General features: G+C 42.9%; 2 protein-coding genes and 2 long non-coding RNA genes across 11 annotated transcripts; 3 read left to right on the top strand and 1 right to left on the bottom strand.

Annotated features, from left to right (window-relative positions):
- Window positions 1–15,160: 15,160 nt before the first annotated feature.
- On the bottom strand, window positions 15,161–22,649 carry LOC118350612 (uncharacterized). Its single transcript, XR_004804746.2, has 3 exons — window positions 21,593–22,649; window positions 17,531–17,992; window positions 15,161–15,353 (listed from the first exon to the last, which is right to left on the bottom strand). It is a non-coding gene; the product is annotated as an uncharacterized LOC118350612 (long non-coding RNA).
- Window positions 22,650–23,211: 562 nt separating this feature from the next.
- Window positions 23,212–41,118, top strand: NR4A2 (nuclear receptor subfamily 4 group A member 2). 7 transcript variants are annotated; one of them, XM_025471160.3, is made up of 9 exons: window positions 32,685–32,920; window positions 34,576–34,699; window positions 35,343–36,208; window positions 36,996–37,125; window positions 37,556–37,719; window positions 38,607–38,809; window positions 39,205–39,221; window positions 39,326–39,383; window positions 39,530–40,455. In XM_025471160.3, exons 3-9 carry the CDS (start codon window positions 35,345–35,347, stop codon window positions 39,615–39,617), a joined length of 1,524 nt encoding a protein of 507 aa, XP_025326945.1. In that variant the 5' UTR covers window positions 32,685–32,920; window positions 34,576–34,699; window positions 35,343–35,344; the 3' UTR covers window positions 39,618–40,455. The 7 variants fall into 7 exon arrangements, 6 of the variants coding, with proteins under 6 accessions (XP_048962232.1, XP_025326945.1, XP_035554258.1 ...); XM_049106275.1 differs by lacking the exon at window positions 32,685–32,920 and adding an exon at window positions 23,212–23,354 and having other exon boundaries at window positions 39,205–39,383; window positions 39,530–41,118; XR_003145546.3 differs by lacking the exon at window positions 39,205–39,221 and having other exon boundaries at window positions 32,688–32,920; window positions 39,530–39,608.
- A 305-nt stretch (window positions 41,119–41,423) lies between these two features.
- LOC112674630 (collagen alpha-1(I) chain-like) lies at window positions 41,424–45,076 on the top strand. The gene is made up of 4 exons (XM_025470987.1): window positions 41,424–41,445; window positions 42,323–42,514; window positions 42,881–43,971; window positions 44,333–45,076. The coding sequence occupies exons 1-4, from the start codon at window positions 41,424–41,426 to the stop codon at window positions 45,074–45,076; spliced, it is 2,049 nt and encodes a 682-aa protein (XP_025326772.1).
- Window positions 45,077–45,724: 648 nt separating this feature from the next.
- Window positions 45,725–50,616, top strand: LOC118350546 (uncharacterized). 2 transcript variants are annotated; one of them, XR_007408638.1, is made up of 4 exons: window positions 45,725–45,875; window positions 46,375–46,490; window positions 49,629–49,738; window positions 50,425–50,616. It is a non-coding gene; the product is annotated as an uncharacterized LOC118350546 (long non-coding RNA). The 2 variants fall into 2 exon arrangements; XR_004804510.2 differs by having other exon boundaries at window positions 45,725–46,490.
- The last annotated feature ends 20,524 nt before the right edge of the window (window positions 50,617–71,140 follow it).

Raw genomic sequence — 71,140 nt, 5'->3', positions numbered from 1 at the left:
CAGGTCACTACAGAACTATTCAATAGTTGACACTTTCTGTGTTCTTCTTTTTTCTTTTTAACCCAGTTTCCAAGATCAAAGGCTTCTTGTGTTAAACAGACTCTTAACTACAGAGAAGAAACTGATGGTTACCAGAGGGGAGGGGGGTGGGGGATGGATGGAATCGGTGATGGAGATTAAAGAATATACTTGTCAAGATAAGCACCCAGCAATGTATGAAATTGTTGAATCACTATATTGTATACCTAGAATTAATATAACACTCTATGTTAACTACACTGGAATTAAAATAAAAACTTTAAAATTTTTTTAAAAAACACAACAAAAAACCAAAGACTTACTATGTTAATTGCTAGAAGTCAGCTATTGCTCACTTTCCCTTTCTCTTTTTCTCTCTCTAGCTCTCTCTCAGCACTTCTCCCTCCTTGGCACCTTGTCTCTGCTATTGACACTTCTGGCATTTATCCCTCACTCTGTTAACTTTCCCACTATGAGAAGATCAGATTATATGGTCTGTTATTACCCAACAAGATTCTGATCCCTTGGTCTAATACACAATGATCAAAACAGCAGTTTGAGTTTTACTCCAAGCATTCAGCTATTTTTTTCCCCAAAGATTTTAGTAGAGGAAATATAGCAGTAAAATCCTCTGGGGCTCCCTAACCATTGAGTACAATCTGGTTTGGCAAACAGCTGAAAAATCTCCAAGCCAGACTTAGCTAGGCAGAGAGAGAGAGAGAGAGAGAGAAAGAGAGAGCAAAAAGATATCCTAAGTAATGACTGCTCTCACTTTTCTTCTTCAAAATAGGGAGATAACAGTGTCTTCCATAACGTCTGGGTTTTCTTTGTCACATATGGAGGGAAAGCCCAGATAGGTATTTATTTGCTACTTTAGCAACCTCAGAATGAATGCCTAAAGATGTGAGAACTTGCTTCCTTGCTTCCACACTGCCTTCATGGCACGATTCCTGCCAAACTCTGCAGTCTCTCCTCTCATTATTGTATGTGCACAGAATGCCCAGCTATATCTAATTATTTGCAGTTCTTTTTCCATACAATTTCATAAGCTGCTTTCTCATCCTTTTCAGCCTTTCCAAACTTTATTTACCTGGCCAACTTCTACTTGAATTCAAGATTCAACATAAGCATAATTCCCTTCTTAAGCATGAATGGTCTTGGTAGCCCTCTGTGGAAGACACTATTCTTTACCCATGAAAAAGCCATTCCTATTTTTATTCCTTCAAATCAAACCCCAAATTTGTTCAGAAATGACATAATGGTCCCTAGTTCTCAGGAAAAGTGGCTCTAGCAGTTGGTCTAAGCACTGTCAGGGGACCAATTTGTAGCCAATAAGATATAAAGAGGAGTCCGTTGAATGGCTTTCTCTCTGTGATTAGTATAAAAGGAGAAACTCACATGCACATACCACATCCTGTTTCCGGCATTTAAACACTTTTTAGCTAGGACAAGTGTACCAGACACATCTGCATTATAGTCAACATTTGATTTTTGAGGGGAAGGCCAGTAGAACTGCAGAGATGGTAGCCTTATTGTCATTAAGCCACTGAACCCAAATTTGTTGAAACCACCGCTAGTTGATTCTTTTGTTGCCTGTAGCTGAAAGCATTCTTTACTATTACCTCCTCTGTGTGCATAAATGCGATCACTGAAGTGTCCCAGTCATCTCCTCTGAATCAATTCTGCCTAAGAGTGAAAACATCTTTACTCAAGCCGTCCTACATTATTGACAACAGGAAAGCATCTGTAATTGGGTATATTTGGATACATATTTACTATGCTGATAAAAATAAGGCAAGCTATACTGGCAAAAAGATCTCATGTGATCATTGAGTGGTAAAGTTTAGTATAAACCCATATTGACCAGAAATTGTCTTTGCAGTATGCCTGCATACAGAAATACAAAAAGGAAAAATTTTAGCTGTGTAGAAATAAAAAATGATTTCTGGTCTAATGATTTTCAGTCTCCCAATAAGACCAAATCTCACATTATGGGAGCCAAAATCATCCATCATCAGCTATATATGTTTCTTGGTCTATATTATTTCTGTCCCAGACACTGGAAGTCTGGACTTCTCCCAGAGAAGAGAACTGTCATCCTGTCACATGATTGCAATTGGCAAGTCTTACCAAGAAAGTTTGGCAGATTCTTAGAACAGGACTAACATATGTTTTATATATGTGTGGGTAGGTGTATATATAGCCATCCATCTACATACATATATGTATACTTATTTATTTATAAGCCTTAGTTAAAGTTAGAAAAATTAATTTAGATGCATATGGATAAGTCACACAAATTAGCAGTAGTTTAAAAGGAATTAGTATAACCCTAAAAGAAATCATTCCGATTTTTTTAAAGTAAAAATGCCAATGCAAATCTTACAAGTAGAACATCATATTAATAACTTTTCTTTAGGTTATTGCTCATTTATATCAATGATTCTTTCACCCATTCAACAAGTGTTTATGAAACCAATTACAAAGACATGTAAGACCAAGTCCTTGCCCTTGAGAATCTTAGGTGTAGTAGTAGGAAATAGTTCATTCATTCAGTCACTCAAAAAATCATTATGGAGGACTCTCCTATGTCTGTCTTCTATGCTGAAAATATGGAGGCAAAAAAAGAACTGCTTTCACAGAGCTTATGTATTATTGGGAGAAGAAAAACAGTAAACAAAAACCATCAACATAATACATAAAAGGGAGTGATACATGCAATATAGAGACTTCAAGTAGAATGATAGGATACGTGTGACTACTTTTAAATGGGTGGACAGGGAAGACCTCTCTGAAAAAAACTCTACCAGAGATCAAGAGACCACTGAAAGAGGAGGTAAGGTGAAGTGAGGTTCTTTTGCTGCTATTGTTATTGTTATCCTTGTTAATAGTGGTGGTACTGGTGGTGGTGGAGGTGTGTGTGTGTGTGTGTGTTTGTGTGTGTGTGTGTGTGGTGTGTGTGTGTGTACTTTAAAAAGGAGTTACTATGGTTGCTTGGATGGCTCAGTCAGTTAAGCGTCCAACTCTTGATTTTGGTTCAGGTAATGATCTCAGGGTTGTGAGATGGAGCCCTACATTGGGCTCCATGCTGGGCACAGAGCCTGCTTAAGTTTTCTCTCTTTCCCTCTGCCCTCCCCTTTCCTCTTCCCCTCTCTGTAAAAAAAAAAAAAAAAAGAAAGAAAGAAAAGAAAAGAAAAGAAAAGAAAAAAAAAGGAGTTCCTAGAGTCCTAGAGGTGGTTTATGATAGTGGGAGTAACTGAATAAAGAGTAAAAGATTCAGGAAAAGATGAAGATATAATTGAGAAATCAAGCCTTTGAAAAGGTAAGGGGAATGGGGATCCGAGCACAACTGCAAGGGCAAGCCAGTGATAGCAGCAGAGACACTTGTTCTCCAATAAAACAAGGCAGGTAGAGAATAGATATAGAGTGAGGTAGGCAGACAGTTTTAGGTTGAAAAGGTGAGGGAATTGTTGGATTGCTTCCATTTTCTTAATGATTAATGAAGTGATGTTATAAGCTGAGAGCATGGAGAGGAAAAGCAGTTAGGAAATTTAAAAAGACAAGATGTGAAATGGTCACTTTGGAAAATGGGAACGCAACAGTCCTATGGAAGAAATAAGATAGCTCTTGACTGCTGCAATGGTTAATTTTATATGTCAGCTTGACTGGGTCATGAGGTACCCAGATAATTTGGTTAAACAGTATTCTGAATGGGCCAGTGAGAGTATTTCTTGATGAGATTAATATTTGAGTAGGTAGACTGAGTAAAGCAGATTGCCCTCCCCAATGTGGGTGGGCCTCATCTAATCCACTGAAGGCCTAAATAGAACAAAAAAGATAAGGAAGGGAGAATTCACTCGATCTGTCTGTCTTGGAGTTGAGACTTCAGTCTTCTTGCTTCAGACTCAGACTGGAACTGATATCATTGGCTTTTCTGGTTCTCAGGCCTCCGGGCATGGGATGAAACACCATACTCTCTGGGTCTCTCCTTTGCTGGCCAGATCTCAGACTGTCATAATTACATGAGCCAACTCCTTATAATAAACCTATCTATCAATCAATCAATTGATCATGTCCTATTGATCTGTTTCTCTGGAAAATCTCACCTAATACAACTACTCATTTGAGATATATAGCCAGCACTTAAAGTGACAGTAGCCAGCATAGTTCTTGTGTCTTCATCAGTATTCAGTTGTTTTGGTGCACAGGGACTATCGGGTGTAACCAGGGTTGAGGCTTGGGCAGGTGAGAGAGGGCAGCAGAGAGAAGGGAATGATAATAAAGGGTGGAGACATCCAGAAACTGAGAGTCTAAGATATTAGCTGTATCATCCACGTGGTTTTGAAGTCAGTAAAAAGGAAGTCTGTGAGAATAATGGTAGAATAATAAAAAGACAATAATCCATGTGCTAAAGGTATCAAATAAGAAGGCAACTAAGTTCTCCGGATGACAACAACGAGGAGGGGTAGTAGTGACCAAGTCTGATGACATATACTTCAAAAATCTGGGCATTTGGAAGGATAAGGGAAGAGAATAGATTTCGAAGTGTCACTGGAAAGCAAAACAACCCTCCCAAGATCAGCCCTGTAGTTACAGAGGGTGTAAAAGAAAACAGCTTACACTGACTATAGTCTTAGGGATGATTTTAACAGGGCACATCTGGGTTTTACTAACAGTAAGAAAGCAAAGGCAACATTCAGAAATGAAGTTGAAGATGTAGACAAGTTCACTAATGATGAACTGTTAGCTCCGGGTGTCAGAGTGGAAGGGCTTGAGGTGGCAATAGAAGTGAAGGAGCAGGTTAGATAAGTGGACATACACAGTAGTATGAGAATGAATGTATACGATAGACATCAGCAAACTTTTTCTAAAAAATGCTCCAAAATAAGAAGTTTCTGCACAGCAAAGGAAACAATCAACGAAACTAAAAGGCAAACTACTGAATGGAAGAAGATACTTGAAAATGACTTATCTGATAGAGGGTTAGCATTCAAAATATATAAAGAACTGATACAACTCAATAGCCAAAAAAAACCCCAAATAATCTAATTAAAATAGGCAGAAAATGTGAACAGACATTTCTCCAAAGAAGACATCCAGATGGCCAACACACACATGATAAGGTGCTCCACATCACTCATCATCAAGGGAATGTAAATCAAACCTACAATGAGATATCACCTCACACCTGTCAGAATAGCTACAATCAACAACACAAGGAACAACAGGCAGTGGTGAGGATATGAAGAAAATGGACGCTTGTGCACTGCTGGCGGGAACACAAATTGGTACAGCCACTGTGGAAGACAACATGGAAGACCCTCAAAAAGTGAAAAATAGAACTACCCCACAATCCAGTAATTGCACTACTGGGTATTTCCCAAAAACAAAAACATTCAAGGGATGCATGCAACACACCTCTATGTTTATTGCAGTAGTATTTACAATAGCCAAACAATGGAACCAGGCCAAGTGTCCATCGACAAATGAATGGATAAAGAAAATATGATACATATACACAATGGACTATTAGTCAGCCATAAAAAACAATGAAAGTTTGTCACTTGCAACAACATGGATAGCGCTGGACAGTATAATGCTAAGTAAAATGAGTCACTCAGAGAAAGACAAATACCATATGATTTCACTCATTTGTGGAATTGAAGAAACAAAACGAATGAGCAAAGGAAAAGAAAAGGAGAGAGAGGCAAACCAAGAAACAGACTCTTAACTATAGAGAACAAAATGAGGTTATCAGAGGAAAGGAGTGTGTGTGTATATGGAGGGGCGGAGGTTAGTAAAGCAGGGATGGAGATTAAGGAGTATACTTACAATGAAATGAAATGAAATGAAATGAAATGAAATGAAATGAAATGAAATGAAATGAAGTGAAATGAAATGAAATCATTTAAAAAAAAAGAAAACAACAAAGGCCAGATAGTAAATATTTTAAGCTTTGCAGACCAGATGGCCTCTTCAGCTATGGCATTTTTAGCGTGAGAACAGCCATAGAGAACATGTAAAAAAAACATGTTTGTGTTCCAATAAAACTTTATTTACAAAAACAGGCAATGGCCTGGATTTTGCCCATGGATAATAAAAGGAGCAGGTAACAAAGTGAGCTTGGGCTCCTGATTATGAGCTAGGTAAGAAGCAGAAATGTGGGTCAAAATAGATGTTTGATATCTTCTAAGAGGAGAACAGCCAGTTTAAGATGAAAGATGTGAGGCTACCAAGTATCTGTTTTCTCCTCAGCTCCCACACGTTGCAGTGAGAAATGTGGGAAGACCCTGACATGGAATTGCTGTGGTGGGGTAAGAAGCATTAGTTTTGCTGAGTGCATGTGCTTTTAAATGGCCCCAGTGTAACACAGGATGGTAAATGGCTCGCACCTCAAGTGGAAGATTTAGGAGTACCCCTTCCCCAGGATGCTCAGTGTTGTTAACTCTGGCGACTTGACTGCAGCTCAAGGGAAAGGACAAGACAAGGCTTCACATAGGTAGAAACGCACTGACTATTTTGAAAGAAAGAAGATGCAAGAGTGGGTAAATATGGGAAGGGGCAAGGTTTTCTTACTCCACTCATATCTATATCCCAAAACTCAGCCACTAAGAGGTTTAGTTTCTTCAATATTTAAAAATGGTTCAATAGCTTTCAAACAATCAGTCTTTTAGATTTTGTTAGACATCAAATTATCTAGTTGAGGGCCTGGTATTTTCCATCAGACTCATTTAGTCACTCACTAGTCACTCATTATGACAGTCTCTTGCACTCAATCCCTGGGTTGAATTCACTGCAGATGTTAAGTAAACTCTATACCTGGAGATGGCCTCTTGGATGCTCACTTTTACTGATTCTTGAACAAGGTTTTCACTTCCATTTCTAAAGGATTTTTTTTTAACTCCCAGCCCTAATTATATGCTACAGAATTGGACCAAACATCATTGATGCTGCTGCTGTTTTGTTGATATTATTTAAAAGGTTCCCTAAATGTTTAAATTATTCCTTGATAACAAACCAGGGCACTTCATAGGGAGATATTAACTCTTTTTAAGACCTCTGGAGTGTAATTTGGTATATTTTGCTAGTAATCTGAAAGTATCTAATGTGCCTCTTGATAGTAAATGAGGCCCTCGGATACTGGTTTATTGCTTATACTTGTGAGGTTTCTGTTATACTGATGACAGAAGGGATGGGCCTGTCTTTTAAGAGAAAGCGTTATTTGATCTTACTAAAGATAAACAGAAAAAACTATTTGATTCAATTAAAATATGTAAGTGTGAAAACTAATCCTGTTTCTTTATTTGAACCATTTCTGCCTTATAGTAAATTTATATTGTAATCAAAGATATTGCATGGTTTGAATAAAATTTAATATTTATGTAGCAATTATTCTATGCAACATTTTGGGGAAACAAAGTTGAACAAGGCTTGATGCCTTACATATCCCTGTTAATTTACAAATATATATTTATATATATGTATATATCCCTTATATAGGATTATATAGAGAGACATCTACATATAGATACATACTCTATATTAGAGATGAAGAAAAATCAATAATTTAGAAAGAATATTTGAATTATATAATATCAATTACATAAGTAATAACTGCAGTTTACAATTACTGAACCCCTACTATTATTCAACATTATAGTAATCATTTCACATGTGTTAATCCATTTACTGCTCACAACACCCCTAGGAAGTGGGTATAGTATCACACCTTAATGCTAAGTAAAATGTGACTAACAGCTAGTTAGTGGCAGAGTTGAGTTTCAAAATTAGATCCATTTGACTTCAAAGCCCTTGATCTTAATCTCCATCTCATTATGCTTCAGCAACACACATTTTAAGCTGGGTAAAATCAATAAATAAAAGCCAGTTATTGTAGGATATGGATTTTTGCCACTCTTGACAGACAGAAAAATGTGACATTTCAACTTCTGGCAATAGGTCTTCAAGAGTCCCTCTTAAAATGCAAATCTATACTCCTAGAAGGATAACACACCTAAAAAATAAACATTTTCAACCTCTTAACACACGTATCCTTGCAAAATCTTTAGCAGATGGGGCAAAAGACAGGTAAGTTGTGATAAAGCTAAGGAGTGATAGATATGGAATAAGAAAAGGGCAAAGCAGCACAACAGCTAGGAAGTACTACCTCCAGGAAACAGCATGAAAGAATGGGGTATGTGTGGTCAGGGCTCCTAAATGCGACCAAGACAAAAAGAACATCAAAGATAAGATGTTATAGGTACATGATTTTACATGGAGCCATTACTGCTGCCTCTCAAAAAAATTCAACGGTAAAATAAAATCTTTAAATTTAAAAAACCAGGGGATCCCTGGGTGGCTCAGGGGTTCAGCGCCTGCCTTTGGCCCAGGGCGTGATCCTAGAGTCCTGGGATCGAGTCCCACATCGGGCTCCCTGCAGGGAGCCTGCTTCTCCCTCTGCCTGTGACTCTCATGAATAAATAAATAAAATCTTAAAAAAAAATTCAATGGAAAAAAAATTCAATGCTACACCATTGGCAAGTATGATAAAATGATTTGTATGAACTCAAAAAATTACAGTAGCTGGTTTAAGCAATGATGGAAATATAATTTCTATTGTCAAAGTGCTCATAATCAAGGAAGCATTTTTTTCCTTCTTTCACACCTATTTGCTCAGCATTCTTTACATAATGTCAGAAGATTTTACTCATGATCACTTGCAAAATATGGTTGTGAAATAGCCTTATACCCGAACTCGTCGGATGCTAATAGAATTGATTGCTATGGATCCCTGGGTGGCGCAGCGGTTTGGCGCCTGTCTTTGGCCCAGGGCGTGATCCTGGAGACCCTGGATCGAGTCCCACGTCGGGCTCCCGGTGCATGGAGCCTGCTTCTCCCTCTGCCTATGTCTCTGCCTCTCTCTCTCTCTGTGACGATCGTAAATAATAAATAAAAATTTATTAAGAAAAAAAGAATTGATTGCTAATTAGCTCTGTTGCTCCTTTCACTGCAGTCACATTCTTTTTTTTTTTTTTGCAGTCACATTCTTAAGTTAGTATAAGACTTGTCGATATATGACTCATTCACAAAACTTCCCTGCAATTTCAGTTAAATACTTAGTTACCATCATCGTAATGCTAATAATTATAAGGATGATGATGATTATAATAATAATAAACTGAAGTGGTTTTAGGGATAGAAATGTGAGTCTAAAAATGATATCTTCATGATCTCCGTTTATCCTACATCAATAATTTTGCATCAAATTTGCTCAATTTACAAATCAAAAATAGATTTTTCTGTCAGCAAAGATCAGTCTTGTATCTGAAAATCAAGCACAGCTTGTACATCATCATTAACCGTAAAGGCTCTGAAATCAGAACTTAGCTGCCAATTTTGTTGATGATGCATAAGACGAAATCGAGTACAGCTGGCTCTTCTGTCCTATGCTAGCTCTGCAGTACTGACATTAGTGAAAAATCTGTTTGTTTTTTGCTTCAGGAAATTAAATAGCTATGACTAAAACGAAGCAGAGGGAACAGATATATCTGGGTAATAAACAGGTGCCATTTTTATTTTTAAGGTTTTTTTCCTTGCAGATTCATTTCAATTGTTGCAACATTAATTTGACCAATTGCCATGACCTCAAAGAAAATGTATGAAACTTCTTCAAAAAGAGCACCAAGTAGAGCCCATTTTTTTTGATAAATGGGGACCAAATAACACAACTTATTTATAATGTTAAATCCATCATAAGTAAATACAATTTTCTAAATGATTATTCCTTCTAATAGAGTGTCTATAGGCAAGTTATATCTTAAAATAAATAGATTCATTTGCTGACATATCAACTGCTTTTTCAGAATGGACACTTCATGTAATTTAGGACCAAATATTAATGCCTTAGTTGTGGAGAAATAAGCCCACTTCTAACTATTACCTTGAAATGAGGAAATGTGAGAATTTTCAATAAGACAGTATTAAGTTAATAGCATAAAATTAATTTCTTTTTTTTTCAGAGAGGGAGATCAGGAGAGGGGCAGAGAAATATACATAACAATACAAAAAATATGATACACCAATGTTTATAGCAGCATTATTTACAATAGTCAAAAAATAAAAACACCTTAAGCATTCACTGACAGATGAATGGATAAACAAGCAGATTCCAAGCCCAGCATGGAGCCCAAGGCCACTCGATCCCAGGACCCTGCAATCATGACTTGACCTGAAACCAAGAGTCAGTTGCTCAACCAACTGACCTGCCCAGTTGCCCTTGGCACAACACTAAATTTTACATCTCTAAATCATTTGGAAGTTTGGTGAATCAAGGAGATACTTCTCTTTTCCAGACAAGCATTAAATATGCCATGTTAGTCCAGGGTTAAAGAACTGAACACATACATCATAAGAGTTACCACTTCAGGAAATCCTGTGAAAGCTATTTGAAAGGCATTTTTTTAAAGACACAAAAAGATGGGGAGGAAGAAATGAGATAACAGCGACATGCTTTTGAAAATTAGAAAATAGGTGGATGAAATCTGACTGATTTAACAGACGTAACAATAAAAACTAAGCTGTCATGGGAGAAGCTGGGAATTCCCATTAACACAACAGAATCCTCAGAAGGTTCAAGAAATGGTAGCACCAGATAATTGTGGAACTCAAAGTGAAAGAGGCAAGGTCAGTACTGAAGGACAGGGTAAAAATCAATGGAGAAGCAATTATCTCTTTAGATTCTCAACTCCACACCAGTAGGAGACTGACTCTCCCAATCTTGGGTAAGTCCATGGTTCTATTTTGGACTCAGAGAGGCCAGGCACAGTTGAAGATTGGAATATTCTATCGAAAACATCCCCTCAAACCCTTTCCACAGTCAGTTCCTCCCAGGACACTGGCAGCCAGATCTCAACCCTCTATGAAGGAGATAGATGGACTTTTCTCGGGTAACCTGTCCATCCCAACCAGAAAGACTTAAAAATACTGCTAATAACGATGCCCAATACACAGCCTTCCCAGACTACCTTTACTTTACAGTAAAGCTCAAGGTCAGGAAGTCCCATATACATACATGCATTCAGAGCTCTGTATCGGTTTTCAGACTTTCATTCTTTTTTTTTTTTTAAAGATTTTATTTATTCATGAGAGACACAGAGAGAGAGGCAGAGACACAGGCAGAGGGAGAAGCAGGCTTCATGCAGGGAGCCCGACGTGGGACTTGATCTCTGAATTCAGGATCGCGCCTCGAGTGGTAGGCAGATGCTCAACCACTGAGCCACTCGAGCATCCCTAGACTTTCATTCTTAGTCAAGAGTAGAAAATCAAAATTAAAAGACATCTGAAAAAAAAAAAACACTCTAACCTGGAAAAGATAATAAAATAAGCTAGCAAATAAATGCAATTTAGAAGAAATGAGTAACATGCAGGGAGATATAAATTTATATATATATGTAATATGAATATACTATACACATACACTAACATTCATATCTTTAGAGAATTAAGATTTCATAGCCTTAAAAAAAAGAACAAAATATAAGTGGAACATTCAGAAAACTCCTGAAAAATATACATAACAGTACAAATAAAAAATATGATACACCAATGTTAATAGCATCATTTACAATAGTCAAAAAATAAAAACACCTTAAGCATTCACTGACAGATGAATGGATAAACAAAATGTGGTATAGACATACAATGGAATATTATTTGGCTTTAAAAAGGAACAAAATTCTGATATACACTGTAACAAGGATGAGACCAAAGACATTATATCATGTGAAATAAGCCAGAAACAAATGGACAAATATTGTATGATTCTCCTTAAATGAGGTACTTATATTTACCCACATCATAAAGACAGAAAATAGAATGGTGGTTGCCAGGAGTTGGGGAAGGGAGGAATGGGGAGTTATTATTTAATGGGCAGAGAGATACCATTTTAGAACATGAAGAAGTTGTGGAGATGGATGGTGCTGATGGTTGCACAATAATGTTAATCTAATTAATGTCACTTAACTACACAAAAAACTGGCTAAAATGGTAAATTTTATGATATATATATATAGACACCATAAAAATAAACCAAAAATTTAAAGTGCATAAGAATGTCAGTTAGGGGGTACCTGGCTGGCTCAGTCAGTGGAGCATTTAACTCTTAATCTCGGGATCATGAGTTCGAGCCCCAGGGTGTAGAGCTTACTTTAAAAAAAAAAAATATATATATATATATATATATATATATATCAGTTGGGAAATAAAGTTGAGAAATTTTCTTTAAAAGCATCACAAATTCAAATATATATACACTTGCATATACTTGCGTGTGTGTGTGTATATATATATATATACATATGCATAGACATACACATACATATACATGTACTTGAAAAAGAGCAAAAGGGTAAAAAGAGCATTCAAGAGGAAATCATTAGTGAAATAATAATAATTAGTGAAATAATTCAGGAAAATTATCCACAACTATATAACATTCATTTCCAGATTGAAAGGCCTATCCAGCCAGTGCTCAATATAATAGATGAAAATAAAATCACTCAAGGCATATCATTAGAAAATTTTTAAATACCGGTGTCAAAGAGAAGATCACAAAGGTTTCCAGAGAGGAAAAAATGGGGTCAGAAATCACAATGCCATATTATTTCTTAGCAGTAAGACTGGAACAATGCCTACAAATTTCTGGGGGGGAAAGGTATTTCCCACCTAAAACTCTATTGTCAACCAATGGGAGGGAAGAATATAAAGACTTTTCAAAAATGCAAGATCTCAAAAAATTTACCTCCTAGACAATCTTGCTCTCTGACTATTGGAAGATATATTGTGAGGGAGAGAGAATGTGTGGTTGTGTGTGTGTGGGGGGGGTGGCGGGAAGAGAGAGAGAGAGAGAGAGAGAGAGAGAAGAGAGTGAGAGAGAACACTAAGAAAAAGAGGATTACGTGGGCTAGAGGAGCAGGGGATCCAACATGAGAGAGAAGCCCTTGACGAGGAGGATAGGATTACAGAGTAACTGCTCTTTACCAGGCATACAGAGCGAACTCCAGACTGGATCTCATCAGACAATTTTTGGCTGAGGACAGTGCAGGGCTCTTTATAGCCTCCTTTCCCTCTACACAGAACAGATGTGCATAGAGAAAATTAGTGGAATTATCACTTTAAATGATGATGGTGTATGAGGCAATAAAAGAGCATGTTCCTAACTTAAATGGTTACACTGAATCCTTTCAGCCATTTTTGCAAGAGCCTTCTGTTCCTGGTGGACTACAGTACATAATTAAATACTAATCTGACTAAACAAATCAAATTCTCCTATAGACACATTCTTGCCCATACAGAGTATGTATGTGCCTGTGCTTCTGTGTGTGTAAAATCTCTGAAAGGATATATAAGAAGCTGGAGGCCTATTTGCTTCTGAGGAAAGGAAGAATGTGGCAAAGAGGGTATGAGAAAGACATATTTTTCAAAATGCATTCGTTTGTTCCTTTTGAATTTTTTATCACAATTCAAAAATGAAAAAATTATGTTCCTTAAAAGAATTATAACACATAGTTTTAACCAAGAAATTAAACTTCTAGAGAGTTTATGCTAAAGAAGTACCTGTCCATAGGCAAAATGATGTACGTATAGGGATACCTTATAGGAATACTTAGCAAAAGATTGGAAACCACTTAAATAGCCATTCATGTGGCACTGGCAAAATTTTATATATATATATATTTTTTCCTAGAACGGAATAGTACGCAACCAGAAAAAAATTACTAAAAAGCCTTATATGTACCGATACAACACCATCTCCAAAGTAAGTTGTTAAAGGAAAATAGACAAGCTATATGCTTAAACACATATGTGTGTTCACATTTGCTTGTATATACATAGACTATCTATGGGAGAATATAGAAACTTTTTATAATACTAGGTTAGCCCATTAGAACGGATGGCAGGGGAACACGGACATGACAGTGTTTATTCTCTGTATATAATTTTGTACCTTTTAAATTTTGACCCATTTGAATATGTTACCTTTGACAACCAAATTGAATCATAATTTTGAAAATGTGGGGCATTTTTAAATAGCCTAGATTATTTTCATCTCGATTCTTTCTTTTTTCTCTATTGCAAAGCCAGTATGAGATCTTTTATCTAATAATAACACTCTGGTTGTAGTTCTGCAATGCTTAAGAAATAAAATCTGTTACTCCTGCTGGGATCAGAACAGTTGTCAGCATATGTGGGCAGCAGTGGGTGAAGAGTTTTTGAATTTAAGGCATATCAACTAAATACCAAAGTTGAATGTATTATAACATCATTGTTGATCTAGGAGAAAATTTATATTAATGACATGTATGAAGACGTCAGTGGTGTACTTCTCCGCAATATAGATGAGGACAAGACCAGCTTTATGCTATCCATTCAAACACGACAGACAAGGCATATGAAAAGAGAGGGATAATTGGAACTCCAGACTGGATTTCAAAGCTGTGTCTGGGCCCCTTTTCAATGGCATGACTTACTGGGATGCATAAAGGGGCATATTTTCTGGCTCTTCCTCTCTCTTCCATGTGTTTACAAAATCAGCCTGCATATTAAAAAATTCAGGCATGAACTTAACTTCACAGAAGACTTTTTAAAATGCTATAAATAACTAATTTTCAGGAAATGAAGTGGGTCATGTATGCTATTAAGCCCCTGATAAAGATGAGGTGCAGAGGTGAAGAGCTCTGCCCAAGAATTAATCCACTTGTATCCAAAATCTGTATTCACTGACCCCATCACTGTCTCCATCTTATCACCATTTCTCTCCACCCAGATTCATTTAGGACTGGAAATCTTTGATGGTATTCTAGAATTGTTAAAGAAGCATAGCCTTTTGATCATTATGTGAACATTTTTCCTAAACAAAATAGACAGATTTTCAAGGACATCACTGCTTCTACTGTGGTGCCATCTGTCTCAATACTGAAAATTTGTGTAATCTTTAAATGGGTAAATCTTTAAACGGAATCCTTTTAGCATGGCAAGTGACTTGAATGGCACCTCTTACCTAAACAAATATCTATTAGTTTTGAATACCTGAGTTGCCAAAGGAAAGGTGCAACTTTTCAAAAGAAATCCCGAGGACAATAAACAGGTGAAAAGAACGCTTTTTTACTAGAGGTACTGGTGGAGCACTGGTCATGGGCCAGCACTCTTTAGAAAGATAGGCATGGTGATGCGATGTAAGGGAGGAGAACCAGACCAGAGCAAGGAAGCAGCTGGTGGCAGGAGACAACGTTGTTGTAGGTAGCTGTCACCGAAATCCAGGTAAAAAGTGATGAAAGCTGAAACAAGAGGGAAGAAATAGCCAGATTTGAGGGGAGCAGGGGAGGCTTGGTGAAGTAGTATTTCACAGTAGAATGGACAGGAAGCTCTGATTCCTTTGACAAAGAAGGTTTTTCAACCCAAACCCCCAACACCCTGTCCCCCTACCCCACCTCCATGTCTGCTCCTGAGTCATCTGCTCTTCCACAGCCCTTTTGGGATCCTTCTCCATGCTCTTTCTCAGACCACTACTCATTTCCCCTTTCCCCACTACTGCCAAAGTTGGGACCACAACACAATGGCCTTGGGGAGATGCGATGTACAGAAGGTTATAGTAGCCACTGCTGTTGTTTGCCTTGATTGTCCCAACCCCACCACCCTAGCCTGTATAGGGGTTAATAACAACTAAAGGTCAGAAACAAATGAAGAAGAAGAAAAAACAAACAAATAAAAAAGAAACAAATGAAGACAATTACAACATAAAGGAAAGATTAAAAACTGTTCACTAAACTTCCAATAGTTCAAAGGATAAGAGAAACAAATAACTTACTGTAAAATATTTACATAGAGATCCCTAAGAGCATACTCTGATTCCTAGCTTGGCTCCTTGTCTCAAGGCCCAACATTGTTGACTTTTGCCTTGGACAGCACCTTCCTTCTTTGTTGCTCTCCAGTTATAAATATTTACTGCCTTACACTCTATTAATGATAGTTTAATCTCATGGAGGGTTCATCCCTCTTTCCCAACCAGTGCAACCCACAGGTTATCATTTGCAGCAATACTTTCCCCAAAAGGTTGAGTCAAGTAACACAAGTCTCTAACAGCACAGTCCCTAGAGTGTTTGCATTTCAATTTTTGCCCATTTGTAGCAGTGAAGATTTGCCATCTCATTCTTCTTGATCACCTACTGGGTTCTACACCATACATATCCCTCAAAGGCAAATAATAATTATCAAAGACAAGTTACATTAAAAAAAGAAACACTTCCCCAAATATAATCTGTACTAAGTCTACCCGAAATGGAGACAACTAGCTACATTTTTACATAGAGTTATGTCGATTCCCACTTTGTTCATCCTCCTCTTTCTAACCATGTCCAGATTCCTATAGGTCTGTAAGAAACAGGATGCATTACTGTAACCTTTTCAAGTGACAGCAACTCTCTTCCTACACAAAGATGTTGAAATCATGGAATTATTAAAGAGTATGTCTAGGAGTGTGTGTGTGTGTTTGTATAAAGTGGGTGGAGGGTCTTTTTCCAACTGTAGTTAGCTTGGCTCTGTTACGTATCTGACTTCATGTGCTATTTGAACTGATATTTTGGTTCTTGGCCGTAATAAAATATTATCTAATCACAAATATTGTGTAGGTGTGGGGAGCAAACAGATAATGCATAGGAAACAAAACACTTAAAGAGAATAGAAAAATATTAAATTTAAAGGAGAAAGGAAAGGTAGCCAAATTTAAAGAACAAGAATTCTTAAATTTCATAATATATTGCTATATTTATGCAAAAGTAAAATAAAGGGTGCTATCATATGATGAATTCTAATGAAATTTAACATTCCACTCTCTTACAGTTTATAACTTTACAATTCCTATTATTGTGACAAATATTTTGATCACAAGTGAACTCTCAGGTCTGGGTTATAAAAATGTATAATTCTTTCTGTTTCTACATTCATTTATTTCATGTACTCAACTATTTCCACTATTCACAAAGAATAGTTGGGGAACTATTTTTAGTTGGATAGGACTGGCTGCTAGAGGCAGGGTGTAGCAATAAAGAGGTGAGAGATATATAGGGACTGCTATGTTTCATGTTCTCCTGTTTCGACCATTGAAATCTATGTTGTACTGATCGAAAGGTTTAATGTCTCTGGGGTAGGAACAGTTTCATTCTCCCTGGAAATTTAACCAACAGTGGGCACTTCCACTTGATTTTGACATGCCACTTCCTATGTGATCATATTAAGTACCCCCCCCTCCCTTGCCCTGCCCAGTAGCAGTAGAGGAATAAATTAGTATTACACGGTATGCATGCACTATTAGTCATCAGGTAACTTCTGTATTTATGTCCCAGCACCAAGGCCTTGAAAAGCCATTAGGGACAAGTGTATCAGTTGGGACTCTTTCCAATGCAGTTGACAGAAAATTCAATCTTGACTTTAGCTAAAAGTGAACTGATTTACTCACATAACTTGAGAATCTGGTGATAGGTTTAGCTCCAAGAATAGCTTGATCCAGGCTCAAATGTCTTCAGCACCCAATTTCTCCTTCTCCATCTCTTGGATCTACTTCCTCTGTGTTGGCTCTATTCTCCAGCAGACTCTTGCTGTGTGGTGGCAGTTTACATCTCTCCATGTTGAAGTGCAGAGAACAAAAAAAAGAGAGAGATCCTTCCTGGTGGCTCCCACACAAGTCCTGGCCACTCATTGTGGCTACCTGTGTGCTAATGGTCAATGGAAAAAAAGGAGTAGTATAATTCCTGGTACAGATGAGTGAGGTCCAGGGGGTATTTGTGCAATGATTTGTCTCCCATGATACACCTGGATGCTAGAAGCATGACCTCATAGACTCCTCTGCCAACTCCTGATTCTCTTCCTGGGGAACTTCTCCAGTATCATCTCCCAGCTCTGTGTTTCTTCTCAAGAAATACTGATTTAAAAAAAAAAAATACTGATCATTCTGTTTCTCTCTCCCCTTGAATTTATTTGCCCAAGAAAATCCTTCTTCCAGTTTCAAGAATATCCTTTTCCTTTTGAAGTTTCTTTAAGATATTTAGGCTATGTCCTGGAATTTTTTTCCCCTTGAAATTTCAAGATTTTATAAAACAAAGCCAGAAATACTCAGATCACTTTTGTTTGCCCTTCCTTTTGCCTCTTTCTGGCTATGAATAACGAACACCCAGAAGGAGACCTGTTTACAGGGGTGGAGAGGGAGGAGAGAAGCAGTAGTAGAAAATACAGGGAGAAAAAAAGATGTAGAGATTATTTAGATTTTGAAATATTATCCCAAGGATCCACATACACGATATTCCAAATTAATAACACAGAAAGTTTTTTCTTTCCTTTCTCTTTTCTTCTCTCTTTCCTTCTCCCTGTCTCTCTCTCTAAGATACAAGGGGACAGAGAAACCACTGACAAATAAGCTGGTGAATGAACGGGCCTTATAGAAGATGTGTGTTGTAAATTAAACCTTGGCAGGTATTATATGCCACCTCTCTTTTTAGCATGGAATTTATGTATCAGGCTCAGCTAAGTATTGGCCCTGTTCTGACTAATGAACAGTAAAACAGTTTAAAAACAAAATTTTAAGAAATTTTCAAAAATTCTTCTGAGGACTGGATCCTTCATTAGCACAATAAAAAAATTTCTAGCAAATGAAGATGAAGGAATAGTAGATTTTCCCTGTATATCAGTCAATAGTGTCTTTCACTAGGATGTATGGAGTCAGGCTTCAATCTGGAAAACAGAAACTGCTCTAAGTACTCAACACAGGGAAAATTTAATTCAAGTAATTTGTAAAACAGGTGACAGAAACAAAAAGAGGACAGTGATTTTTCAACAGGACAAAGCCACCCAAATACTAGAGGAATAAAGGGAAAAGGCAATGTTACTGGAACCCAAGGTCAGAGGTCCTGAGGCATTTGGCAGGAACGAGAGCCTGGGGGGCAGGGTGGGATGTCCCCCTGCTCTGGCTTTCCATTGGTCACACGTGTGCTGGCAGGCAGCTCCTAAAGAAGGGAGGGAAACCATAGCTGGCTGGATCGGCCCTCCTGTGCTAAAGACAGAGAAGGGGAAAGAAGCAGGAATGGATCAAAGGGCTATTAGGTCTAGGCCCTGAACCCCACACAAGGAATTTGTTAAAACTCACTGTTCACAAATCCTGCTTTGATGCTATAATTTTTACTGGAAGAAAAAAAGTTGTTTGCAATAGATGCCCATCAATGAGTTACCAAAGTGTGTGCAGTTTGGGGTAAGCCATTAAAATCAGGACAACCTTGGGTGCCTGGGTGGCTCAGCTCGTTAAACATCTGACTCTTGATTTAGCCTCAGGTCATGATCTCAGGGTTGTGAGATCAAGCTCTGTGTGGGGCTCCACACTGGGTATGGAGCCTGCTTAAGATTCTCTTCTCTCCCTCTCTCTCTGCCCCTTCCCCTCTCCACCACCTAAAAAATAAAATCAGGGCAACCTTATCAGAAGGGCTGATTATGTATTTATGTGCATTTTTTTAAACTATGTTGGGATTCCTGTTAATTTTGCTGATTTTTTTAAAACTTGTTTTAGATTTTTTTTTTTTAAGATTTTTATTTTTTCATGAGATGCACAGACAGAGAGAGGCAGAGACACAGGCAGAGGGAGAAGCAGGCTTCATGCAGGGAGCCCGATGTGGGACTTGATCCTCGGTCTCCAGGACCAGGCCCTGGGCTGAAAGTGGTGCTAAACCGCTGAGCCACCCGGGCTGCCCTATTGCTGATTAAAAAAAAAAAAAAAATTATAAGAACACTGCCTGCCTTGATTTCTTGGTTTTTTAAATTCAGAAAACACCTAGGTCTATAACTTTGGTTGTTCCTTGCCTTTCATTTGGAATGTTGAGAATCCCTCATCACTTTTCTTGCTAACCTTCTATTTATCCATTTGAAAGTTGCTGAGATTTGCGTATACTGTAACTTCAATGATATTTTCTGAAATGAATTCTATCACCAAAACTATACTGCATAGGATACGGCAAATATTTGTGCTCATTCCTTTGAAGCCTCAACCTAGCTGGCACAGTTCTCTAAATAGAGAGCAGGATTAACTGAGTAATAAGGCAAGAGTGCACAGTAGTTTCTTTAATAAAATCTTCAATACTGTTACTGTGAGGAGTCTTTTAAAAAAGATTTAACCTCAGGTAGACAGAAGTGTCAGAAATATTGAGAAATGTCCGTATTCTAAAACATCCGCTATGTTTAAAAATTGTAACAAGCTTTATGCTATCAAAGAGATCCAATGAAAGATCTTCCATATTTTCATTCTTTTATATCACAAATTTCAACGTGGTTGTTTAGGGGGTTTGTTTGTTTGTTTTTGTTTTTCCTTTTTATTTTTTAAGGAAACTGGTTGTTGCACGGTATTTCTCCTGTGTTCCAGAGCTAAGCTCCCACAGCTCCCCGCCTCATAAAATTTGGACTTGTTTCAGTTTTAGCCTAATTCTCATTCTGTTAAATTTTTAAGGGTAAGGGTAACGGAAAATGGAACTTGCCACATTAAAAAAGGATAAGAAGGGGGATCCCTGGGTGGCGCAGCAGTTTGGCGCCTGCCTTTGGCCCAGGGCACGATCCTGGAGACCCGGGATCCTGGAGATCCTGGAGATCCCGGGATCGAATCCCACGTCGGGCTCCCGGTGCATGGAGCCTGCTTCTCCCTCTGCCTGTGTCTCTGCCTCTCTCTCTCTCTCTCTGTGACTTTCATAAGGTAAAAAAAAAAAAAAAAAAAAAGGATAAGAAGGAAGCAAAAGAGTTTCAATTTAAAACTATGTGAGAAGCTAGAAGTTTCAGGAAAGTAATAGTAAAAGAAAAATACCTCTTTGTCAGCTACAGGAGAAAGAACTTCAAGATGAAATCAGAGATATGAAACATTTTATGGGAAAGAGAGACTGATGTGCTTTTGGAACCGGGAAAATACTGGTTAACTTTTAGTTGCGATCACACTTCGGTGGTGTCTACGTGAAGCAAATGTTTTGGCTCTAAACTTGTTTCTGCCTTTTTTTATGTTTTCTGCCTTCACCAACCTGGAGACAGAAGATGAAGGCGGATTCTGACAATGCTGGGGATCAAGCAGAAGAAGACGTGCCTGGCTCATAAACACCACTCACTGATAAACAAGTTTGTGTGTTTCAACTCAGAACCCCTTCCTAAAAACTATATAAGCCAGATTTGGGGGTAAAATTGGAGACAAGTGATCCTAGTACATTTAGTTACTCATAATTCATTCACTTGTGGGAGAGCACATGGTGTTGGAAAGGCCCTAAGACATCATCAGACTGTAATTATGTCTGCTGTCATGTAAATGAAGCATGTAGTGACAACTATTTTTTCCTCTTAAAATAGTTTTAATGATATAGTTGAATTCATTCTTTTTCTGAAGTGGCCCTAATATATCTTCTTTTTGAAAAATGTACAAAGTAAAAAATTGTCAGAGGACCAAATTATTGTATATTTGGTTATCTTTTTTCCATGAGACACAGGTACTCATATCAACAGCTTTATATACCTGAACACAATGTGTCCTTTTAGCATCCTAGAACATTAGCGTGGAAAGGGTCTTAGAAACCACACTTTCTCCATTTGGAAGACCAAGGAACTGAGGCGGAAGGTGACGCTGTAATTTCTGCAAGGTGGCACAGAGAGGCACAATGAAACCGAATGAAGACCCAGATTTTCTCGTCTTCCAACTCCCAGCCACGTGAATCCCTCACAACCTCATTTTGTCTTGACTGTAAAGCAACCACCATTTCCTCGGCGCTGTTAAGTCCCTCTATCCAGGCCAGGTCACTTAAAAACTTCATTTCCATCGACAAATGACATATCAGCATCCCAGGAATTTTCGAGTTCAGGTATCTGAGACCTCTTGCTCAGCAGGAGCCAGTCTAGCCGGTTAGTAGCCGGTTCCAAGGAAACAGACGATGTGCGGCGCGCGTGGGGCCGTCGGGGCGCCAGCCTCGGTGGGCCTGGGCAGGGCGGCGGGAGGGCAGGAGCCGGAACGGCAAGTGCCCGCACAAAATTTACCTAGAGAGAAAGTCCCTTTAAGTGTAAGCCTTGATGAAACTCCAGAACCTTCCACGATGGTAGACTTTGGGAAAATGCAAATGTGCTGTGTGCAAGGCCTGTGCGAGTTCGAGGCCACAAAGGCCAGCGCCCGAGCCCGCGAGCCGGGGGGCGCGCTCTTGCTGGGGGGCCCGGGCGCGACTCCAAATCCAGACAGTCGAGATGGCCCCGGCTCCGCCACCACCGCAATCCCTAAAGCCGGTGGGGTCTGAAGAAGGGGAGGCTACGATCCGCCCAGAGGGGGATGGATGCAGGCGGAAGGCCGCGGCGCGCACTCCCGCAGAGGCTTCGAGGAGGCCGCGTCGGGACGCCCAGCACGGACGGCTTCGGTTTGGCTTCGAACCGAGGATCTGCCCACAAACACATCCTACCTGTGCGAGGGCGGGTGTGGGCGAGCGGGGAGGCCGGGGCCCCCGAGCGGGGAGGCAGGAACCCGGCGACCCCGGCCCTGAGCCCGGGGGCTGCGCTCGCCCCGGCCTTCCCACAGCTTTGACTTGTCAGCATGGGGGGGGGGGGCGGGGGGGCGGGGGCAGGGGAGGAGGAGGGGAGGGGAAGGGAGTGTAAGGGAGGGGAGGGGGGAGGGGAGGGAGGAGGGAAGGGGAGGGGAGGGGAGGGGAAGGGAGAGGAAGGGAGAGGAAGGGAGGGGAAGGCAAGGGGAGGGGAGGGCGGGCGGGCAGGGCGGGGGCGCGGGGCTGCGGGGCGGCTCCTGCTTGCCCCCGCGCCGCGCCCCGCGGTCCCTGGAAGGCCGCCCGAGCCGCCCGGCGGCGGGTTATTTATAGCGCGGGCTGCGCGCGTCACGGAGCCCGGCCCGGCTGACGGGGCCGCTGACGCGCTTGGCCGCGGGGCCGAGTCCGCGGGGCTGCGCGCCGGGCGCCGGCGACAATGGGCTCGTGTGTGTGCAGCTGCCGCCGCCGCTGGAGGTCGGGGGAGGGGGCGGGCGGCCGCTCCCTGCCCCCCGCCCGCCCGCCCCCGACCCTCCGGAAGGCGGCCGGCCTCTTCGGCCCCGGGCCGGGACCCCGCGCCCCCCACCAGCGGCTTCGACCTTTTTTGTTTTCCTTTGCTTCTCCCAGTAAGTGTCCGGGGCCCAGGCTCCCCGCCTCCTCCCTCCCGCCGCCCTCCCCCCGCCCCCAGCAGGACGGCCGCGGGCCTCTGCCGGCCGGGACGCGCCTGCCGGGATGCGGTGACCGAGGGGCCGGGAGCGCCTCCAGGTAACGTATCCGGGACCCGGAGCGGGGCCTGGGGGGGCGGGGTGGGGGTGGGGGTGGGGGCGCCGGGCCTCCCTCCCTGTGGGCCTCGCTGCCGCCGAGCCTCCATCCCTGCCGCCGAGCCTCCCTCCCTGCCGCCGGGCCTCCCTCTCTTCCTCCCTCCCTCCCGGCCGCCGAGCCTCTCGCTCTCCCTCCCTCCCGGCAGCCGAGCCTCCCTCCCTTCCTCCCTCCCGGCCGCCGAGCCTCCCTCCGTCCCTCCCTCCCGGCCGCCGAGCCTCCCTCCCTCCCTCCCTCCCGGCCGCCGAGCCTCCTCCCTCCCTCCCTCCGTGCCTCCCTCCCTCCCCGCCGGGCCCGGGCCTCCCGCGCAGGACGCCAGCGGGGCTGTAACGCCGGGAGCCGAGAGAAACTTCTGCTGACGGACTGGAGGAGGCTCCCCCGGACGCCGCGCCGAGAGAGGACCGCGCCCCCCCGCCGGCACGCCCCCCGCTGCGGAAGGAGGGGGCGGGCCGGCCTTTGGGGGCGTCCGGGGCGGCGGCGCCCGGCTCGGAGGGGCCCGTGTCCGCGGCGGGCGGCGGGGGCCGCTCGCTCCGGGGCCTCGCACGGGGCGGGGGACGTGCTGCGCCTTCCAGGAAACCGCGGTCGATCTGTGATGCGGTCGCGCTAATTGGGAGTTCAAAATTAAACTTTAATAAAGCATTTGTGTCGTGTCGTGTAATCGCGAAAGCTCCCCCCGCCCTGGCGGGTCGCCTGGGAGCCTCCAGTTCCTGGCGCTCAGCTAGGTGCCCCCCAAGAGCAGTGGCGGCGGCCGGCGGCGCAGCTGGATCTCCGAGAGCTGCAGATGTTGCTAATGGCAGCTTAAGCACGGATGGGCAGAGAGCAGACGGAAGGCAACACGTTGCCATATGGTTCCTTTAGCCTTTCACCTCCAGGGACATCAATCACGTATATTCTGGGAGGAACTTAATGACTCTCCGAACGGCAAAACGAATTACCTGGTACAATTTATATCCCTTGACCCGGTACGTTATAACAACAGGGAGCTAGCATCTCGCAGGTTCTGTGGTATAAATTGCGCTACGGAGCTACATTTCAAATTCTCTAACATCTACTTGTGGCGTGAGGGGCCCGTCAAGTCACGCTGGCTGTAAAATCTGGTTTCTGTATCGCCTTCCTCGTCCCCCTCCCACTTCCGAACCATACGAAGTTCAGAAAGTCCAGCAAAACTGTTGCCTTAGGAATTGCCAGTCAGCCAACCTGATAATACTAGTTGATGAGAGTGTGGAGAAATGGAAAACAGGATTTCCGATCCTAGTCACTTAAGGGTTAGTGATACTTAGGAACACCATACTTTAGGAATCCAGAAAGTTAAAGAACTCCTGCCGGAGATATGTGTGCTGTGAGTTGTTTCTGACTCCTAAACCTGTCAATTAACTATTTGAACTTCCTTTTTAAAACATAGACTTCGATTATTCTTCAACTTCAGAAAGTGACTTCTAGGAAACAGTCCTCGGAAATATGAAATAGAAGAAATACAAGGAGCCAAACAATTCTATACACAACCTCCCTTCCCCCCTACACAGTGTGTGTGTGTACTTGGATCATCTGTGTGGTGGTTTTTCTCCCCCAACATGTCAGTGACAGCATACTAAAGTCACTGTTTAGATCCTAGTGGAATGTTTCTGTAATATTTCACAGGTCTTATTTTAAATATCCTGGTGACTAATAAAATGGTTGATTGCCTCTAATTTCAGGTTATAAACAGGGTTGTCTCTTAGTGTATCCCTCCTTTTTCTTCCACTAACGCAGGGAGGCAACACTGGAAAACAAGAAATAAAGGTAAAAAAAAAAAAAGTAAATGACTTATGGAAACATTTTTTTTTTTTTACTTTTACCTATTAAGTAATATCTGAAAGCTAGGAACGTACTATCTTTTAAAATATTTTGCTTCCGGGAGCAGGTAAACCACGTTAATTCATGTGAACTGACAGACTAACAAAATATACAAGATAGACCTAGGCAATGGAAACAAGTACATATGTTCATTCATGTCACATTTCAGAAAGTTAACATTTCTGAAAGTTTTTCTGTACATCATGTCCTTTCAGAACCTTTTTGAAATTACAAGATAATATTTCTCCTTTTTTGGTCCCCTTTTGTAAAGGATGATAATGTGTTACATAGTGCTTGGGTTAGTGCAATCATGTTGGTAATTATTATCAAATAATACAAGACCTTTTGTGTATTTATATAGCAGAAAATCTTATACAGAACACATTAAGATATGTATCTTAGTTATGGCAGCTGTTGCTGGGGGCTGGTTTTGGTAATCTTTTAATAGCTAAGCTTTTCTCTCTCATCGTAGTCAATGTGTTTTAACCCTGATCAGAAGTGAGCTTGTCAATGATGAGTCCATCTCCATGACTTCTGAATAGGCAGTGAGTGTGTCCTTTTCCTTTAATCAGCCACACAGAACTCTCCTTATAAAGCTGTTATTGTCATGAGCAGATATTGCAGCCTTTTGTCAGGCCCCGTGATTATTAACGTGTTCCTCCTTCAAAGCCAGGCCGAAAGTCCTGCTGTGCTTCATTTCAGAATTCAAGTCCATTAGTAAATAAAATCCTAAGCAGCACTATTTGCTTTTTCTCAAGTTATAACATTACACGTAGTTCATGAATGATTTCGGGCCCTTTTGTAGGCATAAGCTACGTATGTTTTTGGTATACATATACAGTAATAAAAACAAGATATGTATCTTGCATCATGACTTATTTTAAACGAAGATTTGATGGATGTCCATTGTTACTCTAAATGAGGTGGCTGGCTGCCAAGGCGATCCCTATGGCTGGAAAGTACTAGCATTGTTATTGTCTACCAGGGAATCACTCTCTATTTTTTTGAGCTCTCAACTTCACCTCCCTCTTTCAATATTGCCCTTCCATATTGCTAATCTGAGAATTAGCTTGAAAATGAAAACTTTTGAAAATGTGTTTGTATTGCCAAGAAGATTTTCACTACTGTTTCTGGTTGCCTGCTGGTTTACAGCCTTTATCTTGAGCTGGCATGTTTATTTTAACTGCAAATGAAGAAATCCTCCTAGGACAGGGTATCTTCCCCGTGTTCTATGTAATTTTAATTGTGATGTAATCCTAGCTGCTTTCTTATTTTTTACTCATGAATGTACTTTAGAATATGTAAGATAGGCCAGATTTATGTGTTTCTCCTGGTAACACGGGACAAGTTATGGATAGGCATTAGGCCTCTAATAGAACTCTGCATTCAAGTGAGTGGGGGTGGGGAGGAGAGCCATCAGCAAAGAGTATATAGTCCCACTGCACTGGCCCTGTTTGCTTTTCAAATTTAAAATCTACATTGCTGCATTGGAAACTTGTTTCTCTCTTTTATAGTGTTTCATTTTTAAAAAATTCTTTTAAAACTGTCAATCTGTAAATATTTAACCAGCCAAGCAGGAAACAGTCTTTTATTCTCAGCTATATGCAGCTTTGTTTTTATCTGGGTTAGTGTGAGTGCCATGTAAATACCACATAAAAATTTGACTTGGTTTTCCTTACTTTGACTGAAGATTGACAGGGGCTTCTTTAATTAATCTTGTTCTCTTTCATGTTCTGTATTCAGATATTGAAATACAGTATTTTTATACATTTATAAGATTGTGTTTGCATTTATTTAATTTATGTTTCTTTTTTTAAAGCATGTAGCCTTGAATGTTTGTTCTACTTTTTTTTTTTTTTTTCTTCACATCATTACTCTGGTACTGCTTGATGTAACTTGATTAGCTCCCTCCCCAGTCATGATTGGTAATTAAAATAGGCATTAAAATTAGTCACTTAGCAATTTTGCTGTTCAATTGGCAATTAAATTACTTAATTGCAATTAAAGTCCTAATTTTAATTGGCAAAATGATAGATGTAGATTTAAGATAATATGTATAAATACTTTAATAAGTGTCTATATAAGGATTACTTAATTACTCAACTTCAAGTTTATGCTGTTAACTTTAGAACTTTTAAGTGAGCAATGAAATTTATATTACATCTATTCAAAGGATATGGTAATTAGATTTATTACTTATCACTATAAGGGTCCTTGCTATAAGTTACTTTTGTAGTGTTAAAATTGTAGGCTTGATAATTGCAGAATTATGATGAGGAAAAGGGCATATATGTCTTTGTCATAATATATCAGTACAGGATCTTCATTCTTTATGAAATCCAGAGGTTCCTATCCACCAGTTAGTCAGGAAAAAATCAAAAGTGGTTATTTTGTCATTAAAGGTAGAACAAAAACCAGCCAGTTGTGATATAAATACAAAGACTATGGCAAAGTGTATGTATTTTATCTAGTTAAAATGCTATATAATACTGTGATAGTTACTAATGTTATTGGCTACTTTTAGAGTTTCAAGTGTCCATGATATTTTCTTAGCAGGTAGCAACTCATTTTCAGAATTTTTAAAAAGTCCTCTATATAATGCAATGACCCTCATGTTTCCTGAAATTAGCAATGAAATCTGAAACCAAAATTACCCTCCCTTGTTTAATCAAAAAGAATTCTTATACAGAAAATATTGGTGGTTGCCAGAGGCTGGAAGAGAGGAGAATGGACAGTTATTGTTTAATGGGTGTAGAGTTTCAGTTTTACAAGATGAGTTATGGAGATGGATAGTGGTGATGGGTACACAACAATGTGTATGTATTTACCATCACTGAGCAGCACACTTAAAAGTGGTTAAGGTGGTAAATTTTATGTTATCTATATTTTACCACACACACACAAGAAGATATTAAGTGGTTAGTAAAAAGCAAGAATGTTTAGGAGATGGTTACTGAAGAGTCAAGCATTAGAGAAAAGATGGAGGATTTTTATTATGCAAAATACTTTTTGAGTGGCATGAGGCTTTACCATATGTTCAGTTTTATAATTTTAATTTGCAAGTAGATGCTTCTAGAAAAAAAGAGTGCTGTTTTCTTCTGCACATCTTTACACATTTCTAGAACTGAGTTCTGAATTGAAGTAAGAAATAATTTTGCATTTAATGTTTTTTTTGGTAAAAAAAAAATGTGCTGAATAGAACTGAGTAAAAAGCCACAACTACCCAAAATGTGAATATCAGGTAAGCAGTTGACATGTTCTGTAAGCATTTTATAGGAAAGGAACAAATGGTTGGTTGATTAGTATCCTATTAATGCAAATGAAATGGTAAAAGGAAAAAACAAAAACTTTTAATATTGAAAAATGATGTTGTAGTTCCATAACTGATTTTTTTTCCGAAGTGAAAATTTCTCTCCTCTATCTCTTATGTAAAATTTCCTGCTGAATGGCAACAAATACCATGAATGCAAATTTGTCCAAATAGAACTTGAAATATATATCTCATTTTAATGTTTAAGATAGTTTCCGTTAGGTAATTTTCTTATGAAATATCTTAAAGTTATCTCAACTCCTGGAATATATAACAGATATATCTATTCACTATATCTGAATTGGAAGGGCTACTGTGAGTTCATTTTGGGAGAATCGTGAACGAAATCCCTAAAGACCCGTTTCCCATGCATTAAGATAGAAAATCCTATGGGATTACATCCATGTTTGCTTTCTAAATTATACCAAAAGCTCAGTTTTATTAAGTATAATCTGTCTAGCCATGCATAAAATAAAATACTTTGGTTTAGATGTGAGTGTATGTATTATTTATGTTGATTTTTTATAAAAATGTTTTTCTATGTATGTGTCAATATATTCTGCTTAATATTGGCTAATCTAAAAGATAATATAGTAGCACGACTTGTCTAAATGCTTTTTGGAGGTCATCTATTAATATATATTGATAGAATTAATATTTTTGTCACTTAATTTAGTTGGTTTCAAAAGAAGGAGCTCTTTATATATAAGGCCAATTTTTACTCCTATCTATTTTAACTTCTTAAAATAGACCTTCATTGGGAATAACTTTACACATTTATACATGGCAATAATTTAAAGTTGCATCCTGAGTCTGGACCCTGAAAAAACTACTGCTGTCATTTTAATTGAGTTATAGTTTATAGTCAAGAATCTATGTTTAAAAGAATCTTGAAAGGCTGCAGTCATATAAATACAAAAGTTCAGTTTCTTTTAGCCTAAAGATTCATTTTAACACTTTCTACAAGGTTGTTCAAGTCTACATTTTGATTCCATTATATGTGTAATTAAACCTCTGTGCACAAAAGCATTCTCTTATGTACTAGCAAATATACCCACAGGAATCCTCTTCTAAACTATAATTTATTTAAACATGTAATCATAGGATTTTAAAACATGCTTTCATTTTTCCAAACTATATGCCAATTTGAGCTACTTGGTGATAAAATGAGAGATTTTATTACTATTTTGATCCCCCCCCCCCCCCCCCCCCGCTGTGACCTAACAGTGAGTTAAACATGGGCAGGAGGAAAAAAAAGAAAATCTATTGTGAACCTAATTTCATGTGTTCAACTGTTTCCCCTTTTAAGAAAAATAGAAAAGAATAAAAGATTTGTAGTTATTTATGAATTCCAGCACAGTTTGAATATTTGGGCCTGCAGCTTGCTCTCCTAGGGTTTGGCCCAAGTAGTAAATAGCTAGCTGGTGAGTGAGTGAGTGAGTGAGTGAGTGTGTGTGTGTGTGTGTGATCCTCCGGAACGCTGTGGAGTCAGGCCCCCTACTGACAGGATCAGTCAATTACAGACATTGGCGGTTCTACAGAGACTTCGTTCCAGCACAATCTGGTGGGGACACAGGAGTTTGGAGTTTTAAGCGGGGTCTTTTTTTTTTTTTTTTTTTTTTTTTTTTTTACACTTTCTGATGCTTGTGTTGCATCCTTCCCACCCGAGCACATCCGAGCCCTACCAAAAATGCTAGCCCAGGAAATAGCTTATCCAGTAGTTGGCTTATGAGTCCTGCATCCAGAGTGTCTTCCCAAGAAATAACTTCCCAGGAACCAGAATAGGAATTCGATGAAGAGCGAGAACTCACTCGCTCTTGCAAGTTGTAGGATGCAAGGGGGAAAGTCCCCCTTTTTCTCTTTCTAATGTCGTATCTAAATTCTCCATTTCCAGTTACTAATCATTATAACAGCTGCTGTGAAAACTGCCTGAGCCTTGGGTGCACGAAGACTTGGGCGGCGGTTAAGCCCGACGCCACAGGTTGCTGTTGTAGACGAGCACACCACCCTGCAAGGCTGCCTTCCTCCGGGCCCCCCAGGCGCCCCCAGACCGCGCTCCCGCTCCCAGGGGAGCTCTCCGGCCGTCCGCAGGCTCACCCCGCGCGGACGCCGGGGGTTCGAGGCTCACACGGGAGGAGGAGCCCTCGCGGAGGGAAGGCATCCACTTGGCTGTGCGTCTGGGCACGGAGGGTGATGGATACGGCCTCGAAGTTCTCCCGGCCCCGGCTTTCCTAGGAGTATATTAAAAAATAATAAGCGCCGCCCGGGCGGGGCTGGGCCCGAGTTTCCGAGGGCCCGAAAATAGCTGCGGGAGCCGGGCCGCCCGCCGGGATCAAGGCGCGCTCCTGCCGGCAGCGCCCGCTCCCTCGCGGAAGGGAAGGCAGCCGGGCGGCCGCCGCCTGCAGCCGCTGCTATTTTGGGCCGAGCCCCGCGGGTGCGTCAATGCCTGCGCCCCTGCGTCACCGCCACCCCCACCCCTTCCCTTCTCCCCGGTCTCCAAACTCTCACTTTTTCCCTTTCGTTCGCGTGGAATCGCTCCTGCCCACGGGGCGCTGACGCTACCGGGCCCCTGCTAATAGGCTATTCCTCGCCCCCCCGCTCCCCCTACTCACACCCTCACTCGCGCAGCCCCCCCCGCGCACACGCGCACACACGCGCACACACACACTCGCACACACACTTCCTGGTTTTATTTGCACTCGGGCCGCTGGGGCACCGCCGAGCCGCGGAGGCGGCGGCGGCAGGCGCCACATCTGGGGGAAACTTAAGGTGGCCGCGCAGTCCCCGGAGGCTGCGGCGCGGAGGAGCCCGGGCCCCGCAGCCGGGACAGCAGCGCCGGGCGGCGGGCGGAGCTGGGGCGCCCAGCGGAGCCGAGCGGGCCGGAGGGCGGCGGGCGCCCGGCGCCCCTGGCCCATCCCGGGAGCGGCAGGATTGGGGGCGGGAGTCGCCCAGGGGTTCCCGCGGCCTGGAAGCGCCCCCCCCCCCGCCTCCGACCGCGCCTCGGGACCGGGTCTGGGAGGCCGCCGTGCCGGGGCCGGGGCAGGGGGGGGTCGCCCTCGGGCCAGGCGGCGCGCGCCTCAGCCTGGCGGGCGCTCCCGCGGCGCGCCGGGTCCCTCTCCTGGGAGGGCTGGCACACAACTTCACGCTCGTGCAGCGACCCCCCTGCGCCTTCTCCCCACGTTTTGTGTCTCCCTCTTGGCTCTGAGGCTTCGAAAGCGCTGTGCTTCGGAGGAGGGCTGTTCCTTCTCTAGCCCGTGTTAGGGTAGTGTCGGCGGGCGCCGGCAGCCCCAAGGACTGAGGGTTGCCCCGCGGCGAGGTTAGAGCACCTTTCTGCGGAAGGCGCACCTGTTGCCTGCTGCCTGGCTGTAGTGTCCGCGACCGGAGCGTGGGCGGCGGCGCGCTCTGACTTTTGGGAGCCCTGACAGGCTGCCGGCCCCCTGCCCCCTTCCACGCACCGCGTCCTCCCCTGCACATGGGCGCTGCAAGGGAAGAAGGGAGCCTTGCACATGGCCCCACGCCCCTTCCACCTGGGGCTGTGCGTGTGCGTGAGGGAGGCAGCGGGGGGACACACACCGGGAGGTGCCAAGGCCAAGCCGGAGGCCGCGCGCGGCAGGGGCAGGAAAGGGGTTCCGCGTCGGGCTAGGGAGATCCCGGCCTGGCCGCCTGAGCCCCGGAGCTCCTCGGGTCGTGGGACATCGGTCCGCGCTCCCGCCAATGGGGGTGACACTTGCGAGAGGGTGAGGTTAGGACACCGCCGGGCACGTCCGGCCCCTCGCCCGTCCAGGTGCTGGCCACCTGGCCCCTGCCGGCGGTCCCTGCCGCGCGGGCTTTTGTTGCTCCCTCCCCCACGTGCGGGCGGCCGGGTGGGTGGGGGAAGGCGAGGTGACAAGTCGCGGCCGCCCGGGCCCGAGGGCAGAGGTCGCACCTCTTTCGGAAAAAAAAAAAAAAAGAGAGAGAGAGAAAGAAAGAAAGAAAGAAAAAACCCCAAGCTGGCGACCAAGGTGAACCCAGAACGGTTCCCACCTTAAAATCTGCCCTGCTCGTGACGTCAGGTCGGAAATATACCAAAGCGAGCGGCGGCCAGGAGTCCGGGGAGCGCGGCGGCGCGGCGATTGGGCGGCGGGCGGCTGACGCGCGCTGACGCGCGGGGACTTTAGGTGCATGTTGGCAGCGGCGGCGCGAGCCACATAAACAAAGGCACATTGGCGGCCAGGGCCAGTCCGCCGGCGGCCGCGCTCGCTCGCCGTCCCGCTCCGCCGCTGCCCGCCGCTGGGGACCTGCGCTGCCGCCCGCCGCCCCGGCCCGGCCCCGGCGCGAGCGCCTCCCGGGCGGAGTTGGAGGAACGAGGAGAGGCGCGGAGAACTCCTGAGTGAGTAGGTGCGGCGCGCCGCTCCGGCCCTTCCTGCCTCGGCGCCGCGCTCGTCCCTCGCCCCCACGTGCGTGGCGCGGGCGCTCCGGCGGCGGGCGCGGGGCGCGGGGCGCGGGGCGCGGGGGCGCGCGGCCGCCGCGGTCGTGGGTCCGGGCGCCGCCGCCGTGGCCCCGGGGCGCGGGCTCCCCGGGCTCCCCGCGGCGGGTGGACGCGGCCGGCGCCGCCGACCCGCGCGCGGGGCCCGAGCCCCAAGTTTTCTCTTAGGGCGGACTGGATTGCGACCACGGGTCCGAGGGGGGGCGCGGGCGCGGCCCGCACGGGGCCGGGGGGAGGTTCCTCAGTGTACGTGTTGCTCGGGGACTGTGCCCCGGAGGCCGGCCGCCGCGCCGGGGTTGCCCGGGCACCACTGAATGAGGGGCGGCGCTGCCGTCGCCGGAGCGTCCTGTTACTAAGTTGCCTGAAATTTCTGGTTTTGACACATGCCGGGCTTGGGTATGTGCGTACGTCAGAGACACAGACACAGAGACAGAGGCAGAGCGAGACAGAGTAGAGCAGCCCTGAAGCCTGAAGCCGCCAGGTTGCCCGGAGGCCGAGGTCCGGCACAGGCAAACCTCCTAAGGGCTGTGGTCGTCCTGGGTCTCCTCTCCCTCTACTTTTTCTGATTAGCCTTCCTCCCCGGGCAGCAAGAGGACGGGGAGGGGAGGGGAACAGACGGGGTGGAGGTCTGGCTTTCTTTTTCATTAGTGCTGAGATTGTCTGTGCTCTAGAATGTCTTCCAAGTGGAAACATCTGAAAATTCCTAGGGCGCAGGAATGCCTGGCTCTGGCAAGTAGGCAGACTGTGGCAGGCGGGATAGGCAAGGTGTTCGCTGGGCTTCCTGTGTCGGGAAGCGCCTCCAGCCTTGCTGCCAATACCGGATAGCAGGGCTTCTCTGCCTCTGCAACTGACCTAAGGTGCTCCTGGAAGAGTAGGGTCTCCTCTTCCCACCCCTTGGCCATCAAAGATGTTGAAAGGCAAGTTTCCCTGGAGAAGTGAATGGCAATTCACCTGTATCCTCAATCCCAGGGTTCTGTCAAAACCACTTAGGAAATCCAGATGCTTCCACTCAGATTGCCTCCGGGGCTGCCCAGGCCTTGCTGACATTCTGTAACGCGTCGGGGTGGAGGGAGAGATGGGGTTTTCATATTATGCTTTTGACTTCTACTTTCTTTACCCCTCCCCAAAGAAAAGCTAGCTTCACCACAGAGAAATTTAAGATTCCAATGCTCTATTTTATTTGACTCTAGTTTATTCTTGTTTGAGTCTGAATGAAACTCAAATGGAAACGACACTACCCCCAGCCCTATCTCCACCCCCACCCCAGCCCCCCCCATCTTAGCAAAGGGTCCAGTTTATTACATCATAAGTCATAAATAAGTACTCCTTCAGAACCCTCTGTCTGCAAGGATTTACACAGTGCAACGGGGGGCATTCCGCGTTGTTTACAGTCCTCTCTCACACACTCCTTGTAACTGCTGAGTTTGGTAAAGGCTACACACCAATTTCCAAGGAAACAATCAAGGAGGGCAGAGAAGGGCTTGCCTGGGGACTCTACAGATGCCCGACTGAATCTGTCGGGGAAAGTCACCCTGAAGCTTCCTGTGTCTGTATTTCAGGGAGGAGATCCGACAGGCTGGACTCCCCATTGCTTTTCTAAAAATCTTGGAAACTTTGTCCTTCGTTGAATTACGACACTGTCCACCTTTAATTTCCTCGAAAACGCCTGTAATTCGGCTGAAGGTTAGTGCAACTTCATTTCTTTCTTTCCCTCCTCCGAGTTCCCTGAACGTCAAGGCACAGGGCAATGCGATCTTCCTCAGCAAACTCTGTAACTTAAGGTTTTCCCGGGCCAACGTCTTCAGGGAACAACATTCTTCTCATTGTGCAATTCAACCTCATTTCTAGAATGAGCTTGCTGCACCCGAGCTTCAGAGGAAAGGCTCCTCTGAGCGGGACCATCCGTGTGAGGGGCTGAAGGGGAGGCGTCTGAAATACCCGGGAACAGAGACCCTCCCTCGATGGCCTTCTGGCTCTGGCTCTTCCCGGGGGGCCAGCCCCCCGGGGCCAGCCTCCCCAGGCCAGCCTCCCTGGACCAGCCTCCCGGGGCCAGCCTCCCTGGCCAGCCTCCCCGGGCCAGCGTCCCTCGGGCCAGCCTCCCGGGGCCAGCCTCCCCAGGCCAGCCTCCCCGGGTCAGCCTCCCGGGGCCAGCGTCCCCAGGGCCGCAGTGTCTTGCTCCGCAGCACTCGCGCTCTGCACCCTTCCTCTCGCGGCCCCAGGCTCCCTGACCGCCGCGGGCTGCCGGTGTAGCTCCAGGTGTACCCGAGCCCGGGAGAAAGTGTTCGGTTGACCAGGCTGAGTGTGTATCACCCTGTTTCATTTCCAGCCATGCCTTGTGTTCAGGCGCAGTATGGGTCCTCGCCTCAAGGAGCCAGCCCCGCGTCTCAGAGCTACAGTTACCACTCTTCGGGAGAATACAGCTCCGATTTCTTAACTCCAGAGTTTGTCAAGTTTAGCATGGACCTCACCAACACTGAAATCACTGCCACCACTTCTCTCCCCAGCTTCAGTACCTTTATGGACAACTACAGCACAGGCTACGACGTCAAGCCACCTTGCTTGTACCAAATGCCCCTGTCCGGACAGCAGTCCTCCATTAAGGTAGAAGACATTCAGATGCACAACTACCAGCAACACAGCCACCTGCCCCCCCAGTCCGAGGAGATGATGCCGCACTCCGGGTCGGTTTACTACAAGCCCTCCTCGCCCCCGACGCCCACCACCCCGGGCTTCCAAGTGCAGCACAGCCCCATGTGGGACGACCCAGGCTCTCTCCACAACTTCCATCAGAACTACGTGGCCACCACGCACATGATCGAGCAGAGGAAAACGCCCGTCTCCCGCCTCTCCCTCTTCTCATTTAAGCAATCGCCCCCCGGCACCCCTGTGTCTAGCTGCCAGATGCGCTTCGACGGGCCCCTGCACGTCCCCATGAACCCGGAGCAGGCGGGCAGCCACCACGTGGTGGACGGGCAGACCTTCGCGGTGCCCAACCCCATCCGGAAGCCCGCGTCCATGGGCTTCCCCGGCCTGCAGATCGGCCACGCGTCGCAGCTGCTGGACACGCAGGTGCCCTCGCCGCCGTCGCGGGGCTCCCCCTCCAACGAGGGGCTCTGCGCCGTGTGCGGCGACAACGCGGCCTGCCAGCACTACGGCGTGCGCACCTGTGAGGGCTGCAAAGGTTTTTTTAAGGTGAGCGAGGACGGGGGCGGGGGAGGCAGGTAGGGGCCCCCTAGTGCCGGGAGCCTCGGAGCGCGCGCTCCGCCGGGTGCCGGCCGCCCAGCCCCCGCTCCACCAGCGGCCGGGTCAGCCCAGGCTGCCCTGCGGGCGCCCACCGCCCGGGGCGGAGGCCTCTGGGTACCGGAGGAAGGGAAGGAGCGAGACCCGGAGACCTGGGGTCGCGTCGCCCCTGCGCGCAGCCGACCCCGGCAGGCCCCAGCCCCAAGTTGCAGGAGCCGGAGTAGGAAGAGGGTCATTTGCATGTGCTGGGAGCTGTCTTCTCTGTTCAGATTGAAATTGGTTAGGACAGAGAACCGTGTCTGAGCTAACCAAGTGGAACAGAATTCCCTATGGTCAAATTAAGTGATCTCTTTATTTCGCCATCCTGATTGAATAATCTTATCATTTTAAATAGAGAAGGTCTCCAAGGAATGTAAATAATATGAATGCCCACGGATTTGTATTTACTGAGCGTCTCCTTCTCCTTCTCTTGGCATATAAAACACAGCAAGGAGCGGCAAGGTTAGCTCAAATGTTAACGCTATCAATTTTCTCCTGTTAAATGCCCTGGGGGAGGAAAACGAAAAGAAAGAAAAGGAAAAGGAAAAGGAAAAAAAATTAAAAGGAGTTGTGTGTATGTGTTTGTTTGTGGGGAGGGAGTGTAGATCGCAGCCTTTCAGAAATTGTTCCTGGATTCCCTCCCTGGGTTGTTGGATTTTCAAAAGAAAAAAAAATCGGTCTATGTTGTCTCCTTTTGCAGCGCACGGTACAAAAAAACGCAAAATACGTGTGTTTAGCAAATAAAAACTGCCCAGTGGACAAGCGGCGCCGGAATCGCTGTCAGTACTGCCGGTTTCAGAAGTGCCTGGCTGTTGGGATGGTCAAAGAAGGTAGGTCGGGCCGAGCAGCCCACTTCGCGGGAGCCCCCTGCTCCTAGCCCAGTCCCATTTTCCGCCTCCCAGAGCCGGGGGCCGGCGGGGTTATCCTCGGGTGCCCCCCTTCCGCGCCCGGCCTCCCTGCCCGGCAGCCGCCTGCTTGCGCATCCTGCCCTGGGGAAAGCAGCCAGGCCCTTCTCGCCGTCAACTATACGACCCATCTGGAAGAAGACATGAAACAACCCCACATTTTTTTTCTTTTCTTTATTTTTTTCTTTTCTTTCTTTCTTTTTATTAATGTTTATCGTCAGTAAAGGCTTTACAAGCAGTGGGACCCTGCGCGCCGGCCGGGTGCCCGGGGCTGCGGCCTTACCCCTGGGAGGGGCCGAGGCGGCAGCTGGGTCCCGCTAGGGGGAGCGACGCTAACCTATTTATGCCTTTGCAGTGGTTCGCACGGACAGTTTAAAAGGCCGGAGAGGTCGTTTGCCCTCGAAACCGAAGAGCCCACAGGAGCCCTCTCCCCCCTCGCCCCCGGTGAGTCTGATCAGTGCCCTCGTCAGGGCCCATGTCGACTCCAACCCGGCTATGACCAGCCTGGACTATTCCAGGGTAAGAAGCTGGCGGCGGTAGCATGTGGACAAACCCACGGCCGGGCAGGACCCCTTCCCACACCCTTCACTAACCCCCAGACTCAAGCAAGGCTGTGGCTTTACATCTCTGGGCAGAGCCGCAGGAGACAGAGCGACAAACAAACCATGTTGCTGGGAGTGTAGACACCGGGGCAGACAGAGGAAGGGCGGACAGGCCACGGTGATCACCTCTCTGGGAGCCCTCCTTCTCACTGCCATCGTGCACACATATACTCATGCACTAATGCCTCTCATGCCCAAACCAGAGGCTGTGCAAAAATGCTCCCCACTTGCGTTTTATCCCCAGCCTTCCATAGAGATGCTTTAATCCTCATCCTCTGTGGCACTGTCTGGGCGGGGGGGATGCCCGCTTAGGGGTCGGGGAAGGGAAAAAGAAAGGTATGAGGAATGGCTGTGGCATGGGGAATCAAGTGGTCAGGTTCCTTTTTTACCCCAGCTGTGAGAAATGTGTGGGCTTTAATTGGAGGAAGTGTGTCGGGCAAACCTAGAAGCCACTGCAATTTTATTAAGATTTGCAAAGGGCGTCTCTGCTCGAGACCCACTCTGGGACTGGCATGAATACTAACGTGTCAATTGTTTTGTGGAGATAAGAGTGAACGTTTCCCAGGGCTGGATGGCACTGTATTTAGTCTGTATGGAAATGGTAATTTACATATTTAAAGCAGCGACCTCATAGCACCATCCCTAATTGAATTAATTGCCCCGGAACATCTAATTTCCTTACTGGTCAGAGAGAGGTTTAATTGTTATAAAAACCTGGCTCCCCTACTAGAAGCGGGGTTAGCAATTTCACGGGTTATATATTTTAGAGAACCTCATTAAGTGCTTTTTAAAATGAAATTCCAGTTCCAGGCGAACCCTGACTATCAGATGAGTGGAGATGACACCCAGCATATCCAGCAGTTCTATGATCTCCTGACTGGCTCCATGGAGATCATCAGGGGCTGGGCTGAGAAGATCCCGGGCTTCGCTGACCTGCCCAAAGCCGACCAAGACTTGCTTTTTGAATCAGCTTTCTTAGAACTGTTTGTGCTTCGATTAGCGTACAGGTAATGGAGGAGGCAATCCAGGGAGGCTGGGGGAAAGGAGGAAGAGAGGGATCAAGAAGGAGAAGAAAGAAGAAAGGGGAAATAAAAGGGGGAAAGAGAAAAGGACAGAACAGGAAAATGAAAGAGGGAAAGAAGAAGGAAAGGATAGTAGACAAAAGGAAGAGAAGGGAAGGAGCGAGCCCAGAAGCCTTGGATGAATGGAATGGAAGTGGGATAGGGGGCGTTCTTCATTGTTATGAAATTAAACCCTTTCAAGGTCTACTGGTCTACATTTTATTAACTCTTCCGTAATTAGGTACCTCTTAAATCCCTCATTTATTGCTCTTCAAGTAATTAGTTGTTTAGCTTTTCTCTCTCTCTTTTTCTCCCCTCTCTCTCTTTGGTATTAATTGCAGGTCCAACCCAGTGGAGGGTAAACTCATCTTTTGCAATGGGGTGGTCTTGCACAGGTTGCAATGCGTTCGTGGCTTTGGGGAATGGATTGATTCCATTGTTGAATTCTCCTCCAACTTGCAGAATATGAACATCGACATTTCTGCCTTCTCCTGCATTGCTGCCCTGGCTATGGTCACAGGTCAGTACCTCAAGTGCAGGGCATTTCTCCAAAACTGCCCAGCAGGATTTGTCCCGGTTTTCCCTTGCCACTGATCCTCCCTGGTCCTGCCAGCTAGCTAACTGCTTTGTGTGTTCCTCTTTTGTTTCTGATTGTGTTTCCTGCAGAGAGACACGGGCTCAAGGAACCCAAGAGAGTGGAAGAACTGCAAAACAAGATTGTAAATTGTCTCAAAGATCATGTGACTTTCAATAATGGGGGGTTGAACCGCCCCAACTATTTGTCCAAACTGTTGGGGAAGCTCCCAGAACTCCGTACTCTTTGCACACAGGGGCTACAGCGCATTTTCTACCTGAAACTAGAAGACTTGGTACCACCGCCAGCAATAATTGACAAACTTTTCCTGGACACTTTACCTTTCTAAGACCTCCTCCCGTGCACTTCAAAGGAACTGCAAAGAAATCTAAAACTATCCAGAGGGGCAAGTCACAAGGCAGAGATATCCCCTTGAGCTGCCTCAGCTCTAGCCGGCCCCCACCCCATCCATAAAACCCCAGTCCCCTGATCCCTAAAGAAAAAACAAAACAAAACAAAACAACAAAAACTGTTGCTATTTCCTAACCTGCAGGCAGAACCTGAAAGGGCATTTGGCTCCGGGGCATCCTGGATTTAGAACACGGACTACACACAGTGCAGTGGTATAAACTTTTTATTATCAGTTTAAAAATCAGTTTATTGTTCAGAAGAAATATTCCTAATGTATGATGGGAAATGTTTGGCCATGTTTGGTTGTTGCAGTTAAGACAAATGTAACACACACACACACACACACACACACACTCACACATTGTTTGGGGACCCACAAGTATTGCCCTTTAAAAGACTTCAAAGTTTTCTGCTGTAAAGAAAGCTGTAATATATAGTAAAACTAAATGTTGCGTGGGTGGCATGAGTTGAAGAAGGGAAAGGCTTGTAAATTTACCCAATGCAGTTTGGCTTTTTAAATTATTTTGTGCCTATTTATGAATACATATTACAAATTCTAAAAGATAAGTGTGTTTGCAAAAAAAAAAAAGAAAAAAGAAAAAAAGAACTACACAAAAAAGGGACAAGCATGTTGATTCTAGGTTGAAAATGTTATAGGCACTTGCTATTTCAGTAATGTCTATATTATATAAATAGTATTTCAGACACTATGTAGTCTGTTAGATTTTATAAAGATTGGTAGTTATCTGAGCTTAAACATTTTCTCAATTGTAAAATAGGTGGGCACAAGTATTACACATCAGAAAATCCTGACAAAAGGGACACATAGTGTTTGTAACACCGTCCAACATTCCTTGTTTGTAAGTGTTGTATGTACCGTTGATGTTGATAAAAGAAAGTTTATATCTTGATTATTTTGTTGTCTAAAGCTAAACAAAACTTGCATGCAGCAGCTTTTGACTGTTTCCAGAGTGCTTATAATATACATAACTCCCTGGAAATTACTGAGCACTTTGAATTTTTTTTGTTTTTTTTTAATGTCTAAATTGTCAGTTAATATATTATTTTATGTTTGAGTAAGAATTTTAATATTGCCATATTCTGTAGTATTTTTCTTTGTATATTTCCAGTATGGCACATGATATGAGTCACTGCCTTTTTTTCTATGGTGTATGACAGTTAGAGACGCTGATTTTTTTTTCTGATAAATTCTTTCTTTGAGAAAGACAATTTTAATGTTTACAACAATAAACTATGTAAATGAACAGAATTTTGTCTTTTTTTTCTGGGTCAGGAAAAACATGATGACTAAACAGCAATATACAATACAGCTGGAGATTGATTTAGGATAGGTCATTTATTCATTTGAGTTTCAAACTGACAGCCTAGATCTATTCTAGCAAAAGAACCTGGAGAATTGAACTAATTATCCAGAAAACCCAGTACATTTTTCCTCCATCAGAAGTTTTGAGGGTGGCAACCTGCCTTTATCAGAATCAATTGAGAATACCTTAACTCTTTCGTTAACTTTGCTCTTAAGTGCAGCTTTCCGAAGAGAGGTTCAGGAGACCAGAGATGGCTTTTGAACTTTTGCAAAGTCTCTGAAGTCCTGTCAAGTTTTTATCTTGCAGAATGTTTAGGGAGTATCTTTTTAAGACTCAGGAAGTTAACATGGATTTGAAGCGTGTTGTACATTATCTCTGATTTTTCCAATTCCTCTACTTATTGCTGTTGTAAAGCGTCTTGAAAGAAGGGCCAAGCATTTTGTGCCCTCTGGGCTTTGGGTCAGTGGTCTTGGCACACAGCAGAACTCAGTAGGGGCATTTCTTACAGCTTTTTGTTGTCCTCCTTCACTGGAGAGTGATGAGGTACACTTGACACTTTTAGCATCATGTTTTTAAAGTTTTTCAGGTAAATCATAAAATATTTCATTTGTCAGATTCTGGGTCTAGTACAAGTGAGTTAATCCACAGCCTCTAGGATTCCAGGCAGCATCAACCTTTAGCAAAGGAGCAAGCGGTGCTGCGGCCGCGGCTCAGCCCCGGGCCCTGGGCAGTCGGGGTCCTGCCTGCGTAGCTTCAGGCCCGCGGGGCCTGCGGGGCGCAGGGTGGGCACCGTCTTCCTCGCCGGCCCTGGCCGCTTACGGAGGCCAGCGGGTCGCTGAAACTTAGAGACGTATTGTTTTTAAACCCAAAGTTAGAAATTGCCGGTGAACTGCCACAAGAGTTCTTAGGTTGTTCTTTTTTACTTTGCTTCCCTCCCCCCCCCCCTCCTGTTTTTATGGGGAGAAAAGAGAGAAGGCAGGTTCCGTGATAACTGAAGCTCATTTTAAACAGGTGGGTTTCTCCGCAGGTATCTCCGGGGGCAAACGCGGGTGGTCACAGAAAGGATTAGATAGTGAGCGAAGCATCCAATTTCCTGCCTTTCTTGAAAAGATGGGACTTGCCATTTCCTTTTCTTTTCGCAACTTCCAGCGCAACCAAAGCCTCCCGCTAATAAGCCGAGAGAGAAAGGTCTTCAGAGAGGCCGGTGTCTGCGGAGCGCCCGGCGGTCCCCGGTGCTGAGGCCCCGAGGCAGCCACTCGGTCCCCGACAGTCGAACCCAGAAACCGCCTCTCCCGCGGGTCCCCCCTGAGGAGGCTGCGCACCCCGAGGCCGTGGCGCTAGGTAGTGCGCCTCCCGGTCCGGGTCCCGGTCCGCGTCCGGGTCCGGGGGGGGGGGGCGGGGGGCGCAGGGCACCGGCTCCCGCACGCTCGGCGGGGGTCTCCAAGGGCCCGGAGCCGGCGCCTCCCGGGCTTCGCGGGTGCGGGTCACCCCGCCGCGATCCCGCGCCCCCCGGCCCCCCTCCCCCCAGCTGCGGACCCAGCCCGCGGGGCCACCGACGCGCTGCACCGCGGAGCCCGGACGCCGCGCGGGGCTTCCCCAGGAGGACGCGGGGGCTGCAGGGGAGGCGCCGTCCCGGTCCCCGTCCCCGTCCCCGTCCCCGTCCCGGTCCCCGTCCTCCCCCCGTGGGTCCCGCGCCCCCGGGGGCAGCTGCCGAGCCCGGCACCCCGCGCTCCGCGCCGGAAGGGCCCGTTTTGGGTCTGGGCGCGCGGGCGCCTTGCGGGGCGGCTCCTGGCGGGCGGGTGGGCGCTCTGGGCGGGGGGCGCTGGGCCCCGCCGGGGACGACCGCGGGGGTCGTCCTGGGGCCCAAGGAGCTACGCCTGAGCCCCGAGGGCGGCAGCGCCCGGCGGCCGCGGCGGCCCCGCCCCCGGCGTGGTTCCTTCGGGTGCGGCGCTGCGGCCCGAGGCAGCTGGCGCCCCCGCCCCGAGCGCCCCTCACGTCTCACGGGACAGGCCCGCCGGGAAGCTGCTCTCGCCGCGCAAGGACGTCACCCGAGGGCTCCATTTCACTTCGCCTTGGGCCCTGGGGCTCGCCGCTGTGGGGGCGTCTGCGCCAGCGGGAGCCCGGCCTGGGCGTGCGGGCTGGCGGCCCACGGACGGGCCCGCGGGAGGGACCGGACCTCCCCGTGCGCTCCCGCCGCGGCAAGGCCGAGCCCCCGCCCCCGGCCCCTTCGGTCCCCCCCAGCCCCGCACGCGCCTCCCTTCCCGGTGCGCAGCGCGGAGGGGGCGGCGGGGCGCGCGGGCCGGGGTCTCCCGCCGGGTGTCCCGGGCCTCGCCTCCCGGGCCCGAGCCGGCGGAGCCCCCCGCCCCCCGACAGCGTCCCGCAGGGCGCGCGCGGCCCGGAGCACGTCGCGTACTGAGGCTTTCAAAACTTCCTTCGTGGTGTTTCGGGGCCGCGCGGAGGCCGGGGCCGAGCAGCTCCCTCCGAGGCCCCCGGAGCCCCCCCCGCCCCCCGGGAACAGGAACCGTCGCTCGGGGGCGCGCCCCGGGTTTCGCAGCGCCCCACTCCCCGCGCCCGGGGCCCCACGCGGAGGCCGGGGTGGGGTCCGGGCAGCTGCCGCCCAGGCCTGCGCGGGTCCAGCCTCGGGAAGGGGCGCCCCCGCGGCCGCGGAGCTTGGGGCCGGCTCGGCCCGGGCCGCACGGAGGGCGCAGCGCCGCCGGCAGGTTCCCGCGCGGGGCTCGGGCCGGGCCGCTCCCGCCCGCCGACCGCACGGCCGAGCGGGCAACGCCAAGCAGCACACCGTGCTGTAGTGATTCGTTTTTAATAGTGAAATAGACACAAACATCCGCCTTTTTCATTCCTACTTTTAAGTTTCTCTAGAAACCCTCCTGGGACCCCGCGTGTCCGCGTCCCGGGGAGTGAGGCCGCTGCGTGTCCCTCCCGAGCGCGGCGGGGGCGGCCGCGGGGCCCGCAGGCTCCTTCCTCCCACGGGAACCGGCGCGTTCTCCGGGCGAGTCCGGCCGGGCTCGGGGCGCCGCGGGCGGGGGCGGGGGCGCGGGCGGGGGCGGGGGCGGGGGCGCGGGGTCCCGGGGCGCCGGCAGCGGCGGGAGGGCCGCGGGGAGCGAGGCTGCGGCCGCCGACTGCCCCGCGCTGGCCCCGCAGGCCCCGTCGCGGACGGCGAGGCCCGGGACCGCGGCAGGCCCGGGGAGGGGGACGCAGGGGCCGCCGCTGCCCCTGCGCTCTGGGGCGGCCGGACACGGTGCCGAGGGAGCCGCGCTCGCCGGGGTCCCCGTCGGTCCCCCGCCCCCGCCGCCCCGGGCTTTCCCGGCGGCTGCGGCCGCGTCGCCTCGGGCCGGGGACCCGGCGGGTGCGGCGGGGCGCGAGCAGGAGCGCGAGCAGGAGCAGGAGCACGAGCACGAGCGGCCGCGCGCCCGGCTCTCCCCGCACCCGCCCGTCGGGGGCCGCGCGGCTGGCGGGGCGTCGGTCCACACCGCGGGGCAGCACGGAAGCGCGCGGCGGAGGCGCGTCCACACCGCAGGCAGAGCCGCCCGGAGTCCGTCCGCACAGCCGCGCCCCGCGCGTGCCCCGCACGTGTGCGCTCCCCGCCGGGCGCTGGAGCCGGCCCTGAGCCCCGGGCCCTGGCCCCGCGCGGTCTGCGGGCGCGCTCGGCGGCCTGGACGGGGCGCCCGACCGGGACCGACCGGGCCCTCGGACAGACTGACCCCCCCTTCCTTCTCCCCCTCGTTAATCTCTCTCACCCCTACGTCTTTGTATTCCTATCCACACTTGGGCCTGGAGACCCTAGGGTTTCCCGGGCCGTGCCCCTGCTTGGTGGCCACGGGGCCCGGGTGCCCGCAGCAGCTTCCGCGGGCGGGACAGGGTGGGCGCAGGCCGCAGCGCGCGTGACGCCCCGAGGGGCTGCGGGGGGCCTGCACTGGCCCGGACTTTCCGCCTCTGGAAGCTTGCGTGTGTGTGTGTGTGTGTGTGTGTGTGTGTGTGTGTGTGCACGGTCTCCCAAGGAACTGGGCTTTTAAAAGGGCGCGGAGGTAGACAGCGAGGGGAGGCTCTTGCTCGGGGGCTGCAAGTAGGCCAGTGTTTTTCAAACTGCGGGTCCCAACCCACTAAATGGTTTGTAAAATCAATATAATGGATTGTGATCAGAGTTTTCTTCCAAAGAAATAAAAGAATAACAATAGAAATCATGAGTGCTTTGCACAGAGTATGAAGAGCTTCTCTTGTTTGCTGAGACTTCTCTCGTCTGCGATATAAAATGTACTTATGTGCGTGAGTCTTGGAAAGTTTGGGAGCCTCTGCTGGTGGACCAGATGTGCCGGAAGTGAAGGGGAGGACATGCCTGTACTGAGATGCTGATAAGGGGAGTTGAGCAACGTGGTGCTGGTTTTGATCAGTCCTCTCTCTCCTGTATTTTTTTTTTTTTTTTGCCCCCGAAGTCCTCACTGCCCCCTCACACCGCAGTGGGATTCCACACCTCTGCGGCCCCCTGCCTGTTACGTGCTTGGAACCCTGCTGGGCATTATGAGTAAGGGCCAAGGAACAAGCCCGTAGAGCCACCCCCTGTTCCTTTCCCTCAGCAACCTGGAGCCTGGGAAGAGAGTGAACAGTGAAGGTCACTGGGGAAGCTTCACAGAAGGGAGGGGAGTCAACGCCACGTTGTCTGCCGGTTACATGCCAGGCTGTCCCATTTGTATGCTATTGCCCAGCACATGGAAAGGAGCAGAAGCTTTTGAGGGAAATAAAGATGGGGTGGATAAAGATAATGAACCAGACCGTGGGTGCTCAGCTGAGTGGGGACTGAGGAGATGGAAGAGGAGGGGGAGACTCGAGATATTTAACCAGAGTGTCAGAGTCGTAGGCAAATAGAGATGGGAAGGAGAGGACCAAAGTGCCCTAGAAATAGGGGATTCTGGGCACCAACAGTAACGTGGATGAGCTTAAAGGAAAATGAGGAGATAAAGGAGATCAAATAAAAAGGGTGCAGAAGGGATACTGGGGGGAGGTACAAGGGTGTGTCTGTGATGAAAGTTGGATGTGGAGGGGATAATACAGAGTTATGTAAAGAGAGGGTGGCTGCTTTAGGTGTGGGAAGCCACGGACCCCACAGAAGTTTCAAGTTTTGTCACAAAGGAATTAAAAAGAGCAAAACAATTTTCAAGAAAGGTGCCTCTCCTGTCATTCCTTTCTAGCTGGAGGGATTGGAAAGCAGGTTTGTTTCCCTAAGGAGTGCTACGATTTTCAAGCAGGGAGATGTGGGCTTCCTTCCAAGAGTTGGACCAATAGGAAAGGCCGAGCCAGGTGGCAGGTGAGGCCAACCTTGCATGGTTTCAGAGGTTCCTCCGACACAGTTATTCTACCTACCATCTGTGGCAAGGCTGGATCTCCTCTCGCGTCATGCTCTCAGCTCCAACCTATGACATTCCTATTATTACTTCCATTTTACAAATGAGGAGATGAGGCTCAAAGGTATTGTTGAGTATCTTGGCCGGTCAGTACATGGGATAGCTGGAATTTGAACTCAGAACCGAGACACACAATTCCAACTGCCTTCGGCCCAGAGGGACTGGGTCTCTTCCACAGGGATTCTGCCGAGTTGAAGAGGTTGCTTCAGGTGTGTTCAGACTTCCAGGGGGGACCATTGACGTGAAATGGTAGTGAGCACAGGGATGATAGTATATCGCTCTAGTCTTCCCTTCTCTTCGATGGGATCATTTTGATTGCTTTTCCTCGTTAGTACACGAAGGAGTTTTGAGTTGCTTGCTTTGCTGCCCAAGAAAAGATTGGGAATGATTGCTGCATGTGCTTATGTCACCGAGGAAGTGATATTAAAGGTAGTAAAGAGTAAAAATGTTTTTCCTCCTCAAGCTGTTTGCATTTCCTTACATTAATCATTTGATCTTTAGCCAGCTTCTACATTTTCTATCAGGAAAACCAAACTGCACATCAGTAAGTTCACTTTAGTCCCAGCCCTGAGCACACCGCTTTGTAAAAACTGGCTGAGCGTGAGCCATTTACTCTTTCTTCTCTTTCTCTATTTGTGGTCTACGGGGTGTTTAACTGTTATTAACATTTTCTTAAAGCTACTCTCGTAGTCTGCCAAATGGTAGAGTAGATTTTACTTAGAGTGTCAAGCAGAGAGTAATATTTCTTCAGAAGACTATCTGCATCTAGCTTGGTGTGGTCAAAGGGTTGCACAGATAGTCTTATTATATTACAAAATTTATTGGAATATACACAGTTGACAAACAAACTATGGTGGATTTAGGTCAGCTGTTTGCTTATATGATAGATTTTGTTCGTCTTTGACATTTAATTTAAGCCTCGCTTATCTGAGGGCCGGGAATAGGATAAGTATGTTCTGCATGCGTTATGCTTCTTGTTTTATAAAACTGACTTGTCTGCAGCTATCCGGAAATAATTCATAACCAGTGACTTAAGGACAAGGAAGCCTTGTGACATGTTCTGAAAGCGCCTTTTTGAGATGAAGTTCTGAAAAGTTGAATTATGGAGACCCTAAGAGGGGTTTTTATTTTGGGGAATGAAGATAGCTACATTTGTTTTCTTGATCTTTTGCTTAATTATCCTCCCTGCATACTGAATTGATACAGCTGAAACCAAGCTTCCAGAAATCCATAATGAATCCATTCGATGCTAAGAATCTGTGTTGTGTGTAATTGCCCTGCTCTCAGCGGCGGTGGGCAGGATGTGCATGGGCCACATGTATGGAAACGACATCAAAAACATTTGACACATTAGTGACTTATTTTTCATATATCGGAGAAAAAAGTCTGCTGCTGTAAAATCTGCACTTGCAGATGTGTTAGCCCTAAATAACCTTTAAAATTGGTCGTGGTGTGGTGGGAGATGTTGGTATTCATGAGTGTTTTGACATGTTTGACATTTTATGTATGGTGTACTGCTCTGTCTGTCTTGCATTTTTTTCCCCAATAGTGCATGTTTTGTTACTAAAATGCAGCTTTTGGTGTTTATATTTGGGATCTATAAATCTGCTTTTTGGATAAATGATTCGTTGTTATTTATGTAAATGACGTTTTAATGAATTAGGCTATTACTGCTTTTCATGTTATGGCCATAAAAAGAGGGCTGTGTGTGGAAGAGATAATCTGATTTTTTACTTTTTATTATTTCTTTTCTTTTTAAAAAGATTTTATTCATTTATTTGACAGAGAGCACAAGCAGACAGACAGGCAGAGACAGAGGGAAAGGGAGGGGGAGAAGCAGGCCCCCCGCTGAGCGGAGAGCCTCATGCAGGGCTGGATGTGGGGCTGGATCCCAGAACCCTGGGGTCATGACCTGAGCCAAAGGCAGACGTTCAACCGGCTGAGCCACCCACCCAGGCACCTCTGATTTTTACTTTTTAAAGAAAACATGTATTTGATACACGTGAGATACCTTACATTTGCTATAGTCCTGGATTAACAAGTAAGGAAAAGCAATTCTGTGGAATGATTACATGCTCAGAAGCCAAGGAATTTGTGTACCAAAATCTGGTGTGATAAATAGAGGTTTTGAAACCAGTCTAAGTAGTATTTGGAATTGTCCTCTATTCATTTATTTCTGGGAGGGTCCCTAGGAGGGAATTGCCACTTACACTGAGAAATCCAGGTGGCCCCGACGAAAGTATATTATAAGGAACCACATACCTACATCAGAGATTCAGCAGCCTTCTCTGACTAAAACACGGATTTGGCAGAGTGGTTGTCTTCCCTTTGTACCATATTCTATGTTATTTCTCCAGGTAGAACTGGGTAAGTGAGTACACAAGGTTCAGCTAATCTCTGGTGAGGCATTTTTCAAACCTAGGAGTAGCACGTTACTAAAAGAAATACTGTTTGTGGTTTGAGTTTTGGAAAATACAACAAGTTTTGCCGCCTCTTTTTTGCCTTGCGTGATAAACATGGTGCTACACCAAGTCTATCCTAGTGTCTGCTCAGATTATAAGGATGGATTTAGCTGCGAGTCTTAGCATTCAGAATCAGTTACTCATTGCCTTTCCCCTCTTTAAAACTGATGTTGCTAATAATGTGGCTTCCCTTTAAATGTTATTTTCTTTAAGACTGTAACTGACTCTAAGGCTTTGACATTTTTTTGTCCTAGATATTTCTCCTGTTCTTAATCTCCACCTGTTGTCACATGCCAGGACGGCACTCTACCTCCAGGTGGAAGGACAAAGGGGCAATTTTCTCTGTCTGGGGTGTCAGGACTGCTTTTCCTCTGGAGTGGAAGTTTTCTGTGCACTTTTCCTTTGTACCCTTTCCCTGGGGACTCACACTTCACCTCCATGACACACACAGCAAATGTGGCCTGGGGCTTGTAAGAATACCGCAAGTTTACTTTCCGCCAGCAGATGTATTGAATGTTGCATCTTGCAATTTACATGGTGTCACCAACCTGCACAGACTCTTGACTCGTATCTTCCCAGTTTCTCTTCTTGACTAACAGAGCCTTAGGACTTTTACATCCCTTTGAGGATCTTCCCGAGCGAAATTTCATTCATAAACTACAAAACAACAGAAAAGTCTAACATCGAAGGTGCGATGCTGGTTTTTAAAAAATATATTATTTTACTTTGTAGAGCAATGTGAATGATTATAGTCTGATGCTAACAAGCTTGTGAATCTCATTTCCCAAGTTATGAGTTAGGAAAAAATGTGAGGCTTTTCTTGAATGTGCAGTGTTTTGTATGCTGAACATTGCTTTCATCAAAATATGTACTGTTGATTCATTCATTACATTTCTTGTATGTACTTAACTGGAAAGCAAGAGAAAGAAAATCAAGTGCTTGTCTTTTCTTGAGTTAATTTCCCTTAACATGTATTCAAAATAAGCATTCCAATGTAGAATAATATAAAATAGTTATGGAATTTGATGATTATAGGAAAGTTGGTGTGGGTGAGAAATGCATCATTCATTAGATTGCAAGCAGCAATGGATGATAGAGAATAGGCAAGGTACTATAAACAGGAAGCTGTAAATAAGCATTTTTTTCCTTTCTGTAACTAGAATACAAATACTTGCATTATGTAGACATATTCATAAATTTAGATGATAACTTAGTGAAACAGGACCATAAACATGAAACCTAGGCATATTATTAAATGTGTATGATTTTGCAATGAACGCTTATTATTTTTAAAAGTCTATGTTCCTATGGCTTTCACTTAGAGAATTCAATCTCCCAGTACTGTGAATAGTCTAATCATTTTTTTTCCCTCCAGCTAATAACAGTAACTTCCAAAATTGAGGACTGAACCACAGCAGTCAAACTTAACAACCCTTTGATCAAATTACAAAACTGGTGACTAAAAGGAACATGAAACCTGTGATCCAGTTTTGCAAAATCTTATTTGAAATCTTATTCAGATTAACACGAACAGTGTCACATGTGCTGAAAATGGAAAGACCGTAAATAAAACAAACTGTTATCTAACAATAAGCTGACTGGTGTTGTGTGATTCGATGGGGGTGCTGTTATAAGGTTTTTATTTAACCTTGTTACTAACAATCCTTATGATGGCAAACATTGTATTAATCACTCTCACAAATGGTCGTGAATGGAGAACTTGGTGAGACTGGAAAAATACAGTGGCACAAAGAGAGGTCAGGCATACAGGGTGAAAATAAAGCGCTTCTAAGCTGAAAAAGATGAAAGCAAATATATCCAATACATGTCTCAGCATTACAGATGTGAAATACGGAATATGAGTGCAAGAGAAATATTTGTAAAATGCTAATGCTTGGAGTGAAGGCTAGATAAAAAATTAGGTCGCAGTATTCCATGTAAAATCAGAGCAGAAAAGCTTATATGCTTTTTAAGCTGCATGCCCAGGGACTTCTCACCATCAGAACAAGAGAGATGCTAATCCTTTTCTGCAGAAAGCATTGACAAGGCAGTGCCGGAATCCTGCATGCAGTCCTGAACTTCCCAGCACCAGAGGGATGTTGACAAATTGGACAGATTTCAGAGAACCACAACAAAAATGATTAAGGGGCTGGAGCAATTGACTTATGAGGAAAGATTAAAAGGACCAATTATATATTGCTTACCCACACAAGACAAGCAGTAGAGGGGAGGAGAGACAAGAAAACCATGTATGATTATTTGAAGAGTGTAAATACCAAGGTAGAAGATGAATTGTTTAGATTGGTCCAAGATGGCAATAACTTTGAGGTAAGGGGAAGAAAAGAAGTAAAGAGGAATTTGGTAGATTATCAGGAAAATAATTTGCAGTGATGCTATTTGTAAAATAATGGAAGCAATTTGGGGGGATTAGTAAACTATATGGCTCTTATTAATGCAAAAGAAAAAAAGACTGCTTTTTCACTGCAGGAAAACTTTGAGATGAGGGGGAGGGAAAGGAAGAAAAAGCAGTAGTTTACTTCAGTTTAGAATGTGAAGAACTTTATATGGAGTTTAAATTAAATATGACACATTCAAATAAAGGTCAGAGCGAATCTTAAATGAAGCTGTCCTAAAAATAGGACCACTCCTACTTTCATAGGTCTTCTTAGCATGAGAGCTGCTCTCGACCATATATTCTATAGTAAGGTAATCTTACCTTGGTCAGTGTAATAGGAGGATCTTAATGTTTTCTTTTAATAAAATATTCTTCTCCTGGCATTGTTCTCATAATGGAAGTGATGTTGATGGAACTCAGCCCAGTATCAAATTGATAAAAGAACTAAGAAGTGTTCCTATTTGTCTTTTATTAGTATTTTTTTCTGGCATGCCCCTCTGAAACTTGGCTCAGCTTGGAAGGGAAAAGAACGAATGGAATGAAGTGGCCACTTGAAATTATAATAAGCCTGGAAGTGAGGGAAAGGATTTTACATAGCATCCTCCTCTAGAAGCCAAGCAAAGGAAAAGATTTCTTCCAGTGTCAATGAGAAATATAAATGGATCTAAAAACATTAATGGCAAAAAGGAAAAAAGAAAAATTAAATGAACTCAAGGCTCATAAGAATCTCCTGCTTTCTCTGTCTCAGTGAGAGAGTGCTTTTCCTGTGCTAGAAGATGCAGCCTGTGAGGTAGAGGGATGCAGAAGGAGAATCTCATTAACGTGAGCTCTCCACTCCCCATGCACTTTGAAACTGCCTGCTGTCAGGCTGCAGAGAAGCCAACATATGCAGGCTTCCAGGGCGTGCCTGCTGCACAAGGCTGGGTGTAATTATTTCTGGATAGGAGCCTACGTATGATAACACTGACTTAGAGTCTGTCTTTATTTGAACTGATATTTACTATACGTATAATTTAAGCTTCTAACAGTGAGGTCTCATATTGGGGGAGTACCCAGGTATTTCCCCTTGAGCTATTGTAGTCAGTTGATATCTGAACTTTGGAGGATTTACTGTGCTAATTACGAGAGAGAGAGAGAGAGAGAGAGAGAGAGAGAGAGAGAGAGAGAGAAAATGGGAACCAATCAACATTTGTTTTACTTTTTTGGGTGGATGGTGTTGTTCATAGCTAGTGCATAATGGCTTGTGTTGGTTATAGCCAATCGGTTTTTATCGGAAGTATCTTTCGATTTCTAATAGGAGTGTTTTAGACCCAAACTTGCCACATAATTTTAGTTTCAAGATGACATGTAAAATGTCTGTATGGTACCTTCTTACTTCACTGCCGGAGATTCCAAGGGTTTTTCCTTATTATTATTATTTATTAGAAATAGAGTTGTAGTGGAACTAATATAACACTGCACGTCAACTATATTTCAATAAAAAAGGAGAAAAAGTGATGTTTTAAAAAAGGCATTGCCCTAATAAAAGTCGATGAGCTATATTTACTAGACAGTTTTATTAAGTGAAGAAGGTGCTGTAAGATTTCAGTAGATTTTTTTTCATTTTGTAAATGGTTATCATTTAAGTTTTTATTTTGGCAAACTCTTCAGCCCAGAGATTTAATCATTTTTGCCTTAAAAAGCAAGGAGAAGGGATTACACAGGTAGACAGACTGTGCTGTAAGCAAACATTTCTAATCGCTAAACTGCTTTACTTTTGTTACCGTGTTAATGATTTAGTGGGAAAATGACCTTATTTTGCACAAAAGAAATAATTAGAGTAAACAGAGCTACGATCATTGACTTTTTCTTCTAAACCTAATGATAAACTTTTCTAACAAGAGCATCTCTGATGTGACTATTTGTGCATTTAAAAATACCAATGTGGATAAGGAAGGGGGTTGTTTTTTGTTTCCAGTTTTATGATTAGCTTATTTCAAACATTTTAAATTCTTCTGATCATTTAAAGGAGTGTTGGATTTTAAATTATTTTGTTTACAGTACTTATACCTTGGTTCTAAAACTATTTAATGACAAGGTATTTGTATTATCTTAATTTGTTCAATAACCAGGAATTGTGATACTGAGCTTTTTTTTTTAAAAAAAATTGTTTCTTTTTCCTTTTTTTTTTCTTTTTAGTTTTGTCATGGCTTTAGGAGACTCAATCCTAACCCTTTAGTTTGCATGTTAATCATCTTATTCAGGGTTGTTTTTTTTTTTTTCCCTCCATTTTATTCACTTTAACCCTTACATTATTTTGAGCTCTGTTTTTTGACCACAAAACTTCTAAAGTGATTATGCAGTTTTATTTTTCTTTCTGTCCTATTTGTGGTTTGTCGCTGTCTATCTCTTGAAAGCATAGGACAAGTCCAACCAGGGTGGAGTGGCCATGTCAACGAAGCTCAGAATTATGCAATGAGACTGTGTAAATGAGTTCTCTAGATTTTTTCAAATTCACTACATCATTGCACACCATGTGAATTTTCCGTGGGTACAAGAACATTGTTATTAGCCATGACATAACTTGTGCAGTGTTTATAATGTCTACTTGGTGAATTAGATTGATTTTTGAGGCAGTTAACATTTGTTATCTTCTTAGGAAGATAAGCACTGTCCGTTTATAGAATTGTAAAATGGCAAAGCTTAAAGTGGTCTCACAAGCTTGACTAAGGCCATCTTTCTCTCTCTTGGCCAGTCTTGTCTTGTTTCCCTTGCATGTGAAAGATAATACCCCAGTTTATTTCCAACTGCATAAAGGATAACGTCATGGAATGAGGATTTGAAAAAGAAATTTTATGAGCACTTTAATATTTAGATGCTAACTATTTTGAATATGTCATTAAAAGGAATGATAGATTTATCCTTTGATGAATTTCTGGGACCTAGTGAAAATCCTTAGGCACTCAAGTGTTTTACCCCATAGTGCATTAACACATTTATATTCCAGATAAACGGCTCAGAAATGAGTGTTTTTAGGCCCACTCTGGGAAGGGCATATTTTGCATATAAAATATTATGATACAGTGACAGAGTATTATAGCATTTAGTGAGTGATTTCGTGAATACTCTCCCAAGTGTTTCTAGGATGCCAAGTGTATCTAAATTACATTATGTACATTTGGCTTACTTATACAAAATGTATTTATTTATAGAAAAAGTATTTTTTTGAGATGATTCTTTAACATATGTGAATAACTTCCATTGATTTTTTTCCAAGGAATGAGATGTCTTTGAGTTGGTACGAACATGAGAGTAGTTGACAATGGTTAGCTTTGTTGCTTAACACTTTCTTTGTGGGTTTATAAATAATGACTTATGTTCTTAAGACATATAATGCAGAGGAAACGCTGGAGGCAGTAGACATATTATTACATATACAGACACAAAATTGCTCTGACACTAATTAGGGCATAAATAATGGCATACCTAACCAAAGGCAAGTAAAACATTTGTTTAGTAATTAAAATGAAACTTATTTACTTGCAGGTTCAAAATTTGTCTGTTTAAAACAGATTAGGTCAGATAGATAACACATAAGCAAGCAGATAGTTACACAGTGCCCAGTTTTGCATCATTCTGAGCACCTTGAACTTACAATGAGTTTCTAGGATCTGGAAGCATGTGGAATTAGAAATTTTGACATGCTCAATAGGACGAACCCTTGTCTTGGAGCTTTTTATTTTCTGTAGGTGTATATGAGACTCTGCATACATCCTGCTCCCTGTTCTTTTCTATTTGTAGTATTTAGAAAAGAATTAACCTAGTTTGTGCTGATATCAGGAACCCTTCAGGAATTAGATTAGTTGCCCAGTTTAAAGCTATATATTTTTGAAAAAGAAAGGGAAGAAGCAGGCTCCAGTGAATGGTAGCTTTAGATTCTTTAAGGAGTATGCTGGGGAATAGTTCTGAATATTTGGATATATAAATGTGAAAGTTGACTAAATGCAAGATAATACTTATGCTTCAGAATCCAGTGCATTTTATCCTGTACAAGATCGAGTGAGATTCCTGGCACTTTCTATGAGCATTGAAATAAAAAAGCAATCCTTGGTAACCAACCAAACACATTTATTGAGCATTGCCAGCTATTAGCTGTGTTACCTTGAGCAATTTACCTAGCCTATCTGTGCGTCAGTTTCCTCATCTGTCAATGAGATAAAAACAGCCTGGGCCTGGGACATTATTAATCCCCAGTAAGGTAGTGCTATATTTATTATTTCTCTTACCACTATCTTACTAGGCTCTGAGAATTCAAGTACTTTTTATTTCAATTCCATCTTCCACTCATTACTTTGTAGTTGTATTTGGTGGTTTATAATGTTGTTCATCATGAAGGGCCTTGTTCGGGTTCTTTCATTTGACCAATCTTGACTGCAAATTCTCTATGTGCTAGCATAGAAATAAGAGAAATACAAAGAAGAAAATCCATCGTCATTGCTCTCAAGTCTCTTAGAGTTTAGTAAGGAAGACATACGTGAAAACAAACACTTTTAGCATAATATGTTAATAACTCTAAGCAGGGGCCTGCAAGCCATATGTTGGGATGGAGTGCCCATGAATGCCTGGGAGCATCCTCTCTTTTGCAGAGAAAGGAGACATTTACTTCTAAGGCAGAGAGAGAGACAGAGAGAGAGAGAGAAATATAAAAGGCCTTGGGTTTTCTGGAAATGATGGCATATAAAATCTGAGGAGGGGACATTAGCAGGGGTTAGAGCAATAATCAGAACCTGGATTCTGCAAAAGGATACAAAAGAATTTATATTTTATTCCTTCACCAATATGCAGTAGGGAGCAACAATTAATAAAGCAACGAAACTTCAACTGGGAAAGGAAATAATCTGATTAAATTTTTTATAAAGATCACTCTGGTTATGGCATTCTGGTTACTGGTTTTGTTTTTAGTGGTGCTGGTGATTGGTTGGTTTTGTATAATGCCCTCTTTAGGATCTTCTTTTTAACTTTATTATTATAAAAATTTCCTGTGTTGTGGGTTCAGTGGGCCATCTCAATCTAGAATGCCATTCCTTTTGAGAAAATACCCTCAGTTATTTCTTTCAAATTTTTCCCTCTTTTTTTTTTTTTTTTTGGATAATTTTTCTCTCTCTCTTGGCAACTCCTGAGGAAAAACTAAAGCTTTTGGACTTTCTGAATTAATCTTTTATTACAACAATTTTTCTTTTTTGCTATTATTTCTAACAAGCAATAATCAGAGACCATTTTTTAAAACTGTAAGTGGGTAAAATATTAAGTGCGCAGACAATATCCTTTGTTGGTGAGGATGAAAGGAAATGAGCCATTTCCTAAAATTGTTGATGTGTGTGTAAATTGGGATAGCATTTTTAGAAGGTGACTTGTCAATACCTATGTAAATACGCTCCATAATTAAGTATCCTTCCTAGAGGAATTCTCCATAAGGGAAAGGATATATGCTTATAGATGCTTAGTGTAGCATTGTTTGTAGGAGTGAAGCTTGAAAACAACTAAAAAGCTTTTTTAGGGAAATCACTAAATAAATTTTTATCTATCCATTTAAAGTATAGAATATAGCATAATTGGTTAAAAATATGGGTAAGATATATAAACATGGCTATGGTAAATCCCTAAGAAATGTTGTCAAGAATAATTTTTATAGTTATGTAGCATGTTCTTATGGTTTGGTGCCAATTCCAATGTGTGCAGAAGTTCCCCACACCAACAAACTATTCTTGTATTCCAGTTGGGTGTCTTAGAATTCAACTCAATTCTGACATCAGATAGCTTTAGATCCTGCAGGGTAAGGGCTTAGTTGCACAAGACTACACTCCCAACTTCCTTGAGACACCAACCACAAACCTAAGCTATTATCTGTGCTTCTGACAAACTGGTCAGAGTGGAGGTTCCAACAACTCCCTCCAACTCAAGATGACAATCCATCACAAGCCTGGGCAGATACCTATACTTTTGACTTACTGGCTGGCTATAAATCAAAGTTTCCCAAGACCTCTTCCTCAGGTTGTATTAATTTGCTAGAGAGCCTCACAGAACTCAGAAGCATTTTGCTTACTAGACTTCCAGTTTATTATAAAAGGATATAACTCAGGAATAGCCAAATGGAAGAGATGCTTAGGGCAGGATATGAAGAAAGGGTGTGGAGCTTCCATGTCCTCTCCAAGAGCATCACTTTCCATGTGTTCACTGCTCTGGAAACTCTGAACCCTGCCCTTTGTGTGTTTTTCTGAAGTTCTATTATATAAGCCTGACTGATTTAATCACTCACCATTGGCTATTGAACTCAATTTCAAGCTCCTTTACCCTGGCAGAGGTGGGGGAGAATGGGTCTGGAAGTCCCAATTACATGGTTGGTTCTCCTAAAAATCAGGCAAGATTCTTTGGTGCACCAAAAGTCACCTCATTCATATAACAAAAGATCTTAATCGCTCTCACCACTTAAGAAATTCCATGGTTTTAGTTCTATGCCAGAAATGGGGACAAAGACCAAATACACGTTTCTTATTATAAATCATAATATCATACATATATGATATGATGTATGTATAAATACAATATAGGTATTTTTAAATAAGATCGTTATATAGATGTTACATGTAATACTTTATGCCTAAATCTAAATGGCCCAGACAACCTTCTGGAATGTTGCAAATCACTTAATTTTTTATTACCTTTTTTTCAGCTTTACTGAGAAATAATTGACATATATCACTGTATAAGCTTAAGGCACATAGTATAATGGTTTGATTTATATATATCATGAAACGATTACCGTTATAGGTTCAGCTAACATCCTTCTTCTCATATAGATAAAATAAAAAGAAAGAAGAAAATAAAAAAGGAAAAAAAACCCACTTCACCTGTAATGAGAACTTTTAGGACTTACTCTCTTAACAACTTGCCAATGTATCACGCATCAGTGTCAGTAATAGTCATCATGTTGTACATTACATTTCTAGTGCTTATTTATCTTATAACTAGAAGTTTGTATCTTTTGATCACCTTCCCCTATGCCCTGCTTTTGGTAATCACAAATCTGATCTTTTTTTCTATGAGTTTGGATTTCTTTTGTATTTCTTTTCTTTTTTTAAGATTCCATATGTAAGTGAGATCATACTGCATTTGTCTCCTCTGTCTGACTTATTTCACTTTGCATAATGCCTTCCGGATCCATCTGTGTCATCACAAATGGTAGGATTTCCTTTTTTTATGGCTGAATAATATTCATATTATTCATATATATATGTTTCATAACATTCATATATATAATATGTTCAATATACTCATATTCATATATATTCAATATATTCATAATATTCATGCATATCACAATATATCTATATATCACTATATATAGGAATATTATATGTGATACATCTATATATACCTATATATGTGTGATATATATATATATATATATATATCACAATTTCTTTATCCATATATTCATCAATGGACACAGACTTTTTCTGTGTCTTGGTTATTGTAAATGATGCTGCTATGAACATGGGGCTATAGATATCTTTATGGGTAAGTATTTTCATTACCTTTGGATATAGTCCCAGAAGCAGAATTGTTTGTTCATGTGATAGTTCTATTTTTAATTTTTTGAGGATCCTCCAAACTGTTTTCCATAGTGGCTGTGCTAATTTACAATCTCATCAACAGTGCACAGGTTTCCATTTTCTTTATATCCATGCCAGTATTTGTAATCTCTTGTCTTTTTGATGATAACCATCTAACAGGCATAAGGTGATATCCCATTGTGGTTTTAATTTGCATTTCCCTAATGACTAGTTATGATGAGCATCTTTTCCTGTACCTGTTGGCCATCTGTATATCTTCTTTGCTTTTTTAAAATTTTATTTATTATTATTTTTAAAAGATTTTATTTATTTATTCATGAGAGACACACAGAGAGAGAGAGAGAGAGAGAGAGAGAGAGGCAGAGACACAGGCCGAGGAGAAGCAGGCTCCATGCAGGGAGCCTGATGTGGGACTTGATCCCAGGACTCCAGGATCACGCTCTGGGCCAAAGGCAGGTGCTAAACCACTGAGCCACCCAGGGATCCCCCTGTATATCTTCTTTGAAGAAATGTCTGTTCAGGTTCCATGCCCAGTTTTAATTTTTTTTTTCCTTTTTTGATGTTGAGTTGTATGGGTTCTTTAATGTTTTGGATATCAATCCATTATATAGTATGCAATTTTTTCTCATTCCATAGGTTGTCTTTTTACTTTGTTGATCATTTCTTTGCTGTGTAGAAGCTTTTTAGTTTCATGTAGTCCCACTTGTTTTTTATTTTGTTGCTTATGCTTTAGATATCATACCCAAAAAAAACATTACCAAGACCCATCTCAAGGAGATGTTTTTGTTTTGTTTTGTTTTGTTTTTTTAAGATTTATTTATTTATTTATTTATTTATTTATTTATTTATTTAATTTATTGAGAAGGAGAGTGAAAGAAAAACAGACTCCCTGCTCATCATGGAGCTGAATGTGGGGCTCTATCTCACAACCCTAAGATCATGACCTGAGCTGAAATCAAGGGTCAGTTGCTTAACTGACGGAGCCACCCAGGCACTCCATCAGGGATTTTTGTTGCTATGTTTTCTTCTAGGAGTTTCATGGTTTCAGGTCATTTAAGTCTTTATTCCATTTTGTGTTAATTTTTGTAAGTGGTGTAAGATGGGTATGGTTTTGTTCTTGTACACGTAAATATGACTTTTGGAAGATTTCACAACAGCAACTTTTCAGGCCAGGAGATAAAGGGGTAATGTATTCAAAATATTGAAAGAAAATAAGTGTCAAGTAAGAATTCTATACCTAGTGAAGCTATCCTTCAGAAACAAAGATGGATAAAGATTCTCCTGAACAAACAAAAATATGAGAGAGTTCATTACCTCCAGATAGGCCTTATAAGAAAAACTAAAGGGAATTCTTTGAGTGGAAGTAAAAGAAAATTAATTAACATCAAAAGGTACCATAAATCTCACTGGTAATGATAAATATATAGTTATAGTTAGGTTCTGCAATATGGTAATTGCAAATAACTCCCAATCCTAGTTTAAAAGCTTTTAAAATGTAACAAAAATAACTGTAAATACAAAAATTAATTAGTTGCACAATATAAAAATCATGTAAAATTTAACAGCAATAACCCAAAATGTGAGGGAGAGAAGTAAAAGTGTAAAGTATATGAATCTCTGACTTTATCAGTTTAAAGTAGAGTTTTAGAAGTTTAAGATATTTTATGTAGGCCTCTGGTAACTACAAGGGAAAATGTAATGATTAGACAACAACAAAAAACACAATAAAAGAGTCAAAGCCTGCTTTGATATCAAAAGACATGAAAGCATAGGAAAAAAAAAACAGTAAGATAAGAAAAAAGAAATACTAGATTTAGAAAACAACCAGGAAACAATTAATAAAATGGCAATAGAAAATTCTTACATATCAATAATTACTTTAAACATAAATAGGGGCACCTGGGTGGCTCAGTCAGTTAAGCATACGACTCTTGATCTCAGCTCAGGTCTTGCTCTCAGTGAATTCAAACCCCATGTTGGGCTCCGCACTGTGTGTAGAGCCTACTCAATATAACAACAACAACTTTAAACATAAATGGATTAAATACTCCAAAAAAAAAAAAAAAAGACAGAATGACTGAATGGATTAGAAAAACAGATCCAACAATATGCTACCTATAGAAGACTCATTTTAATCTTAAAGACACACACAGATGAAGAATTAAGGAATTGAAAAAGATGTTTCAAGCAAATGATTATCTAAAAACATCAGAGGGAGCTATATCTGCATCAGACAAAATAGACTTTAAACCAAAAATAATGAAAAGAGACAAAATAGGTCATTATGTAATAATAAAGGGGTCAATACATAAAGAAGATATAACAATTATAAATATTTATGCACCTAACATCAGGTCACCTAAGTATGTAGAGCAAAAAGTACCAGAGCTAAAAGAATAAACAGCTATACAATAATAGCTGGAGCCTTTAATGCCCCACTCTTAGTGATGGATAGATCATCTGCACAAAGAATCAATAAGGACATAGAGAATTTGAACATTATAGACCAAATGGACATAACAAACATATACAAACATCCTATCCAACAACAGCATGATACACATCCTGCACAAGCGCACACGGTACATTTTCTAAGATAGGCCATATGAGAGGTCACATAAAAAGTCTTTGCAGGGGCACCTGCGTGGCTTATGGTTGAGTGTTCGCCTTTGGCTCAGGTCGTGATCCCGGGGTCCTGGGATCAAGTCCCTCATCCGGGTCCCTGCAGGGAGCCTGCTTCTCTCTCTGGCTGTGTCTCTGCCTCTCTCTCCATGTGTCTCTCATGAATAAATAAATACATTCCTAAAAAAAATCTTAGCAAATTCAGGAAGACTAAATATATACCAAGTATCTTCCCTTACTACAGTGGCATGAAATTAGAAATCAATAACAAGAGGAAAACTAGAATATTTACAACCACATGGAAATTACACAAAACTAAAAAAAAAAAAAAAAAAAAAAAAGGAAATTACACAAAACTCTCCTGAAAAACCAATGGATCAAAGAAGAACTTAAATGACAAGTAACAAAGTTTCTTTAGACAAACTAAAATGTAAACACAATATACCAGAACTCCTAGGGTGCAGCAAAAGGAGTTCTAAGAGGTAGTTCATATAAGTGCATATATTAAGAAGTAAGAGAGATCCCAAATAAACATCCTAACCCTGAGCCTTAAGGAACTAGCAAAAGTAAAACAATCTGAGCCCAAAGTTAATAGAGGCAAGAAAATAATAAAGATTAGAACACATAATTCAATGAAATAGAGAACAGAAAAACAATAGGAAAGATGAATGAAACTAAGAGTTGGTTTTTTAAAAAGATGAATAAAATTGACAAACAGACTAATCAAGTGAAAAAGAGAATCAATCCAAATTAACAAAAATATGTGTGAAAAAGGAAACGTTACAACTGATACCAAAAAAATGCACAACTCTATGTCAAAAAACTGTGCAGGCTGGAAGGAATGAACGTTTTTAGAAATATACAATTTACCAAGACTAAATTAGGAAGAAATAGAAAATCTGAATAGACCAATTACTAGTAAGGAGATTAAATCAGTAATCAAAAATTTCCCAATGAAGAAAAGCCCATGACTAGATTGCTTTACTAGTAAATTTTATTAAACATTTATGATTAATACCAATCCTTCTCAAACATTTTCAAAAAGTGAAAGAGGAGGGAACATTTCCAAACTTATTTTGTAAGACCAGTTTTATCCAACTATCAAAACCAGAAGAAGCTATAAGAAAAGAAAACAATGGATCGATAGCCCTAATGAATGTAAATATAAAATTTTCTTTTTCTTTTAAGAATTTATTTTTAAGTAATTTCTATAACCCATGGGGGCTTGAACTTACAACCTTGAGATCAAGAGTCACATGCTTTACCCACTGAGCCAGCCAGGTGACTCATAAGTGCAAACATTTTCAATACAATATTAGCAAATTGAATTCAGCAACAAATCAAAAGGATCATTCACCATGATCAGTTGGGATTTATCCCTGAGATTGGATAATGGAAATGAACTCAAGAATGACTTATGTTGCCAGCGTGGTGGTGTCATTCTCCTCACTTGTTTGACAGTTGTTACTTATGGAGAGGCTATAGGAATGTGAAAGAGGAAGAAACGTTTTCCATTTTACTATATAGACTTCTGCATTGGTAATTTTTTCCAGGGATCATGTACTCATATATAAGTTTGGTAACTTTAAAAAAAAGACTAATTTATTTTTCTCACCATTAAATAAAATTAAGCAAGAGGCATCCACTCCTCATATTAATCCTGTTATTTTAGAATATTTTCTATGACTGTAATTCATACCTTAAAAGTTGTGAATATCCTAGCTTGAGAAGTGGTTTTAAAATAAAACAACAACTATACTTTATTTCTGATTTTTATACTTTATTAATTGAAAACATATTTCCACTTACTATTTCCTAACATTTTCTGCCTTTCTTGAAGAATACATGGAGTACAGCGTACAAGGAAAATCATCTATCAAGACTGGTTCAACAGCCTTTGGCTGTGAGAGTCTCAAGGAATGACTGATAATTAGTTTTCATTAGTGAGAAGAAAGAAGCAAAGAAGAATAAATCAGTTACCATATATGTGAGTCAACCTACGATCAAAAGTTTCAATTTTACCTCCACATGAATGATTTAGTGTTCTTTGATTTTCATGCTGCTGTAGAAAAATAAATAACATATGGATACTTCAAATTTGTAACATCCCTGAAAATCTTATAAAAAGGAGAAAATTTTCTCATTGAAACAGGAGCCATATTTAAACTAGAATATGAATACTGCTGCAAAGAATGCAAGCTTATTGCATAATGGGTCATGGAAATAGTACCTGTTCTTCATGACTTATGTGTATCCAGAAGGCAAGGATTTTTTTTTTTTAAGATTTTATTTATTTATTCAAGGGAGACAGAGAGAGAGAGAGAGGCAGAGACACAGGCAGAGGGAGAAGCAGTCTCCGTGCAGGGAGCCCAACGTTGGACTCGATCCTGGGTCTCCAGGATCACGCCCTGGGCCGAAGGCAGGTGCTAAACTGCTGAGCCACCCAGGCTGCCCGAAGACAAGGATTTGGGTGGATCTTGGTATTCTTTTTTGTTGTTGCTTTTCTAAACATTATTATTTCAGTACACAACATAATGATTTGATATATGTGTATATTGCAAGGTGAATACATATTGATATTCTTTCCTCTTATTGATTGCTTATTGATAACCCATGGTTCTTTGAAAATGTTGCCTGGGTTCTTTAAGAAGACACTCATTCAGGGGTGTCTGTATTACCTCTGAGCTTCAAATTCTAAGTTTAGATTCAGGTTTGTCATGTATCTTGCTGCTGACAAATCTTATGCAAAGGGTAACCCCTGAACCACAGAGTGATGATGTGTTCTGTTTTTAAAGGCAGCTTCTGTGTGTCCAGGTCACATTTCAAAGCATCAAATTGCATGGTCCACTTGAAGGCTATGAATTTTTCTATAGACAGATATTTGTGGAATATGACCTCTTTATATTTTGCGTGTTGTGATTGTGCCTTTGAAGTTTCTCTAAAGGTAAACAAAAAATCAGGGGTGTTGGCTATTGGGGGAGAAAAGTCATTGTTATTCCAAAGCTATTTGACTTATCTATTAAGAAATGTTCCCTTTATGCCTTTTTCAAGTAGGGTAATGTAAATGCTCAATTTCTTTGAAAGAAAAGAAAAACACACACACTCTAAGAAAAAAATCACATATCTAAATTATAATCTTTTCTGTAAGGGGAAGAGTATATAAATTTTGAGCATAAAATATAGCTCATATTAAAAATAAGCATTTATTTTTCAAAGAATCAACACAATAGAATTAGCAAAAGTAAAGATGTCATCCTTTAAAGCAATAGGTCTTGCATAAATCACTATTTTATGGAGGTGTGTGCAGTACCATATATGGTTAGAAAAATGCAAATATGTTTATGGAAATCATATACTTTTTTTTAAAGATTTTATTTATTTATTCATGAGACACACACACACACAGAGAGAGAGAGAGAGAGAGGCAGAGACACAGGCAGAGGGAGAAGCAGGCTCCATGCAGGGAGCCTGAAGGGACTTGATCCCGGGTCTCCAGGATCACACCCTGGGCTGAAGGCAGCGCTAAACCGCTGAGCCATCCGGGCTGCCACCTAAATCATATACTTTTTATATTTTATTTATGTCTTATTGGAAATATATGGCAAAACCAAATGTAATGACTATTGTTAAAAAATCATGTTTTTGCAGCTGCCCATGTATCTATTTCAAGGTTATAAGTATTTACTAAAGAAAGAATCAATCTCTAATCAAAATAAATTATAATTCAGGAGCAAGAAAATACCATGCTTAGAGCTCAACAATAAAAAATCAGAGAAAAGAGCTATCCCTGAAGCCCCTGTAGAGTAACCCGTATTCTTTCTTACTGATTTCAACCAGACAAAGGCTTTCTAACCTAAAATTATTATTTTTTGGATAATAGGTTAACTAAAGTCTTGAAGTTTTTCTTTTTAATGCTCATGGAGAATTCTCAGTTAGCCAATTCACACAATGCAGCTCACTTGTAGCTCAAGGGATATGATGAAGTAGGGAATGACAGGAGAAGGGTCTGGAGACAGGAGCAGGAGCAAATCACCCAGGACCTTATGAGCATTGTTCATGACATTGGCTGAGGGCAGTGGGTAGCTGCTGACACAAAATACCAAAATATCATTCTTAACTGGAAGATGATGATTTAGATAAAGGTGACTATTCTCTGGGGGCGAATGTTCCTAAAGAAAAATTTGCATAGAAAATAAGGTATTGACTAATTGATTAAACAAATAGTTATTGGGTTTCTATTATGTACCAGACAGCAAGGGGGATATACAACTGAAGTACATGTGCTTAGTCTAATGGAACACGCAAAGTCAACAGAGACACTCCGGGGGCAGCAGTACTAGAAATATGCACATTGTGTTATGGGAACACAGGAAGAGGCGTGTTTATTTCATATTGAAATAAAAAAATCTGGGTGTGTGATTTTTTTCTAGACAAGTGAAGCTTATGGAAATTATTTAAAAATACTTCAAGTGTGGGACGCCTGGGTGGCTCAGCAGTTGAGCGTCTGCCTTTGACTCAGGGCCTAATCCCGGCCTGGGATCGGGTCCCACATTGGGCTCCCTGCGTGGAGCCTGCTTATCTCTCTGCCTGTGTCTCTGCTTCTCTCTCTCTCTGTGTCTCTCATGAATAAATAAATAAAAATTTTTAAAAAATAAAAATACTTCAAGTGTTTGTGTGTGTATATGAAATCTTCAAAGATGTAGAAGACTTTTCTTACTTAGGAACAATACCGTACACACGAGCTTGATGTGGGTTTGGCATCTCCCAGGAGGGAGGTTTGAGTTGACCTAAAACATCTCAGACTTTAATATAATTTAATGTGTAGAATAACTGTATTACAAACCTGCTACTAGGAGAAATTACTGAGACAAATATAAATTTACTGTTTTGCTTAATCTACTCTGCTACTAAGACTCTCAGTGTTAACTCATTTAAAAAAGTATTGAGCATCTAATATGTGCCAAGCAATATGCAGAGCCAGAAATTAAAATGAAAAAGAAAGACATACTCCTGGCTCCTACAGAAGGTACAATCTCTGGGGAAATATAGGTAGCTAAACAGACAATCCCACCTTGTTGTGTTTTTCTAGTTGGTGAATTTTTTCCTTCTTCCTCACTGGTAGCTGTCACTTCTCAGTATTGAGTCATTTCAAAATCTAATTTAAGATGATAGTAATTAGTAGTTATGGATGAGTAACACTGTATTACTTGCTCAGGAGTGACTTGCTTTGTTTATTATTTCTAAAAAGATAGCATCATAAAAATGGAATTGGTTTACATATATAATGTCTTATTTATTCAGTTGGCTTGTTTAAACCTTTTGGGAACAAGCCAGTTACAGATGAATGAATATTTCCAACTGTCATTGATGGAGTGCTTACTATGTATTTTTTACATGCATTAGCTCATTTAATCATCAGAACAACCCTTAGAAAACAGAGTTATTATATCCTACATTTTATAGATGTGGACACTGAAGCACTGAGAGGTTAAGTAACTTGTTTAAAGTCACACAGCCAACAGATTAGAGCCAGGATTTAAACTCTGGTAGCCAGGCTCAGAGCAATTGCTCTCAATCAGTAAACTGTACTGACGTCAGAATGCATCGATACATAGATATTCAATTATATACACGAAAGCGTTTTAATGCTGCAGTCCTAAATTATAAAGCTTCGGTTGTCATTGATCATGATAAAATCTGAGAGTCACAAAAACACCAGCGCTTCAACAGACCTGCTGGAGAACCTGACAGTTCTACCAGAAGGATTATTTCTTTGATATGCGATGGATATTCTAGCGGGTTCCTCTAAAGCAAATGGTTATTGTGCTAAGAAACGGTAACGTTGTGGAATGCACTATTGCACCAGCATGGACTACATCGCTAAATAATCTTTAGCTGTCTTTTAAACACGTTTGAGGACCTGCGGGGATAGCACAACCCCTTAAAGTTTTGAGAGAAGGATAAAAGTCTTGGAACCCTGCATCCTTCCAGCGGAAGATAGCACCAGTGCCGAACTGCACTGGACGGCCTGCTAAGGCTCAGCACAAGAGGGGTTGAGGCCTTTGAGGGGAGCTTGGCACCCCTGACATCCTCAGCCCTCTGGGCAATTTGCGGTAGTTTACTCTGGGAAAGGTAGTTTTTCCTATCCTCTTATTTATAAACTTGACTCAACTCAGCATTTTGTCTTGGAAATGAGATAGATTTGCTCTTACCCATCCAGCTTAGATTATGTTTGAGGACTCGAAGAACCACTGAAACCCTTCTGATCACTGATGTAAATGTAATAACTCCCTTCTGGTAGTTCTCAGCTGGGGTATCCTGAACCTGCCGTGGGAGGGCTATCTAATTTTAATCAAATATTTGCTATGGTATTAGAATAATTACAGTCTTATTTGTCAGAACTGCGAGTGTGTTTCTTTTTAAAGATTTTATTTTCTTAGAGCACTGTAAGTTCACAGCAAAATTGAGAGGAGGGTGCAAAGATTTCCCATAATCCCCCTACACTTACAGATGCATTCCTCCTCCCATTACCTACATACCCTACCAAAGTGGTATATTTGTTATAATTGATGAATCTACATTGGTATATCATTATCACCCAAAGCCCTAGTTTACATTAGGGTTCACTTTTGGTGTTTTGCACATTCCATGGATTTGGACAAATGGATAGTGTCATGTATCCATCATCATGGTACCACACAGAGTATTTGCACTGCCCTTAAAATCCCATTTTTGGCTCTGTTTATCCCTCTCTTTTCACCCAATCCTTGGCAACCACTAACCTTTTTACTGATTCTATAGTTTTTTCCTTTTCCAGAATGTCATATATTTGGAATCATATAGTATACAGCCTTCTCAGATTGCCCTCTCTACTTAGTAATATGTATTTAAGGTTCCTTCATGTATTTTCAAGGCATGCTAGTGCATTTTTTTAAGCAGTGAATAATATTTCATTGTCTGGATATATCAGTTTATTAATCCATTCACCTACTGAAGGACATCTTAGTTGCTTACAAGTTTCAACAATTATGCATAAAATTGCTATCAACATCTATTTATGTGCAAGTTTGTGTGTGGACATACATTTTCAACTTTTGGGGGGTATATACCAAGATGTGCAATTGCTATGTCATATAGTAGTATATTCTTAAGTTGATTTCCTAAGAAATCAGCAAATTGTCTTCCAGAGTTACTGTACCATTTTTTATTTTGAGCAGTAATGAATGAGAGTCCTTGTTGTTTCACATCCTTGCCAGCATTTGATGCTTTTAGTGTTCTAGATTTTGGCCTTTCTACTAGGTATGCACTGATATTCATTATTATTTTAATTTGTATTTCTCTGATGATATATGATGTAAAGCGTCTTTTATATACTTATTTGTCATCTGCCTATCTTCCCTGGTGAAGTGTCTGTTCAGGCCTTTGGCTCATTTTTTAATTGGATTGTTTTCTTTTTTCCCTTTTTTAATTTTATGGATTGTTTTCTTACTCAGTTCTAAGAGTTCTTTGTATCAGAGCTGGTTCTAGGATTCAGTACAAATTAGGACTTAATATGATATTGATAAGAAGTAAGAGGCTTAATGTCATGTAAGACATGGACTAAAGAAAAGTTTGTGTTTATAGGAACATCATAACCTGGAAGAGACCAGTTGTTGGTACTCAAACACGTTTGAAGTCAACCATGGATAGCCGAGTTGTGAGGAAGCTCAAGATAGCCATGCAGACAGGATGTATGGAGAAAAGGGGATGTAGGCTAGCATCCAGTTGTTTCAGTGATCCTAGCACAGGTGCCAGACATATGAATAAATGGACTTACTTGTACATTCCAACTCCAGAAGATGCCAAGTTAAGAATATCTGAGGCCCCAGACATATGGCCCCAGTTGAGCTGCACATACATCTATGGCTCCTTGAGCAACCCAGGTTGAGGTCCCAGACACAGCAGAACAATGACAAACCACTTCTGCTGTGCCTTGCTCCGCTTTCCTGATGCTCAGTTATCATAAGCATAATAAAATGATTAAGTAGTGTGCTGCTGAGCAATAGATAGCCAGGACAAGCGCCTTATATGCCCTCTATAGGCTGTATTGGGCTTAAGGCATGGCTTGGGCATGGGCTTTCACATGAGCTAGAACAATATAATCTGGTGTGTCAAGAACACAAACCTGTTTTGTTTGCAATTCATCTTCAGGAGATTCCTTTGATAGTGTAAATCACTCATTTATTAAAGCTTATTAATTAAGCTTTAATAACAAACACTCTTGTTGGTATATTCTTATTGCATAGGACCCTATAAGAATAGAAGACACTTTTTCATGTGTATCCTTGGTCTAGTCCAGAAAGAGTTTTCTGGTTTCATCAGTTCTGTGCTTTTAGTAGTCTCTCTTTCTCTCTCCCTCTTTCTTTCTCTCTCTCTGACTGGGATAACATGAGAAACACAGGAAAAGGAACAGTTGTGTTGTAAGCAGAGTGTATCATGATTAAGAATAATGCTTGTGAATCGAATAAAACTTATGACTTTTGCAGGCATTGGAAAATTCATGTTTTAAGAGTAGATAATGAGTCATAAAACCAGGCCCAGTTGCTATATGTATTGAAGAGTGGAAGGAGCAAGGAAAGGCATTTTGGACCTAAATGAATAAAACAACAAATGGTGCACTGTTTGCTTAAACTTGCTGTGCCTTGAGTGAAGCACAGTTTCGAGTTTCATAGATTAAAAGGGTTGGATTCCAGTGCCTTTAAATGCACTCTATTTCTAAAGTGTTTGACTCTAAGTAAAAACAGAAAAAGGTAAAGTCAGTGATTATGACATGTAATAGGTGCTCAACAAATATTTGTTGAATAATTAATATAAGTATGTATCAGATTTATGTTGCAGAGCTTAGGAGTGAAACCTTTGCACTGTTCAGGAATGTTACGATTTTCTCACTTTAACACTTATACTTAAAGCTAGAACTAGGCAAAACAATAGAACAGATTATGTTTCTTTGCATCTTCATAGGTTTTTTTCTCTTCATCCAGGAATTCCAGCCATAGTTCAGGAATATCCTACTACTATCCCAAAAGCGTTTTGCTTTCTAAACTGGACATCAACTAAGGTATTTGGAAGTCCACCCTAAAGCCAGCACAACTCCACTCTTCCATGCCACTGACTTCAAAGTAAAACAAAACAAAACAACTAAACTTATTTCGTGTTTAATTGCAGATTCACATGCAGCTGTGAGAATTAGTGTCAAGATATCCCATGTATCCTTCACTTAATTTCCCCCAATGATAACATCTTGCAGAACTATAGTATAATATCATGCCCAGGAAATTGACGTTGATATGATCCACTGACCTTATCCAGATTTCCTCAGTTTTACATGAACTCATTTGTGTGTGTGTGTGTGTGTGTGTGTGTGTGTGTGTGTGTGTATTTAGTTCTATGCTATGCTACCACATGTATAGATTTGTGGAACT

This window comes from Canis lupus, chromosome 36 (genome assembly GCF_003254725.2).
Source record: "Canis lupus dingo isolate Sandy chromosome 36, ASM325472v2, whole genome shotgun sequence".
NCBI lineage: Eukaryota > Metazoa > Chordata > Mammalia > Carnivora > Canidae > Canis > Canis lupus.
Note: the sequence above shows the minus strand (reverse complement) of the source record. Positions and strands in the feature narration are given on the sequence as shown.

Bases quoted from the DNA above. Each gene is read 5' to 3' on its own strand.
- NR4A2 (XM_049106275.1), top strand. From the start codon at position 35,345: ATGCCTTGTGTTCAGGCGCAGTATGGGTCCTCGCCTCAAGGAGCCAGC. The intron at 36,209-36,995 runs GTGAGCGAGGAC...CTCCTTTTGCAG, and splicing joins GCTGCAAAGGTTTTTTTAAG to CGCACGGTACAAAAAAACGC. The intron at 37,126-37,555 runs GTAGGTCGGGCC...ATGCCTTTGCAG, and splicing joins TGTTGGGATGGTCAAAGAAG to TGGTTCGCACGGACAGTTTA.
- LOC112674630 (XM_025470987.1), top strand. From the start codon at position 41,424: ATGGCTTTTGAACTTTTGCAAA. The intron at 41,446-42,322 runs GTCTCTGAAGTC...CGCAACTTCCAG, and splicing joins GGCTTTTGAACTTTTGCAAA to CGCAACCAAAGCCTCCCGCT. The intron at 43,972-44,332 runs GTGCTGTAGTGA...CTGGCCCCGCAG, and splicing joins GCAACGCCAAGCAGCACACC to GCCCCGTCGCGGACGGCGAG.